This window comes from Saccostrea echinata, unplaced genomic scaffold (assembly GCF_033153115.1).
Source record: "Saccostrea echinata isolate AGI-Se365-2 ecotype Australia unplaced genomic scaffold, CSIRO_AGI_Sech_v1 ptg000030l, whole genome shotgun sequence".
NCBI lineage: Eukaryota > Metazoa > Mollusca > Bivalvia > Ostreida > Ostreidae > Saccostrea > Saccostrea echinata.
The window spans coordinates 27216560-27288648 of NW_026889779.1; the positions used below are offsets into that span (position 1 = coordinate 27216560).

The following is a 72089-nucleotide window of genomic DNA, read 5'->3' on the forward strand; positions in this document are numbered from 1 at the left end:
CCCTGGCAAGTTTTAAGGACGTCTGGCGTTCTTAAAATACATATTTCGGGATTGAAAAATGCATTTCCTTTTTTTATGCCCCCGTAATCGAAGATTCGGGGCATATAGTTTTTGCCCTCTCCGTCCAACTGTCTGTCTGTCTGTCCGCAAAAACTTTAATCTTGCCCATAACTTTTGATTGGTTGAAGCTTTGACTTTCATACTTCACATGTGTATTCCGTGTGACAAGACCTTTTTTGGGTATCATCATATTTGACCTTGGAGTTTGACCCACTGTTGCAAAATTTTATTGGACTTTAACCTTGGCCATAACTTTTGAACAGTTGGTACTTGGTCTTTCAAACTTCACATGTATATTACTTGTGACAAGACCTTCCTTTGGACACCACCAATTTTGACCCTTTGACCTTGGACTTTCACCTACTTTTGAAAAAAAACAAACTTTAACCTTTGCCATAACTTTTAAACAATTTATGCTAGGGTTTTCATATTTACATGTGTATTTCTTGTGAAAAGATCTTTCTTAGGATACCAACAACTTTGACCTTTTGACTTTGACCTACTTTTGAAAAACTTAAACCTTGGTCATAACTTTTGAACAGATGGTGTTCAATCTCATTAAAATTAGATGTTCAGAAGCGGTAGCGGATTCGGAACATCTACTTTTAATTAGATTGAATGGTGTTAGGGTTTTCATACTTCACATGTATTTTCCTTGTGACAAAACCTTCCATTGGATACCCTTCTTTTAAGAAAATTTAACCTTGGCCATAACATTTGAACGTTTGATTATAGGGCTTTTACATTTCAGGATCATGTGTATCGTTGTGACAAAACCTTCCCTTGGGCACCAATTGACCATGACCTTGCCATTTTACTCACTTTGAAAAAACTTTAACCTTAAATTTTCAACGGTTGGTGCTAGGGCTTTCATATTTCACAAGTATATTCCTCAAGACAAGACCTTTCTTTGGGTACCAACATTTTTGATCTCTTGACTTGGAGTTTGACTTGGATTTGAGAAACTTTAACCTTCGCCATAAGCTGCCATACGGGGGCATCAGTATTTCACAAATACATCTTGATTTTTTTAAAAATATTTATTAATACACTAATCCTATCAGTAATATTATAAACAGAAGTTGGTGTATATGAATTTATTTTATTTTAAAAATGGGGCTGCTATCAAACAAATGCCCTCCTTTTTGGGGTGACTTAAAGTAAATGTCTGTCTTTCTTACAATGAAAGAATTGTAGGAAAACACATACATATATAAATGGTAAACGACATTCTTTAAAAAAAAAGAAAGAAAACATGCATTCATACATATATAAATGTACATATATTACATATTATTACATACTTATCACGTGAATTTTAGGAACAGAGAGAAAGTTGTTTTAATTGCAAGAGAAACAGAAGAAAAGTTAAATAATTGAGAAAAGTATTACAGAGGTCGCATTAAAGAAAAGAAAGAAATGAGAAAAACAGAAATAGAGGAAGTTAATGGAAAGAAATAGGAAAAGATTATACCGAGAGAAGATTAAACAGACAGATTTTAAGGAAAGGGAACTTGCTAATGAAACAAGGACTATAAGAACAGAATGGCTCAATGAAGAGCATTGCGCAAAGTAAAAGAATCACTTCTGAGTACACCCCAAAGCGTGCAACTATTTTTTCAGCATACAAAAAGACCCAAATTTGTCAACCGTTAAAATTTTGAGAGATATGAATGTGATTAGCAGTCTGAAGGAAAAAGTCGAGCATGCAAAGAAATAATCTCGACTATGAAAAACAGCAGTGACCGTTAGAGAGTCATAACTACTTCGGTTAGTTCGGAGAAAATAAATTAAAGAGCAAGTAGAAGCCTCGGTTTGAACAGCAAACGATTGAGTGGAGGAAAACAACATCGAGCAACTGTTCTTAACTGAGACACCGCATCTTCGGATTTTAACATCGGAAAAACGAGATCAGACGCTATTAATGATGATCACAAACAAATAGTTTACAATTTCTGGACGTCTGGTATTTCAAGGCCTACGGGAAATAAAAATGACGTAAAAAGAATGCCAACTGAACCGAAACAATTTGTTTCTCATGCCATATGTTTAAGAAAATTATATTTAGAATTCAAAGAGAAAAATCCTCAAAGTAAAATTTCACAATGTTCGTTTGAAAGAATATAGCATTTTTCGTGCAACATGTCCGATCTAAAGATAAACAAACATGTTGCCGATATCATATTGAAAACCGTGCTATAACATTGTAGATGTTACATGGACTTCAGACGAAAAGTTCTGCAAACCAGACCTGAATTGAGGGGAAAATTTAAGGTTTACGACAATTTAAACGAACTTATGCAACGACATATATGTTCAAACTTGGAAAATAATGTTCAGAAACTACTAACTGTTTGCAAATAAATTGTGGAAAAAAGTGGGATAAAAAATTTGAAACGTATGGAAGAGGAGAAAACTAGAGATGAAAATTTACCGAAGTATATTGGGTGAAATATGAATATGAAAAAGTTGTTCGAAAACTGATGCTGGTCAAAAGAAAACCTAGACCGTGTGAAATGTTAACATACCTTCTACGATTCCGAGTAGCTTTCCGTACCATCATTTTAGCGGCACATGGCAATGGGCACAGTTGCACTCTCTATTGGATAATTTACAACTTCCCTGCGTGGCAATAAATGACTACTCTGAAAGTAAGAAATACAGACGGAATGTGGTCAAAAAATTGAAGTATCGATACATGTTTCACTCCTTTATAGACATGCAATTCTTAAGATTGACGGAGTGGAGTGTACAACTGAGGATCTAGTTATTATAGAGGAAGAGTTTTTCGTGATTAGTACAAGGAGCTCAGGATGCAGCGGTAGGATATATAAAACGTGAGGTGGTTCCTCTGGAATTCGAGGAAGATTGATTGATTGTATGTTGTTTTACGTCCCATTCGAGAATTTTTCACTCATATATAGACGTCACCATATACCGGTAAAGGGCTTCAAATTTTGACCTTTACTCGGCACTTAGGGCCATTGAGCAGTGAGGGGTCTTTATCGTGCCAACTCCTGTCGTGACACGGGGCTCGGTTTTTAAGGTCTCATCCGAAGGACCCGCAACTTTCACTTCAAAGTACCGAGCGCATGGCGAAGGAACAGTTGCTACTCTTTTTTATCGACTTAGGTCAGTCGCGGCCGAGATTCGAACTCGCGACCTCCAACCACGGAGCGAGCGCTCTACCGACTGAGCTACCGTGAATGGTAATTCGAGGAAGAACAGTCGTACAAAATGGTAAAGACCTTTATAACATTTGTGAAAAAAATTTGAAGCAGCCAAAATTCCTAAGTTCAGATTGCAAATGCAGGATTTTTAGGTATATAATATTCATCCCTAGAGATTTTTTGCAACAGTTAAGAAGTATTGAAGACATTAGAAAAGTTCATAATGTCATAATGTGCGAACAACAAATGAGGAAACATAGCTAGTTTTAACAAACTTATCGTATTACACATGTGATCAATGCATTAATGATACGGCATAGGCGTCGGATGTAAATTGAAAGTGTGTGTGTGTGGGGGGGGGGGGGGGGGGGAGCCTAAACCAACAAAAAAGGTAAGCCCAAATTTTCAATGCCTATTATTATGTCTATCTTTGCCCCCGGTTCCGACGCCTATGTACGGATCTTGTCAAAACTTAGGAAAACGGGGAAATATTCGGAGCAGAGAAGTTCTGAGTACCTATAATGGAGAACAAATTTTGGCCGAGACAGAATTGTTACTCTGTTTAATAACTGCTAGTTAACCGATAGTTGCAGTTGTTGAAGACGATGCCGACTACTACTGAGTGAAAATTCTCAATAATGCAGAAATTTTGAAAGATGACTTTACCTTCATGTACCACTGGGGGATTTCTTTCCCAAAGGAAGCTGAAATAATTCGTGGACATTTCTTTGACATAGTTGACAAGAAAACCACATCTATATGTATTATCTGAAACATGAGCCCAATAATCCAAGAGACATTATTACTATTGCAGTTTACGAAGATCGTGCAATGACAGAGAAAATATGTTATCTTTGCCGCCCAGATGCATTCGTCATTTCAAAATTATTTAGAAGAAACTAAATGAATGTCCGTTCTATCTAAAAAGGACCGGTAGAGAGACGGAGAAAGCACACTGGTCCGGAGCAAAAATGTAACTTGGGCTTCCAATGCGTCGATAGCCCAGACGTGATCACACAAATTAAAGACGAAGGGAAAGATTGTGGACTTGAAATTGTAATATTTTGAAGTAAATAAACCTCATTACCTAATTGTAATTAAATTCAGAAACAAATATTTTTCAATCATTATTTTTAGATGTAAACACAAAGGGTAAAGGTTTTTCTGAGTAGGATCTGCTCGAAGCTTATCGTGATGTATTTAAGGGTACGTATGTACGAAGGGCAGCCTTTAAACACAATGTTCCACACACTGCCTTGTGGGACAGGGTATCTTAACCAATCCCTCTGTCAGCAAGAGATGGTGCTAAGCCCAAGCTTTCCCTTGAAGACGATAAGAAGCAAAGTATGCACAAGACCGTGCAAGCAAGGGGATTGGGTTTTCTAAAGCAAACTTTCTTCGCTTTGTTGGGGACTTGGCCAAGAACGGGCGCACTTCAGATATATGGTGGATGTTGTTGAAGAAGAAACACCATAACCAGTACTTCAGATATATGGTGGATGTTGTTGAAGAAGAAACACCATAACCAGTTATGAGATAATGTCTAGAGAGATAATAAGACCGTACTTTACAAGCCTAAAAGCTGAACTGGACAACCATGGTGCATCTTATTTGGAATATGGATGAAACATTCATAACACTAGCTACCGATTTAGAGAAAATTGTTGCAAGGTCTATATATGGGTTGTATGTTGTTTTACGTCCTATTCGAGAATTTTTGACTCATATAGAGACTCACCATATACCGGTAAAGGGCTTCAAATTTAGACCTTTACTAGGCACTCAGGACCATTGAGCAGTGAGGGACCTTTATCGTGCCAACGCTCAAGATATTCGACTTTTAATCAAGTTTACGGGGTATCGGTTTTTAAGGTCTTATCCGAAGGACCCGCAACTTTTACCTCAAAGTGCCGATAACCCGGCGAAGGAACTGTTGCTACCTATTTTCATCGACTTAGGTCACTCGTGGCCGAGATTCGAACTCGCGGTCTTTCGATCACGGACACAGGTACTTGTGGACAGGACCCCACCCCCCAAATTCAACCCCGATGTTTGTTGGGGGGGGGGGGGGCGGGCTAATACCATTTAAAGTTTATTTTCTTATAATATCAAACAGCTTAGTACCTATGTTGCTTAATAAGTTATTATTATTTTATTTTCTTGTAGGCCTTCAATGCCATCCTTGAAGCTCTTCCAACAAGACCAGTTGTGGAGATGTTCATGGTGGACTTTGAGCTTGGTAAGAGGCTTACAAATAATCTTATTTAACAACCAAAAAATATTTAGCTGTTATATATATAGAGGATATTCAATGTTTTGTGGTTGGATATGGAATTTATTTCACGAGTGGGACAGGATTTTTTTAATATTTTCACGAGTGCGAAGCACGAGTGAAAATATAAAAAATTCCTGTCTCACGAGTGAAATAAATTCCATATCCAATTACAAAACATTGAATTTTCTGTTTATTACATTTTCTTTGATGTTCCCTTTGCCTCTGTCTTTCTTTACACAGTGTTGTAAGCTGTGACGTCATAGTTGAACAGTTGAGATGTCATAGCTTAGCAGTTGTGAGATTGAAAACATTGTAACATGGATTTTTAGCAACATATTTGGGAAGAAATCGGCAGTTTTAGTCTCTATCAAGATGGTTTAGTTACTATCTCTTAGTAATCTATCTATTACAGGCCAGAAATTATTTTTTTACTTACTCTGATATCCTTTCACACTGTGATAGAATATCATTTTGGTATCCTTTCATACTGTGAGAGAATATTACTTTTATTCAATAAATAAATCACAGTATTTTACTGTTGAAAATGTAATAAAGGGTACTCATGCTGTAATTGTTATTTCAGGTGCCTGGAATGCCATTTCTACGGTATTCCCTGATGCTGTTACCAAGATATGCACGTTCCATTGGTGCCAGGCCGTATGGAGACGCACCCAAGAGCTAGGTTTTGCAGCCACATTCATGAAGAGGGAAGCTACCCACCGCTACCTGAAGCAGCTCATGGCCTTACCCTTCCTACCTTCACCTGACATTTCTGTCGCATTCCAGACACTGAAGAAGAGAGCCAACACCGAGTCCCTCCAGTCCCTTATCAACTACATTGACAGGCAGTGGATGAACCATGCCATCTTCCACCCACCATCCTGGACAGTCTACCACCCGCCCGTCAGGAATGTCCGTCTTTCTTCCACTGCTACACAGAAGAAACTGGAAGCGGCCTTGGAGCATTGCGATGCCGGACAGATATATGTATGCACCATGCGAGTGACAATAGTGCTTTTGAACAGTCTACAGACTAGTGCTTTTGAACTTCAACATAGACTAGTATTTTTTTTTTCTGTGTCTCAACGGACTTCACCTCACCTTAGTCAGCAGACTAGTGCTTTTGAACTTCAACATGGTCTAGTAGTGTTTCTCTTCTGTGTTTCCATGGACTTCATTTGACTAGTGCTTTCCTTTCATATGTATTATTGTATTTTGATATGGTTTTCTTTATTTTTCCATGTTAATACTGATAATTTCAAAATAAATTTATGAATTTAAAACATGTCTTCATTTGTTTACCATATATTTGATAAGCTGATTATCTATCAGCCCAGTGAATCAAGCAAGAAGCTGACTAAACATTCAGCTCAGAACTCAGGAGTTAGCATTGATCAGTAGTAGAATTATCATGAAATATATCATGAACAAGTGATAATTTTATCTTTTCTATGAAAATCGTATGGTCAAATAAAAAGAAATGTGTGTGGTTCCGGCTACCTGACCGTCCCTATTTTACACCCCGTACCCTAAACTTTTTTCCAGCAATTTTCTCCGATTTCCGTCATCGGTTCCGGTATTAGTTTTAGTATCAGCAATGGCAGCCTCCTTGTAGAACATCGTTTAAACACGAAGTGCAAGTGTTTAATAGCGTTAAATCTAAGCAAGCTAGCATGGCGCGGCGGCATGTCTTTTTTTTTCCAGTGTCATGTTTTTATGCCCCGGGATCGAAAGATCCCGGGGGTATATTGTTTTTGTCCTGTCTGTCTGTTTATCTGTTGTCAACTTTAACCTTCCCCATAACTTTTGATTGGTTGGAGCTATGACTTTCATATTCCACATGTGTATTCCTTGTGACAAGACCTTTCTTTGGGTACCATCATATTTGACCTTTTTACCTTGGAGTTTGACCCACTTTTGCAAAATTTTATGAGACTTTAACCTTGGCCACAACTTCTGAACAGTTGGTGCTTAGGGTTTCAAACTTCACATGTGCATTCTTTGTGACAAGGTCTTCCTTTGGTTACTAACCACTTTGACCTTTTGCCCTTGACCTTGGAGCAAGACCTACTTTTGAAAAACTTTAACCTTGGCAATAACTTTTGAACAGTTGGTGCTTGGGGTTTCAAACTTCACATGTATATTTCTTGTGACAAAACCTTCCTCTGGATATCAACCTCTTTGACCTTGACCTAGGAGTTTGACCTACTTTTGAAAAACTTTAACCTTGGCCATTACATTTGAACAGTTAGAGGTAGGGCTTTCATACTTCACATATGTAATCCTTGTGACTAGACATTCCTTTGGATACCAACCACTTTGACCTTTTGCCCTTGACCTTGGAGCAAGACCTACTTTTGAAAAACTTTAACCTTGGCAATAACTTTTGAACAGTTGGTGCTTGGAGTTTCATACTTCACATATGTAATCCTTGTGACAAGACCTTCCTTTGGATACCAACCACTTAAACCTTTTGACCTTGACCTAGGAGTTTGACCTACTTTTGAAAAACTTTAACCTTGGCCATAACTTTTGAATGGTTGATGCTGGGGCTTTTATACTTAACATATGTAATCCTTGTGACAAGTCCTTCCTATGGATACCAACCACTTTGACCCTTTGACCTTGACATTGGAGTTTGACCTACTTTTGAAAAACTTTAACATTGGCCATAATTTTTGAATGGTTAGTGCTAGGGCTTTCATTCTTCACATATGTAATCCTTGTGACAAGACTTTCCTTTGGATACCAAGCACTTTGACCCTTTGACCTTGACATAGGAGTTTGCCCTCCTTTGAAAAACTTTAACCTTGGCCATAACTTTTGAAAGGTTGGTGCTAGGGCTTTCATACTTTACATATGTAATCCTTGTGACAAGACCTTCCTATGGATACCAACAACTTTGACCTTGACCTTGGTGTTTTACTTACTTTTAAAAAACTTTAACATTTTGAACAGTTGCAGCTAGGGCTTTCAAATTTAACATTTTTAACTTTTGGCCTGGATTTTGACTTGCATTTGAGAAACTTTAACCTTCGCCATTAGCTGCCATACGGGGGCATCAGTGTTTCACAAACACATCTTGTTTTTTTTGGTTTTTTTTTTTTTTGTTTTTTGCTAGCCAAAATTAAATAAATATGCCTAGCAATGGCGAGATTCACAAATAGTTGCTTATGCTGATTTGCCCCTTTGTTTATTTCATGCATGCAAAGGTGTGAGGTCGGGATTGGAAATCACTTCTCGCTTGGACGCACACGGACAGCTGGCCAGGTAACATGCCTTTGGGAGTAAGGGGGAAGATAACATGAGAAAACAGCATTTGATTACATTGATTACGCAAGAATTAGCCCAATGTGTAGGATATATTAACTTCACGTCACATCTACATGCCACTTGTAAAGCAGTGATAGGTATTATTTAGAAAAATTTCGAACATAATTTTGTATTAAAATATATATATATATATATATCCCTACCTACCTACCCTAATTTTTTGGAGGTGTAACCGGAACCACGCATATTTTTTTGTTTGGCCTATATATCAAGAAAGGCAATTGCAGTTTTTTTAATGGGTAATTTAAATATAAATTATGGCATATAAAAAATCAATTTTTCGATGAATATTGCCATGGTTACTAAAAATAGAAATTTTCTTGATATACTTTCAAAGTGCTACTCCTTTTTTGATCTGATTTCAGTATAACTTGGCTCACAAGTACATGTCTTTATTGTTTTTTGATTTTGTTGAATGATGTTGCCATGGTTACTAAAATCGAAACTTCTGTAAAATTCTTTTAAAAGGCTACTCCTCCTACAGTTTTATTCTGATTGCAATAAATCTTGTAACAAAAAAAAGACTACACCAGGGATCATTATTCTATGCATTACTGTTGCAAAGTTTCAAGTCCAAGTGCTACTTTTATCTTCCACTGTTATAAGAGCAAACCAGTAGAGCTAAAGTCTCGTCAGAGACTTCTGTGTGTGCGTGTGTGTGTGTGTGTTTTGAAGTAGCGATCAATTAAAATAAAACATAAGACCAAATGCATTGATAAATATATCAGAGACAACAAATTATTGCAGATTTTTAATGAGGCAAAGGATCTGATCATACGGCAATCAGCATTTCACGTTAATTTCGGTAAGTGGCGGTACTTTAATTTTTAATTTTACGTCGATAGGTACCTCCGTTTTCGAGAAATTATTCGTGATATTAACTTGACCTTGAGTAACCCTGAGTATAATTCTTCATTTGTAATTTAAAGATAATGAAAATACAAACAGATATAAACTCTGAAACAATTTACTGAAAGCGAATATGTTACTTTACATCAAATAACGTAGTACCGTTAACCCCCATCGTGTTCCCCAACGAACATTTTCTTTTAAGAAGTTTTCGCGCTTAAACTAAAATTTGTTTATAATTTTTTTTTTCTCATAAACTTTTGTAAATTAAAAATCTCTTTTTATGGAATCCATCTTGCTTTCCATTTCGGCTGTCTCCGGATTCCGAAGTGTCTTCGTCATCAATGACGATTGTGATGTCAGATTCAGCAGCGAAAGATAATTAGATAGCCGTCATCGTAATTTGTATAGACGTAATCTTCCTCATGTGATCCTTTTACACACCAGAACTCCAATAATGTATTGTTTTTTATGTTTTGAAAAAGAATAGGATGGTTTTGGGGGATACGAAAAAAAAATGCTTAAATTGACGTTTATTATCACTTTAACAAATAAAAAATACATGACTATCTTTTTTAATCACTCTATTATTCACCAGTATTAAGTAAGTTAGGATACCCACTTTTGTAATGCGTTATATATGCAGTTAGTAATATAGTTTTCATTGTGTCTGGTGAGGCAATATATTATACATTCTGATCGGAGACGAAAATAGCGTCTTTTACGTCCCCCTAGACGTGTGTCTTAATTTCAGAGTATATCCAAACTTACTTGGACCGGACATTACGTAACTAAAGGGCCCTCTCCATTGCCAATGTCATATCGGATATTCCCGTATTTATAATGTAACCCAAAATGCGGACACAATACTATCCATGTCTGCACGTCAACCAATACACAAGCAAATTCATCTCGGAAGTGATACGGGTTTCACCAGTCATGGTCGACATGGTATCGGTAAACATTCGAGTTAATGAAATATGCTTGTGTAATGCATGTTCTCAAAATATGTGACAAAAGTGAAAATATTTTTTTCAATAGATTTTTAACATATCTAAAAATGTTTTAGTTTTATCACAACGTCGGTTCCTTTATTTGTCCATAATGGTGAAGTGAAAGAATATACCTTTTAAGTGAAATATGGAGATAACGAACAGTATTCAAGCTCAAAGTTCATTAAAACAATACAAGTCGGGAGCAGAGCAAACACGGACCTCCAAAAACATCTGAGGTGGGATCATGTGTCATGGAGGTGTGAGCATCCCCTGCCGACGGGTCACACCCGCCGTGTGCTACTTGTCATGATCGGTAAGTAACAGAAAAGAGGCCCATGGGCCTTAACGGTCACCTCAGTACAATACAACAATTTAGAGGATCCATAAACTGATAAATGAAGCTTTATTGCCCAAAAGCAAGAAAAATAGTATGATTAGCATCAACAAAATAATTGGTCTAGTATCTATCTGTCCCCAATTTATCACTATTACCATGCAGACTATTAACAAAATGTCTATTTTTAACCCCATATTATTACTTCTCACAGTGGCCTCTCTTGGCTGTTGAAGAACATTTAAAAAGATAAGTTATTTTTGTCTCATTTTTATTCATCTATTATTTCCAAGTCTACCTGATCATTAAAACTATGAAAGTACTTTTTGTATCATACAATAAATATCCTTGCATAATGCTTGTATTCTATTGACTTTTCAAATACATTGTTTACAGTGATTAATTACCAAAAGTGAATGGCAAAGGGGAATAACTTTGCTCAGCAGAATACAAGTTAACAGAGCCCTGGCCAGGACCAGAACACTTGATTAAATGGTCCAGTTCCAATTCTGGTAAAAATACCTTTGCATATTGAAACTTATACTCTGTTTGCCTCGAATATGCCCAGAAGCATAGAAGATTTTCAAAGAAATGCATTTTCACTATATAATTAAAGCCCCACCCTTACACCAGAACATCCAACCCAGGTGCCATGAACTCACACTTCTGGAAGAAGAAACCTTGCTCATCATAACTATACACTTGTTTCTTTGCTTTATAACCAGTAGTAGAAAAAATATTTTGAAAAAATTATGCATTTTCACTATAATCAATAGTCACCCACCTCTTCACCAGAACCCCTGACCCAGGGGCCATGAATTTCACAATATTGGAAAAGGCATTCTTCCTTATCATAACCATGTACTTCCTTTTGTTAAAATTTGAATAATACCCAGGAGCAGAGAAGAAGACTTTGAAAGAATTTATGCATTTTCCCTATATAACCAATAGAGCTCTAACACCAGAACCCTTGACCCAGTGGCTATGAAATTCACAATTTTGGAAGAGGCAACCATGCTCATCATAACTATGTACTTAGTTTATTTAATATCCAGGAGCAGAGAAGATTTTCAACGAATAAATGCAATTTTACTATATAATCATTAGATCCCCGCCCTCATACCTGAACCCCTGACCCAGGGGCCATAAAATTCAAAATTTCTGAAAAGGCAGCCTTGCTCATCATAACTATGTTCTTACTTTATTTAATACCCTGGAGCAGAGAAGATTTTCAAACAATTAATGCATTTTCACTATATAGTCAATAGAGCCCCGCCCTAACACCAGAACCCTTGACCCTGGGGCCATGAAATTCACAAATTTGGAAGAGGCACTCTTGCTCATCATAATTATGTACTTAGTTACTTTATTTAATACCCAGGAGCAGAGAAGAAGATTTTCAAAGAATTAATGCATTTTCACTATATAATCAATATAGCCCCGCCCTAACACCAGAACCCCTGACCCTGGGGCCAGTAAAGAAGATTTTTAAAGATTGCATTAATTTTGGTGGTTTAAGCCCCACTCCTCAGGCCACGGGGGGCAGGGACCATGAAATTCACAATTTTTGTTTCCCTTCACCCATAGATGCTATATGCCAAATTTGGTTGAAATTGGTTAAGCGGTTTCAGAGAAGAAGCTAAAAATGTTCAAATGTTAACACACAACGCACGCCGACGGACGAAAACGGATAGCAATAGGTCACCTGAGCGACTCATGTGATCTAAAAATCCGTCGACAATTCATTGTGTAAATAATGGCCTAACAATTAGTATTAAAAACATCAGTCAGCATATGACTTAATGATAGATTGTATTTGCTGACAAGGTCATTATATCGACCATAGAACTTAAGAAATGATGGCTTTAAACGAGACTGTCTATATTCTTGGTTCATCAACTTGTTTGTCAATAACTTACCTCGTTTTAGAAATTGTTCGTACGTAGAGCATGCTCTTGCGTATCGAATCAACTGAGAGATATACACCCCATATGTAAGCGATAGGGATATATTGCTGCATAAGTAAGGGAAGTCGACGAAAGAAAATTTAAAGACATCGCGTTTATCATAAAGCTTTGTTGTTAGATTACCATTAACTTCCTTTTCTAGTAAAATATCCAAATATGAAACAGATAAGGTCTCAGCACAGCAAACTTGATGGTCAATATACATATCAGAACACTTGAAAAAGGTTAATTACTGAACGAAAGTATGATGAGGCCGCTCAACTAATGATGCGAGAAACTATCTTGATAAATATGGACAGTTAATGACATGATGTGACTGTAGTGTCCTGCGTGATCTAAATTATAAGTGATATGGAGAAACCAGTCTAGCATTTGATTGGCGTTATCTAGTTAATTGTTTGTATGATATTGATTTTTTGAAAGCTGTATGTGATAAACAAAGCTATTACGCATGTTTGCCAAATAATGATAAATTGCCATTAAAGAAGATAACAAATAATTAGAGCATAACTGGATCTTAGAGCAACGACAGGCCTTCCGTACCACAGGACGCAAATTGAGAATAAGTATTTGTTTAGTTACGTTTAAAAGTATCGGAATAAAGTTTCACTTTTAAATTCATATTTTATTATATTTTTTTTTATTGAAAATGTGTATAAATTAACAGAAACAAGAAAACAAGTCCTAATATATATCATTACATATATTGATATGTTGTTCATTTCTCTTGATAAAATATGTCTTGTACGGATTTCGCTAAAAGAGTATTTAATCATAAGATGCCAGCTTTAAAGTTCTAATGGGAAGTTTGGACTATTTTGAATTCAATAAATTTTTAAATTGCTAAAAATAGGTCAATTGACGTGGAAATAAAGTGCATCAGTAATAAAAACCACATTAAAATCAACTTTTAAATATAGGTAACAAATATATGGAAAATTTGTGATGAATTGATGTACAAAGAGTAGTTAAGCGATAAGCCCAAGTATTTCGATTCAATTTTTGTGGCATAAAAATGATGACAATAGCACAGTCATCTATATTCACCGAAGACCGTAATTCAGAATCTTAAATAGATATTTACTAATTTGCATAACTATATGTTGTTTTGTATTGGAAAATAGAATGCATGAGCTGCTTGAATGGTAAACGATTTCCATGCGTGTTCTCCCCTTTTTGATCTGTAGTATTAACATAGAATTGATACAAGAACACCCAATACAAGATAAATGAACTTTCAATCATTTTTTTTAAATCAATGGTAATGCGGTGATGTCTTTTAATCTACAACCCATCATTTGTATTCATCTTTAATATGAAACATATCCAGCCATTGATTTTACTACAAAAGTGGAAAATATCTAGTCATTGAATTAACAAGTGGATTTGTGTGAAAATGGAGACGTTCTCATCCTGGAAATGTGGACTTTATATTCTAATTGTATACCGAGGTAAGAGAATATAACTAATTAACACCAGAAAAAGGAGTGAAAGATTGTGCTTTTGCTTCTTTCTGCAAACAAAATACTATCCGTGGAAGCAATTTTTAATGTCTCTCAAGGATATAAATGAACACACATACGTAAATGAGATAAACATTCAAAGTATAAAAAAATGTTTAGGAAATGTTTATACTTGTATAAATAAAGCGATAAAAATTGGGAACGTATAATAGTAGAACTCATATTTATCAGGCGTAAGTTTTGTTAATAAAAATTTTCAATACGTTCAGATTGCATAGATAGTTTTTAATCTTTAGGAATCAAGTGGATTTAGTTTATAATTTCTTTTCTTCTGAACTGTTTTGATTGAAGAGAGCTTAAATCGTTGAAATTCCATTCCATGTCTTTTTAAGAAAGACCCCCCCCCCCCCCCAAAGAACATGGGTAAACGTGTTAAACCGGAAGCCCACAGAAGAACGAGTATCAAGTTAAGATTTCAAACTCTTCAGAAAAGTAAAAGCTGGATTTTTAGGATTGCAATCGATATAAGATTTTTTAACAAAATAATTTTGCAAATAACCAATGACAAGATAAGTAAATTTACGAGTTCCATTTTTATTGAAAAGGCTATCTATGATGTCAAAAGCGTGAACTGTAATTTATCGTGGGGAAAAAATGCATAAAGTGCTGAAAAGTCGTACAATGTACGTTCGATTAGGGTTGTGTTTATCGATATATCCATACGTACCGATATCCAAGAATATATTGTATGGAAAAAAAAATAATTTCCAATCCGTATCGGGCAGGCAGTTTTTCTTATAATTCTGCAGAAAGGTGGAAATATCAATTACCAAAGATTATATTTTACTGATTTTGAAACTGACCTATAATGATGTAAACAATAAGAAGATAGCACATCTTAAATAATTACTAGTATTACAAAATACATTTTGAAATGGCAGTGAGATAGGAATTTCGAAACGGGTTATAAAACACATTTAATAATTTGCAAGACTTTTTAGATAGACTTACTAAAGAACCCAATATATAGCACATCGCTTTATAAAATGTCATATCGAAATGTTTGGCTCAATGCACAGCTATTGAATTTAGTAAAATTTTGTGATTTTAAATTTTCTAAAAATTCCTTGGAGTTTTTAAGTATCCACGTCATATTAACACCACTTCTCGAATATATTGTTGTACAGTACAGTTTTTAAGTATCCACAACAGTTTTACACAACTTCTCGAAAATATTGTTGTACAGTACAGTGACACTGATACATCTGTTTCATATTTGGATATTTTACTAGAAAAAGACGTTAATGGTAATCTAACAACCAAGCTTTATGATAAACGTGATGACTTTAATTTTTCAATCGTCAACTTCCCTTACTTATGCAGCAATATACCTTCATCACCTGCATATGGGGTTTATATCTCTCAGTTGATTCGATATGCAAGAGCGTGCTCTACGTATGAACAATTTTTAATACGAGGTAAGTTATTGACAAACAAGTGATGAAACAGGAATATCAGCAGTCTCGTTTTAAGTCGTCATTTCGTAAGTTCTATGGTCGATACAATGACCTTGTCAGCAAATACAATTTATCATTAAGTGAAATGCTGACTGACGATTTTCATACTAATTGTTAGGCCATTATTTACACATTGAATTGTCGACAGATTTTTCCGTTTTTACCCGATCATGATCAGGAGCACGCGGCGGGTGTGCGGCAGGGGATGCTCACTCCTCCATGGCACCTGTTCCCACCTTTGATGTTTTAGAGGTCCGTGTTTTCTCTGCTCCAAATTTATATTGTTGAATGGACTTCTGAGCTTGAATACTGTTTGTTATCTCAATACATTTCATTTTATGTATCCACATCAGATTTACACCACTTCTCGTATATATTGTTGTACAGTACAGTTTTTATGTACCCACATCAGATTTACACCACTTCTCGAATATTTTGTATAGAACTCCTTAAGTGTCTCCTTCAGGCCAAATTTAAATTAATGTGTGTTTGCCCTCTCCCGACTCAGGACGGAAACTTTGGATCGGTAGGTAAGTGGAAAAAAAATTTCATGGAAAATTTTCAAATCAATGCTGAATTTTCAAAATCTTTTTTTTTCCGGAATGCATAAAAAAGATTATTGTTTCCTGGAAGTTAAAAAAAAAAGATTTTTAGAGTCGGGTCATTTTTAGCCAGTCAGTCGGGAGAGGGCAACTAAACAAATTTTTAAAGATGGCTTCACTGTTGTTAATATTTTAATGAGAGCAGTATAGGTATGGTAATTCAAATTCAATTTGTTTGTTAGACATAGGAAAATAGATTTAAAACTGATATTTTGAAGTATTTCCTCTTTAAAAGTTTTTTTTAAGTAGATACCATGCTTATTAGCTTGATATAAAATAGAAATAATCCGTGATATCTTGCAACGACAGCACAGGCTTTTTACACTGTGGACTAGTATTGTATAACAATTGAAGTAAATAGAAGAACTAAACTACCATTCAAGTATAAACACTTTTATGTTACCATGGGTAAATATACATTACTTTGTGATTTCAAAGACATTTTGTCAGCATTTTCAGTAACTTAACTGCTAATTTTCATCAGTATTTTCCATATATTTAGTTATATCATTGATAAATATTTTGAATAAGTTTGGACTTAAGTTAACACCCAATTTTACTGGGAAGTTCTTAATACCAACATGTACAACAGTATATCAAAAGCTTTCCTAAAATCAAAAAGCAAACATATCGTCTTCATCATGTGTTAAATAAAGTACGCAAAATAAACATATGGTCAGAGGTTCTAGCTTTCTTTGAAAAGCCAATTTGACAAATATTTATAATGTGAGGTCCAAGCAAAAAACATATACGCGAGAGGATGCTTTGGGGAAAAGTCAGTTCGCGCATGCAACAGAATGCTACTGGTACACCACTAAGGCAACTCGCCCACAATGAAACTCAGCCAAAACTTACCCAAATCTCTCTTTACACACACGTATCTTAATTAGTAAAAAAAATATATTCTCTGCTTTACTTTTGTATCTAATATAGTGGAAAGCCTATGGTACAAGCAACTCATAGGAAATTATGAATGAAAAGGGGAATGTCTTTTTTTGGAAGGGGGGGGGGGGGCTAGGGTTCCCGATTCCTGTTGATCGTATCAAAAGTTCAACATCTTCATAACATATAATGAGACGTGAAGCCATCTTGTAATTATGAGGTTATCGTCAATGCTACATTACAATAATAAATACCTAGATTAACATAAATTATTATTTATTGTTACAGCTCAATTTCGCAATAAGACTTTGCACTTCATGTGATGAATTACTTCATGTGATAGGAAAAGAAACATATATTTCAAAATTTGATATCATATTAAAAACAACTTTTCAATACAACCTAAATTCTTCTCTTCAAATGTCTGCTAGAAACACATGTATAAGGTCCACGTATTGCAGACTTTTTTTAAGGTAAGGACAGCAACTTGCTTTTTCTATAAAAGTATCAAAACTATTGTTCGAGATGATGTTAAAAAGTTAAAAAGCGGCCGGGGCTTGAACCCACAACCTTCCGATCACTGTGCGATCGCTCTACTGAGTGAGTACCGTAACGGATTTTTCATCACTGAATCCATGCCACTTGACAGAAAAAGGAGGGGGGGGGGGGTTAGGGGATCCAAATAGGCTCAAAGGGGACCGTCTGAAACACATACACATATGGACAGAGAAGCTGAAACACTTCCAACTCGGCTTTCAGCAAAGAATAATCAATGTTCTGGCTTGAGTTTTACTAACATATCTTAAGATACGATAATTTTTTGAACTTACGAAATTCTTATGTTCATACTTAAGATACGAATTGTCTGTTTTACTAAGGCGATCGTAACTTTTCATCGTAAACTTAACTTAAGATTATTCTTAAATTACGAAATTGGAGCTCTTTTTTGTTTGAGGAAAATATTTCTCTTGGTAACGACGCCGCGCAAGCGCAATTACTTGTTTCGCTTTACCCCGCGATCGTCTGCTGTTTTTGAGTCTAACACCTATTGACAACTATGTCTGAATTGAAAAAGCGAAAACCAAACTGGAGCGAAAGAGAGCGCCTTGCACTGTCCGAGGCAGTTGAGCCGAGGTACAAGTTTTTAAAGGGAAAACTTACTCCTGGTTTAACCAGTGAGAAGAAAAATGACACATGGAACGAGATAGCCAACCAGTAAGTAACATATCATACGTATGTCATGTTTATTAGTTTTATTAAAGTAAAAATTCATACCATTCATTGTTATTTGAACCGCTTCAGATAACGTGTGCATTAATTTATGCAGAAGAAAGAATATATATAGGTCGCCTTTTGTTACGTGCTAAATGTAGGTCAAGTCTACGTAAAGTACTGAGAGTACTGATACAGAGGAGAAAAAAAAAAGATTAATTGATATTTTTAACCTCAAACCGTAAAGAGATTTTGGGAGCATTAGGCTTGACAAAGTTTTTGTTTTACTTATACTTGTTTCCACTGCTAATTTATTATCTTTTTATTTAATAGATGTAAAATGTATTTATGTATGTTTTATATTAAAATAGAGTGAATTCTGTGACAATGGTCAATAGGACCTTAGAGGAAATGAAAAAGAAATGGGCGGACATGCAGTCCATTACAAAGAAAAAGGAGGCAGAACGTAGAAGATCAATGTCAATGACCGGAGGAGGACCAGCTCCAGAGTTCTATTTTAAAGATTGGGAAAAAGTGGTACTTCACATAATATATTTTATTTACTGTAAAATTTTAAACAATATATTTACAGAATGTATTTAAGAGCTAGTTCATGTGTTTATTAGGTGTTGTAAATTTCATTCTCTGGTAATTTATTTAGATAAAGTTTTTTAGAAAGGAAATCGTTCTAGGTACTGTGTGAGAAAAATTAAATTTCATCACATGATTACCCCTTTATCCAGTAGATATCACTCATTGGATATTTTTTTGATATATATACCACTAATGTGATGTCAAAATGAATTTTGCGTGAAAATGATGAAGTAAATTGTGTTGATTCTTGTATAGAAAGTGTAAAACATTGAATTTGATGTATAAAACAATTGTGATAAAAAGAATCTCCCATAATTTGTGGTTAGAATACATGTATTTGATTTTTATCCAACTTGGCATGGCTCAGGGATAAAAAACACACAATTTGTTGGATAAAAATTATCTCAAACCACAAAGCATAGGAGATCCTATAACTAGCTTTAATTAAATTTCCCTAAATTTAAGCTCATGATATTGTTTTTTCATAGTTGCCTAAATAATTAATAATTAAATCATGAACAACAAAATGATCAGAAAATTGGTACTGAAAGTTGACATCCCTCCTACTTAGTCTTTCTAAATTAAGGTCTCATTTGATGAAAATTTTTACAGGTATTACAGACTCTCTCAGATATTGCCATAGAAGGTATAATTAAGCTCTGGAGTGGATACAGCTGAATGTTGTATGTTTGCATATTATAATTTATTTTTCATAAGCAAATTAATAAATTTTGTTCAGACACTTCAAGACTGATTCATTAAATCATATCCAATGACAAATCATGTGAGATCATACAGATGGTAAAGATATAAACTTCTGTCAAGGAAACAACGCTATAATTTCATGTTCCTGTGTTCATACAAATGTAATCTTTCCTTCAATATTTAACATTTTAAAACAGGAAAAAAGAGTAACTAATATTTATTATATTGTAGCAAGTAAACCATCCCTTATAATGCCAGGCATGATCACTATACATGAAGTACCATCATCTGAACTGAGCCAGACAGCTATCACTCCTGGAACCAGTAAAAGATTTGATGATCCCTTTATATCGCAAGGTAACTTAAATTTCATACTGATTACATTGATTATTCTCTTAAAATGCACAAATAACAATTACTTTTGAGCAATTATGACCAATAATTTAATTTCATTAATCATATTCTTTCTTTCACAGAAGTCATGACAATCAACACTAGTAGCATGTGTACAGATGTGAGTACTGAGAGTAAGTTAAATACAAACAAAGTGATGATTGTAAATTTTTACAACACTTATCAGAAGTTTAACTGGTAAGAGGTGCAAATAGTCACATATGGTGATCAGTTTCCATCTGATCATTTACATCAACCATGATGTATCTGGCTTTCTATGGTATAGTAGATCACCAATAGTTGAAAAAGGAACAAAATTACATATGTTATAGTTCTAATGACATCATTCTCAAAAATAACAATGTCCATAAAATGTATTCAAATATTTTTTTCAATAACAAAAGATATATATTTCAAATTTAATTACAGAAGAATACAGACAAACTCCTGAAAAGCTGGGGAAACAGGCAAAGGCACCAAGGAAAGGTAACAATTAAGTAAAGAATAATTAGTTGATGAGTTAAATTTCTACCAAGAGTCAGAAGCAGTGATATTTTAAAAGAGAAATACACAATGAGTATGCCAAGAAATTGTTCATCCCACTCATTTGTCACAGTTAATTGTTAATTTGATTTCAACAAATACTGTGGAATCATTTTAATTCATGGGGGTCAATGTTCGTGAGCATGCAAGCAAAATGTTACTTCTTCGTTGTGACATGATTTCATGGGTTACTCATTTATACAGTAAATTCAATGAATCTATATTGTTTACAAAATAAACATTCAAGGGGATGTAAATATATATTACAGCCATATTTCCCAAAGAAGTCTAATTATACCGGGAGGTTGATTTGTAAGAGTTGAAGGTCAAATGTTAGCAGGCTACTACCTTGATACCATTAAATGATTTTACTTCTCAAAGCATGATATTTTGTTTTTGTGAATGCAGAGTATTTAAATTTACAATGGTATGAAACATAACACTGAAAAAACATTTGGCCAGCATATCAATATAAATTAATTGTCAGTGATATTAATTTAAAAAAAAAAGTTTTCATATTTACTTTATTTTTATAGAAAATGAAGTTTCCCAGTTACTTAATTTGGAGAAAGAGAAGATTGCTAAGTTAGAGGCTTATAGATTAAAGAAAATCAAGATTCTTGAGGAAATGCTTGATCTTCAACGCAGAAACACAATTGCAGTAGAATCAATTAGCAAATCCATGCAACAGTCTGGAAATTCTCAACCTTTATCAATGTCATTATCTCCTGTAATCAAATTCTCTTAATTAGTACCCTTCATTTACCAAATGTAATACTGCACAGTGGGGTTCTTTAGTGGGTGTTAAATTTGGTGTTTTGCTTGCTCAGAGGTAATTATGCCAATAATTTTGGCCGAACTTTTTTATGAGACACAGAGTCAATTCTGTGACATTGCAAAAAAGAGGAAATCATTCTTTTAGCTAAGTTTCAGTATGTTTAATATATGTTTGAATACCGATTTACACAAAAGTTTGAGTAAATACAATACCAGATGAAAGTTATATTGCTTATACAACAGACTAATCAAAGTTATTTAAATGATTTTTCTTGTATTCAGAAGTGATAATGAAGAGTGCAAATTTGATGATTAAAATTTTAGCGACTTACTACAAAACTACTAAAATAAGCCAAAGTTAGCATCCCACTAAAAACACCTGCTATACAGTACTTACTAAGATATTGAAATAATTGTCAAATTACTTAAATGAAGGCCAATCACAAGTCATTGTTCTAATTTTTTGGATATTATAATTATGATCAGAGTGTTTTCTCAAGTAGAAAAATACAATGTGTGCAATAACGTCATTTGCTCCTTTAAAAAAATGTTTTATTCAAAGTCAAAGGTATTAATTAATTAACTAATAAGAGGCCCATGGGCCACAATACTCACCTGAATAACTCTGCTTTTTTATGGTTTTTAGCTCACCTGAGCTGAAAGCTCAATTGAGCTTTTTCTGATCTTTTGTCTGTAGTCTGTCTGTCTGTCCGTCTGTAAACTTTTCACATTTTCGACTTCTTCTCCAGAACCACTGGACCAATTTCAATCAAACTTGCCACAAAGCATCTTTGGTTGAAGGGGATTCAAGTTTGTTTAAATGAAGGGCCTTATTCAAGGGAAGATAATTTTGAAATAGTGAAAATTTGGTGGCAGGTTTAAAAATCTTCTCAAGAACCACTGGGCCAAAAAAGTTTAAACTTATAGGAAACCTTGTTTACATTGGGTAGATTCAAGTTTGTTTAAACTATGACCCCTAGGTTAGGGTGGGGCCACAATGGGGGATCAAATTTTTACATAGAGTATATAGGAAGAAATCTTCTGCCAAAGAACAGAAAAAACATGTTTAGTTATATTGATATGGAAGCATCCTCAGATGCTGTAAATTCATTTTTTTTTTCAAATCAAGACCCCAGGGTGGGGCCACAATAGGGTGGTCAAATTTTTACATAGGAATATATATAGGAAAAAACTTTAAAAATCTTCTGCTCAAGGGCAGCAAAGCCATTTGTTATATTGAAATGGACGCATCCTCAGGTAAAAAAAAATTCAATCCCCCCCCCCTTTAAACTATTCAATACTAAACTGATTTGTGCTTTTTCCTTGCCAGTGTGCTCAGGTGAGCGATGTGGCCCATGGGCCTCTTTTTAGAGCCCCCCCCCCTCTTTATTTGAACAATAAAATGCTTTCTTTGTAATGCTTTTATCTCCCGTTTTTTATGTCATTATGCAAGGAAATGATCATATGAACCATGCTGTTAGATGGATTGTAGAGAAACTTTTATGCTTATGTACAAAGTATTGTCATCATTTTATCCACTCCAGTTGTGTGTGTCAAAGAAATCAGATAGAATTACAGGTTGTCATCCGATAAGTGTTTGAAAAACTTGTTGCTGTTATCATTTTATTTATTTTGTTTAAGTCTATATCGTACATATACATGCATATTAATCTAACCCTTATCATCTTAATAAAGTCTGCTGTCTAGCAACTTGGAACTGAAATACCTCTTCAAAATCTTTGTACAAGTCTCTCTCTCAGCACTGCTGCTGCAACAATGTTTGGAAAAACTGGAGCAAAAGGTTGCTGGCCATCATCTCCTACCTCAGTTTCCACCATGAGTGGCACCTTTTCATTTATAGCCAAGTTGTGTAACCTGATAGCACATTCAATAATTTTGGTGCACTTGTCTGGTTTATAAGGCAAGCACCCACCAGTTTTATGCAGACACCTGTAAGTAAATGAGTTTCAGATTTTTCCTTTCAATAAACACATTTTTACTTTGAAGAAAATTCTATTCATAATGAACAAAAACTTATCTAATTTGAGTGAAAAGTTATTAAAGTAAAATACCTGAAACGAGCTTTCAGCACACCAAATGCTCTTTCAATGACATTTCTGGTACGGCAGTGAGCAGAGTTGTAGCGCTCCTCTTGTCCACCTCTAGGTTTTGAAAAAGGACATCAATCAACCAAGCTTGTTGTAAATTTACTAGGGCCCGACACTCTAGACCACTTATGAGTTATTTAATAAAAATGTTATTATGGAAGCATAGAGTGTTTCGGCGGTTTTTAAAGAGAAATATGATATTTTTGCTCTTAAGGCCCGCCATCATCAGGAGCCCACCTTTTTTATGTGTCTTAAGCTATTGTAAGCGTGACTTGATTATTATTTCGCCTATGTTTTTGTGTTTACTGTAGGCGATTATTGGTTCATCAATAAATATCTCTTTGCAAATTGTGTCTGTTTGCAAGATGTTCCAGTGTTTGAGAATGCGTTTTTTTAAATCCTTAATATATGGATTGTATTTGGTAATCATAACATTTGGTTGACGCTTTTTTTCTTTCAAGATTTTTTATGCAAGTACTTTTTTCTGTTTGTTTTGCCCATTTCAGTGAGAATAGGATCAACTTCCTTATCAGAGTAACCTCTCTTGGACAAGTGTGTCTTAAAGTTTGCTAGAATCGTTGTTAAGATAGATGAATCACTTGTATTTCTTGCATGTCTGATGCATTCACCTTTTATAAATCCTTTAAATACTGAAGGACTGTGGGCGCTTTCTCTGTGTAAATACTGAAAATTGTTTGTTGGTTTTACATATGATTGGATATCAAGCACTTTATTCTCTTGGAATCTCAGGCCTTTGTATATTGTGGTGTCAAGAAAGTTAATACTTTCATCTGAGATTTCAAAGGTGAATTTTAAGTGATCGTGGCAGGTATTGCCGATATCGAAGAATTCTAGAATTTCCTTTTTTGTGCCGTTAAAGGCTATAAAACCGTCATCTCTATATCTACCGTGATAGAGAACTTGGTTGGCGAATTTGAATTTTGACATAATATGATTTGTGATTTGATACATTCTTGTATCTGAAATTTCAGGGGATGGTATCGCACCCATGCTACAGCCTATAATTTGTTTGTAATATTTTCCATTGAATTCAAAGTAATTGTTTTCTAAGACACACTTTAGAAGGAAGATTAGATCTTCAGCATTTGGATAAGGGATCTCTCTTTGTGGTTTGTTAGCGCTTTGATATGCTTCATTGACGGCGGAGAGGAGCTCGTCAAATTCCATGTTAGTGTACATACTAGTTACATCATATGTAATCAGCAGCACGTCGTCTGGAAGTTTGAGGGTTTCTATTTTGTTGATAAAATCGGTAGTGTCCTTAATATATGTTGATTGTTTTTGTACTATAGGAATGAGAAAATAATCACAGTAAGCGCCTATGTTCCGTGTTGGCGTATCACACTGTGAAATAATTGGGCGACCAGGTGGTAGCTGTTTGATGCTGCATTGGCCTTTCATTAGGGCATCTCGGACATTATCTTTGACTTTGTGTATTTTAGGGAGCAAGTATAGATGACCGCATTTTAGCAAGGGTTTGTTATCACAGAGAAAGCGATATGTTTCCTTATCTATTGTTCCCTTGGAGTGCATTTCAGTAATTTTATTTTGTATGATTTTATGCAAGTTGTGTAAATTGGGTTTTTCAACTTGCATGTAATGTTTGGATTGCAATTGGCGCAGCGCCTCTGAGATATACAGGTCTTTGTCCATAATAACAATTGTGTTGCTTTTGTCCGCTTTTTTGATAACAATATTGCTATTGTTTCTTAGAGAATTAAGTGCTTCTCTTTCTAGTTTAGAAGTATTGTTGTGTATTTTCCTGATTGGAATAGATGATAGTTCCAATTTGGTTTTGTCAATGTATTGTTCTAAGGTATTACAAGCAAATGGAGGTTTGTGACCAGATGGTTTTCTGATAGGTGTCATTAGCCACTCTTTAAGGGGATAACCCGAATCACCAGTGATCCATCCTCCGCTCTGAAGACTCACCATTAGGTTTGGCAAGAAACTATTTTGTAGTATATATGCGTCATGGGTTGACCCGGGGAATTTGCATACTGCATTAGTGAATCTGAAAATTGATTGTATGGAAAAATAAAGTATTTTCTTTGATGTAATTTAGGTATAAACATTCCAATAATTATCATTTTATGTTACTTATTTGAAAAAAAAAGTTTCAATGGCTATGCAAACCTTAAATCAGCGTCAACAACTGCTTGAACATTAATGGAGTGAAACCCCTTTCTGCACACATATAGATGTTCGTCATCTGTAGTCATGCCTTGTATAGGTATTTGAGTGCCATCGATTGCACCCACGACATTGGGAAACCCAGCAATCTTGTAAAATGCTGCTTTAATGTTTGTTAATTGTTCTTTTCTTGAAGGGAATTGGATGTTGTTCAAATTTTTACATATAGCGTTGATTACACGATGTATGATCAAACAACCTGAGGCTTTGGAAATGCCATGGATGTCCGTCGTTTCTGATAAATAGTCTCCTTTAGCTAGGAAACGCAGACATGTTAGAACCTGAAATTAAAAAAGTTCTGATGATAAAAGATCCTGTATATATATATATATATTTTTTTTATTTTGAAAAACTACTGTCATCTTTAATAAAAAGTTGCAAATCCTATATTTATGGTCATAACCCGTCAGAATATTGTGTATGTCACTATCAAGGTCATTTGAATGGTGGTCAAATTATATAATGTCTTAAAAATTCTGTCTAAACTTGGTTCTATGTTACTTTAAAGATTTAAAAAAAATCTGAATTACTTTGGCCCTGTTGTTCTCAATCAGCAGATTTCCCCTATATAAATTCCTATGTATAATTTGATCGCCGATTGTCACCCCATCCTAGCCCCGGGGTTGAAATTTCCTCAGTGGTTCAGAAGTCAAAATGTGAAAAGTTTACAATGGACAAACAGACAGGCGGACGTCGGACGACGAACACAATATTCATATTGTGCACATATTTTACTTAGCTTATGTAGACAATATAACATAATTCATTTTTCACAAACAAACATACACCCTGATATGCTTCATGTTGTCTAAGAGAAGGGGGGTAGAGAGAATTTTACACCTGAATCAGTTGCAGGAAAATAAAGTAACAATTCTCTTATCAGGATACATCGCTCAAAGTTGTTAAACTTTTCTACGAGACTGTCAGACTGGAATACTTATAAAACGTATTAAGTACAGGTCCACGTAACAATCAGGCAGGAGGTGATACAAAGGGTATTCAGAAATTAATGATTTTTCACTCACAGGTTTTTCTTGGTCTATAAGCCGTGTATGTGGAAGGAAAAATATTTTGGGTCATTGTTACTATGGAAACCTTGACAAAGAAATTTCCCTAGCAACCGCCCAATTTTTCTTTCTAGATTGACGAAATTTCACTCATTTTGAAGGCTTTATACGAAACGTATATAAAGTGATTTTTTCTTTTATCTAGTGTAATAAGAAAGATACATTTTTAAAGTGTTCTGTCAACATAATAAAAAGAAATTACATTCTCGAATATATTTGCTATAGACACAGGTAAAGATACATGTTTCCCATTTTTTGCTGATTCAGCATTTCGCTTGATTTTAGCAAAAATCAAGTCAATATTATTCATTTCACCATCTTAATACAACTGTTTCATCTATTTCAAGTAAAACTACAGGAAAGCTTCTCTAAGAATTTGAAATAAAAAGTTTTGCAAATTTGAAAATTCCTATCTGTTGCTAAGCAACAGAAATGGATGGTTTCATTAATTAAAAAGGGATAATTGTAAAACATTGGAGGAAAAATCGTATAAATTGTAATCATTGAGTACCAAATACACAAATTTTAAACTAATAAAATATTCAATATTCTTCCTTGTATACTAAAGATTATTTTACAATAAGCTATCTCCATAGCAACAGCAAATTTTCCTTGGCAACGAAGCATTGAAAGTTATTTATAGCACATATTCATCTAAGTTTTTAAAAGATTATCTGATTCTTATTGTTGGATTGCTATTGCCCAGAATCAACATTGTCAAACTGTTTTTTAAAAAGTATTTTTTAAAGTTAATTCATCCATAGGAACAGAACTTGTCTACATAGCAACAAATGTATTTTATAAGGAATCAGTATGTAGCAATTCCTTAACAAAATTTGTGTCTTTAAAGGATGTTTACTAGGCAAAAACATTTTACTTATGGGAATGAAAGATCATTTATTTGACTTATGACTGTGGTATTTATTTCACTTTGAAATAGTAAATCAATGACCTACTTTTCATGCCAGTGGCCAAATGAGACTTGAGAGTCTTAAAATTTCTTGCAAATTCCTGAAAATTTTGCATCATGACCAATATTTGCATCGAAAATTGGATAGTCTAACTTCTGACAAGTTTTTAAAAAACAGTAATCTTTTAATAAAAAAAATTGACTTTTGATGAGGTCTACTTGTGAAAATGTAGAACTGGTGAGGTATTGATTGACCGAGGCCGAAGGCTGAGGTTAATCAGTTCCTGACAAAGTCCGCATGGGCACGAGTAGGCCGAATTCAAAAGGTCAATAAAAATAAATGTTTATATTGTAATCATTGGATACCAAAAACAAATTTTAAAAGAATATATACAATATTCTTCTGCGTAAACTAAATGCAATTAAAAAAAATTTCCATCTCCCATGGCAACAGAAAATTTTCCTTAGCAACAAGGCAAGGAAAGTAATATTTAGCACAAACATGTATTCATGAAATTTTTTTAAAATATTTATATTATATTTTTGCAGTACAACTGAATTTGCGCAGTCTGACTGGCTCTTCTACTTTTTTGTTGAATCTTCCTATGCTATTGAAATTGTAATAAATATTCAAATATCCCACATAAACAAAGTTTGGGGCTTGGGGAGTTGGGGGGTTGGGGTGTGTGTTATACAGAAATCCCTTTACTGTGTGTCCTTCCGTCCATGCAATCTTCTCGCTATAACTTGAAAAACACTGGAAGCTCATACTTTGTACAGAGATTGCTTATGACCCAAGGAAGTGCCATGCCCTTGACACAAGGTCATGCCAGCATGTTCAAGGTCACTGGCAAAAAAAGGTGTATAAAAGTTGTTGCCCGGTCCAAAACTTTGTAACGGGGAATCATTGGATGCTCATACTTAGTACAGTAATAGCTTTGTTGACCTAAGTGTGTTAAGACCTTGACCCAAAGCCATTTTGATTAGTTCAAAGTCATTTGGTGAAAATTTTTATAAGTATCTGGGTAATAAGTGATTTTGTAACGGCGAATCTCTGGAAGCTCATACATGGAATAAAATTTGCTGATGATCAAAGAGTGTTTGTTGACCTTGACCCTAGGTCATTCCAGAAAGTACGTATTCACTGGCAGAAAAACTATATAATGGAGAATTACTGGAAGCTCATACTTGGTACAAAGATTGCTTTTGACCTAAGAGTAAAGCCGACCTTAACCCAAACCCATTTTTGCGCGCAAGTTCAAGTTCACTTACAGAAAGTATAAAATTCTGGTTTGTCCTTTAACTTTGTAATTGAGAGTTAATAGGCTTATACATTGTACAGAGAATGCTTTTGACCGTGGGTAATTCATGACCCTGACCCATGTAGGTTTTGGCAAGTTCAAGGTCACTGACGAAAACATATTAAATGCTTGTCCAACTTTGTAATGGTGTTTCACTTGTAGCTTTACTTGAAACAGAGCTTGCTAATGATCCGAGGGTGTGTCCTCATATTTAATAAAGATCATTCCTCCAAGCTCAAGATCACTGGCTGGAAAGGAAAAAAAATTCTTGTCTGGGTTATTTTTCTTTTACCCTTGACTTTGACATTGTGACCTCAGAATCAACAACGATCATCCTTTTTCTTGGGGGAACCAATTCGAAATTTGTCATGCTAAGGAATTTTAGCTAACCTGAGCGAAGGCTCAAGTGAGCTTTTCTGATCAAAAAGAGTCCGACGTCTGTCGTCGTTGTAATTGTAAACTTTTCACGTTTTCATCTACCTCTCGAGAACCACTGGGCCAATTTCAACCAAACTAGCCACAAAGTACCCTTGAGTAAAGGGGATTCAAGTTTGTTCAGTTGAAGGGACACACCTTCTTCCAAAGGGATATTATGATGATTTTGTGAAAAATTAATGGCATCATTTAAAAAAACAAATCTTGTTCAAATCATAACCCCGGGGGTAGGGCGGGGCCACAATGGGCGATCAAAGTTTTAAATATGAAGACAAAGGGAAAATCTTAAATTATTCACAAGACCAACAAAGCCATGATTGGTCATAAAAATATAAAAGCATCCTCAGTTAATGTTAATTTAATTTTTTTTCAAATCATGACCACCCAGGAGAATAGAGGCGCCATAACAGGAGATCATATTTATACAAAGGAATATTAAGGATATAATCAATAAAAAATTACTATGAATGGGTTCAGTCAGCATACAATTCAAAGATAGATTGCATTTGCTGACAAAGTCATTGTATCGACCATAGAACTTGCGAAATTATGACTATAAACAAGACTGTTGATATTCTTATTTCATCAACTTGTTTGTCAGTAGCTTGCCTCCTTTTAGAAATTATTCGTACCTAGAACATCTCTTGCGTATTGAACCAACTTGGAGATATAAAACAAGCTTAGATTATAGTTAAAGCACAAACTTTAATTGTTTATTTCATGAAACAAGAGTGACACTATTTTTCTGTGTATTTCTTTTATTTTTTCATTAAGCTCGTTATATCAAAAATATTTTTTAGTTATTACATGAAAATATCCTGTCATAACTAGACTAGTAAATAATAAAAATCGAGAGTTAGTTATCTCGTAATAATTTAATTCTGGTTGTAACACGTCATTTGATAGAATAAAAGATGTAGTTTATACCGTATAACATATGTTGCCTACGTCACAATGACCTACGCCAAAAACGTATTATTTGGCTTGATGTACTTTTAAAATATGCTTAATTTGAAGGCATTTCTTAAGGAAAATTGTCTTAATTGGAAAATTAAATTATCAGAAATGAATTATTAATAGCTGCCCAGGTTACACTGGTATAACCTGGGTTGGAACAGTTTACGCTTTTTTTATTAACCGCTTCACGGTTTATAAAGCGAAAACTGTCCCAACGCAGGTTATACCGTACAGTATAACTGGAGTAGCTATTAAATTCATTCCTTAAATAATGGATTAGTTACCCCAATAAAATGAATTTCCTATCTTGCTTTTATAACGAGTTGGTTTCATATTATAATAATTTTTTAATCTCATTCTCCAGGAGTTAGTAGTCTCGTTACAACGAGTTTGTTATCTTGTTAAAACGTTTCAACGAGTTAGTCATTTTTTTTAATAATAAATTAGTTATCTTGTTCATGAGTTAGTATCTCATTATAACTTATTACATATGTAGTAATTTCATCAAAATAAGTTTTTTTATCTTGTAATTTAGGAGACAGAAGTCTCGCTACAAAGAGTTTGTTTATTTAGGTTTTCTGTCTAAGCCAATCTTGATAGCTTTGCTTACATTTTTATCTGCCAGTCAAATTGCACACAGACTCCAGTACCGAACCGTCTGAACTCCTTATAAGTAAATGGTTTGAATATTTATAGTTTTAATATACTATTTTCCACCTTTGTTAAACAGTTTAAGCTGTTGAAAAATAATTATGATATCTTGCTGCAAAACAAAATACTAAGTATATTATGGGCGTTAATATATATTTGATGAAGAAAATAGGTGGATTGTGAAAAATGTAAAAAAAAAAAAAAAAAAAAAAAAAAAAAAAAAAAAAAAAATCCTGATACTTTAAAATACAGTTATTGACTTCTACTTGTTAGGTCTACTTGTCTAGGTCTACTTGTTACTATACGGACTTTGTCGGGAACTGATTAACCTCAGCCTTCAGCCTCGGTCAACCAATACCTCATCAGGTCTGCATTGTCACAAGTAGACCTTATCAAAAATCTATTTTTTTTTATTACGAGATTACTGTTTTTTTTAAACTTATCAGAAGTAAAACTATCCAGTTTTCGTTGCACATATTAGTCATGATGCAAAATTTTCAGGAATTTGCAAGAAATTTTAAGACTCTAGAGTCTCAATAAGCCACTAGCATGAAAAATAGGTTATTGATTTACTATTTCAAAGTGAAAAAAATACCACAGTCATAAGTCAAGTAAGTAATATTCATTCCCATTAGTAGAATGTTTTTGCCTAGTAAACATCCTTTAAAGACAAAGATTTTTGTTGAGGAATTGCTACATACTGATTCTTTATAAAATACATTTGTTGCTATGTAGACAAGTTCTGTTCCTATGGATGAATTAACTCAAAAATACCTTTGAAAAACCAGTTTGACAATGTCGATTCTGGGCAATAGCAATTCAACAATAAGAATCAGATAATCTTTTTAAAAAATTAAATGAATATGTCCTATAAATAAATTTCAATGCTTCGTTGCCAAGGAAAATTTGCTGTTGCTATGGAGATAGCTTATTGTAAAATAATCTTTAGTATACAAGGAAGAATACTGTATATTTTACTATTTTAAAATTTGTTTTTGGTACTCAATGATTAGAATTTATTCGATTTTTCTTGCAATGCTTTTCATTTTCTCCTTTTTTAATTAATCAAACCATCCATATTTGTTGGTTAGCAACAGATAGGAATTCTCAAATTTGCAAAACTTTTTATTTCAATTTCTAAGAGAAGCTTTCCAGTGGTTTTACACGAAATAGATGAAACAGTTGTATTAAGATGGTGAAATGAATAATATCGACTTGATTTTTGCTAAAATCAAGCAAAATGCTGAATCAGCAAAAAATGGGAAACATGTATCTTTACCTGTGTCTATAGCAAATATATTCGAGAATGTAATTTCTTTTTATTATGTTGACAGAACACTTTAAAAATGTATCTTTCTTACTGCACTAAATAAGAGAAAAAATCACTTTATATACGTTTCGTATAAAGCCTTCAAAATGAGTGAAATTTCGTCAATCTAGAAAGAAAAATTGGGCGGTTGCTAGGGAAATTTCTTTGTCAAGGTTTCCATAGTAACAATGACCCAAAATATTTTTCCTTCCACATACACGGCTTATAGACCAAGAAAAAACTGTGAGTGAAAAATCATTAATTTCTGAGAACCCCCATGTATCACCTTTTATATATAGGCTGCCTGATTGTTACGTGGAACTGTACTTAAGTTATGAAGGTTTAATTACGACAATAAAATCTTACCGAGTTCGTACTCAAACACCCCGCCCCCTTTTTGTTTTGTTTTTCTGCTTGTTTTGTTTTGATTTTTTTTGTCTTTGTCATGATAATTTCTATGATCATTCAGTCTGTTAAGATGGGAAATTTTACGCATAATTTGATTAACAGTGCTCCAATTGATTTTGTGATATATTTTTTTTATAATTCAAACATTTCCATAATGATGAAAAAAGGAACTTTTCCTGTCGAACAAGTCAGTGTTTTTGTGTGTATGGACTTGTCCTATCATAAAGCGAACAATCGGACAAGCTTTGATGTTAAGCTTGGATTATGTTGTCATGTTAAGTCAGTGCAAAATACAATTAGTTGTCATGTTGTGAATTTGGTATTTATGCCACCCGGTAAATTCAAAATTTACAACATGACAATATAAAAATAAATGAGAAACAGGCATAAATTCTACCCATGCCTAGATCTAGAAGGGGGAGGATACCTGTGATTTTTAGTTATGTACGTAGTGTCCTAGTACCCAATCACACCCTTTAAAACACAGGATACCTCAAATGATGGTGCTTGTAAGCAGAGTATTGTGTAAAAAGAAAATATTGGCTTAGGAAAGTGACAAATTTTTACCTTTTTTTGGTCCAAAAATATTCCGAGTCCTATATTTTTTTGTTACTTTGCCCCCACCCCGCATGTTACCAAAGACCCTCGCTAGATTTATGCCTGTCTCTCATTTATTCATTTATTTTCAGTTTATTGTTAAAATTGCTAACATTTGTGCATATTTTAAATTAGGCAAATAGCTCTTGAAATTAGCGTTGCTTCAGTTCCGACTTCCCTCCGGATTTTATAAATGTAACTGTGCATAGCCTGTCTTTTATAATGTATAAGAAACATCCGATTGATACTAAAAATGACTTCAACAGCTTAAACAAGTTTTAAAATACCTGAATATGGGCCGGTATGGCATATGATCTGCAGGTTTTGGGTTCTATGTCCTTCTTGACTGCATCAACAAGCGTGAGGATAACGTTGGAAGGGAAGCGATACCTCTCAATTAGCTCATAGTCGGACATAGTGTCAAGCACTTGGCTTCTGTCTCGGAAAACCCGCTCCCTTCGTAAAGGTTTGTCGTTTTCTTGTAAAATTTCCCTCATGATAATGTACGCCATTTTGCTTTTTTTACAAGTGCGTAACTTACGATACAAAAAATCTTAATTTAAAGTAGCCCCTATGCTGGCGTAAGTTACGATGAAATTTTAGACGTAACTTAAGATACGAAGTTTAGTAAAACAGACATTTATCGTTACTTAAGGTTACGACAGAATCTTATCTTAAGATATGTTAGTAAAACTCAAGCCTGAAGTAGAAGTTAGGGCCAAAATTAGAGTTTTTTAAAAGCCAAACTTTGAAATCTAGACAATGATCGAGGTTTAAAATCATAGTACATTTGGAAAAGTCTGTTCAGAAGTATGCACATTTGGACAAATAATATGAAATTAAGTTCTGTCTATTATGGTGCAAAATTTAAAGCCAAAGTAAACTTCAGTGTCAAGGACATGATGTTAGTAGATTCAAGTCTTGTGGCAGATAATACACATGTTAAAATATGAAGGCCATGTCTCTTCAAGTTCAAAAGGTACGAAAAAATTTAAGTTTTTTTTAAAAAGAAATAAAACTTTAACATCAGAGTCATGAGGTAAAAAATCACAGTATATTCGGGAACGTTTCTTTACAGGTGAAATATTTAAAGCCCCCTCTCTTCTCACTCAAAAATTATCACCGAAGTTTTATTTTTGAAAAATAATTCAAACGTCAAGGTCAAAGTCACGAGATCTAAAACCATGGTGCTAGTCAAGGTAACGTTAAAGTCCTTTCTCGTTCAAAATATTTTACTGAGGTTATTCTAAAAAAAAATAAACTAAATTGAAAGGTGAAGGCCATGATGTTAAAAATACTTGAAAGTCTTGTCGCAGGTCATGCATATATGACATATGAAAACCCTATAAGATATCACCAAAAATAGAATATTTGAAATGCAGGTCAAAAGGGAAATAAGGTCATAAGGGAAATAATCATACAACATATTCTTGTACAGTTACGTACGGGAAAGCTTCATAATTCGGACTGGTTTAATATTTCGGACTGTCAATAAACAAGAGGCCCAAGGGCCTTAACGGTCATCTGAGTATAATACACACTGTAAATGATCCATACAAGTATAAAACAAAAATAACTGATAGATGAAGCTATGTTGACCAAGAATTTCAAAAATCTGGTAAAAATACCCTTGCTTATTATAACGTGCGAGACCCGAGTGATCTTCTTGGGATCGCACTTGGTTTTCTCAAGTTTTACGGGGATGATAATGAATGAAAAATATCCAATATATGTATAATGTATAATGAACACTTGCCTAGTGTATAAGGTATTCAATATATTAATATATGTTTTTGTCACTTGCCTAGTGCTTCAGTGTTACATACCAGCACTCTCAACATGGCTAAGTATACAACATGGCTATTTGCCACTTCAACATGTACCGTAGTTACAACTGCTCACTTTGATAATGTTTAATTTAAACAACTTTTTGCAGTCTCTTGTCAACTAAATTCTGATCGCCATGAATTTACCTGACAATATAAGATGTCAATTGTCCAACAGAATACTACAATATACAAGTAACTAAGAAGAGTTGGCCTTTTGGCTATATAGATAATCTTTAATTCAATCTTTTATACTGCTTTCCTGGCAAGAATCCGACTTTGAGCATGCTTTGCTCCTTTAAACCAAACATTCAATTTTATTTTTTTTCTATATATAACATTCTTTTTGTATTCTCATTCCATCATAAATTATACACAAGGATTTCTTGATTTAACACAATTTAGCCAAGGGGAGTAACTCTCATTTGTTTTACTTACAACAATTTTGTACTCTGTTTGCCTCCTAGATACCCAGGAGCACAGAAAAGGCACATTTACTTACATTTTTAAATTAACATTTATATTATTGCATTAAATCTGTTTGCTTAATACTCAGGGGCAGAAGAGAAGATTTTCAAAGTATTAATTAGGAATGTCAAAATATTATTTTATATAGTCGATTATTTGATTGCATTATTCGAACGATAGTCGAATATTCGGAACATTTTCTGAAAAAAAATTTTGAATAGGTTAGCAGAGGCAAAAATTATCCTTCTTTGGTTCATTCACTGGGACATATTTATAACTCCAAAACCCTTTTTTTACTTACGTAAAAAGTAACATCAAATGGCTGTGTTAGACACAGATGTTCATGATGTATTGTTCACAGGCACCTGACATGTGGATAGTGTCTTTATATGAAATAAATTCAGAGCCAATAATTTCTCAAAATTGTGTGATTTAACTCCAAAACCCTTTTTTTACTTACGTAAAAAGTAACATCAAATGGCTGTGTTAGACATAGATGTTCATGATGTATTGTTCACAGGCACCTGACATGTGGATAGTGTCTTTATATGAAATAAATTCAGAGCCAATAATTTCTCAAAATTGTGTGATTTAACTCCAAAACCCTTTTTTTACTTACGTAAAAAGTAACATCAAATGGCTGTGTTAGACATAGATGTTCATGATGTATTGTTCACAGGCACCTGACATGTGGATAGTGTCTTTATATGAAATAAATTCAGAGCCAATAATTTCTCAAAATTGTGTGATCTACGTCAATTGCATTCATAAATTGGTCTGTAAAGTCCCTATTTAGTTTTAATAAGCATTAAAAAATGCCGGCACGATATTATTTTGAATATTAAAGTAAATTGGGAGGAGGTTTAAACGCACACATCCGCACGTCAGGTGCCTGTCATATTGTTAAAGACTATTTGTTCAATTCTTGATTGCCCCGGCTATCAAAATGCCCAGTGTTTACAAAGCATGTTTTAATGATTATCGAAGTGTCAAAAGTGTTACGGTATGTTCCCTGCATTTTGACATTCTTAAAATAACAAAATATAATTGGTGCCACGGGCACTTGCGGGCTGCCCCTCCTCCCTTTCCATTTATTTCTTTTTAAATCTGGGATCGACATACCTTTTTTTCTATTTCTGTATTCTAATATGCACTATATGTTATCAATAATGTAATCCTTTTGTCTCAATAAGCTGTTTCTAAATATATCATTTTCGACTGAGATTTATGTTCTAAATTCACCAGTTCAAACGAACATAAATTATTTATAAAATAAAAACTCAAAAACCAATATAAAAGATAGGCTCGCATGTGCGAGTGCAACAGCTTTTAAAGTTGGGAATTAATACAACAAATTAAACTTTATATAAACAAAACTCTTCATGATCGAGGACATTATTGATTCCATTCTACAAAAAGAAACGATATTTTATTGAACAAATTCATGAAAAATCATATACAAATATACTTGGGTTGGGGTGGGGGAATCTGTTGCACATAAGGCAGCGAAACTTTGAATGACTAAAAAATCCTCTTAATGCAACCCAATACAGACAAAGCTACATGCCTAGCATGATTTTCACCTATAGAACCGCGAAAACTTCATCTAATCGATCTTCGATACTGCCACTCCTCCAAAACAACGTGTTTACCGTAACTTTTTATATTTAATACGTTCTAAATTCACCAGTACAAACGAACATAAATTATCTATAAAATAAAAACTCAAACTCCAATATATAGGATAAGCTCGCATGCACGAGTGCAACAGACTTCGAAGATAAAGAAAAGATTGAAATTGTAATTTTAACAACATCAAAAAACCATACCCCTAAATTCCAAGACCATTAGTAACAAACAATTGCTGTTGAAAACTCTCTTTCACACATCCATCTTTAGCCGAATCAGATCGCCATCTACCATGTTTTTTGAACAGTCTGTCACATATGCCAGAATTAGTGGTTGCAGTGGCACCACCTGCACGGAGGCTATGCAAACCTTGCGCTTATCTAGCCCAATAAATTCAAGTGCAGACAATAAAATTTCCATAGCTCGGGTATGTGACAAAATTTTATGTCCTTTTAAGGAATAAACACCAGATTTTTTTACGAAAATTGATGGGACGATAAATAAACTCATCTGAATCAGGAGTAATATTAGCTTTCTCTAAATACCTTCTCGTGATAAGAGGACATGTACAAAAAAAATGTAACACAACCTGTACCTGATTTGTAAACTGTACTCCCTTTCATATAACGATCAGATCAAACAATTACATGTTTCGCTCCCGAACAATACACGTATGCTTTTAAGAATTAATTTCAGGTGATGTAGGTTCCTTTTATTGTTTGATCGATGACCAATTGATCTGTGACATCTTTCCTTAGCGAGAATTCCAAGGAACACGGATTAGAATATCCAGATAGTTTATGCGCCCAGCTAATAGCATAAAAAGCTTCATCGATAGTATTTACTTTATTACAGGTATCACTATGTTTGACCAAGTACAATGAAATATTATAATCTGAAGCAGGAAGTGGAGAAATCTGATAGTTAGAACACAACTTACGGAATCTGTTAACGCAGCTGAACTGTTTTTCCGCCTTTGATTTTACACACACCGAAGAAAGTTTGTCGGCTAGTTCCTTTAACTGCGGATTCACACAAGTCCAAGTAAAAGACCATTTGCCCGATTTCAAAATATCTGCAAAACTGTTGAATTAAAAAATTACTTAATGTAAATAATTTGAATATCAGGACCTCGTTAAATTAAATGAAATGGCCTTGTCCTATAAACCATTAACACTACCATTTTTCAAAATAATGCTCCATTGAATTAAATAATTACTTAATGTAAGTCGTTTGAAATATCAGGACCTCGCCAAATAAAAAACATATATGGCCTTGTCCAAAAGACCACTTGTACTAACCATTTTTCATAATAATGCATTGTTGAATTAAATAATTATTTTAATGAAATATGTGGAGATAACGAACAGTATTCGACCGCAAAAGTCCATTAAACATTACAAAATAGGAGCAGAGCAAACACGGACCCCTAAGACATCAGAGGTGGGATCAAGTGCCAGGAGTGGAGGAATGAGCATCCCCTGCCGATCGGTCACACCCGCCGTGTGCTCCTTGTCATGATCGGAAAATAACGGAAAAATCCGTCGACAATTCAGTGTGTAAATAATGGCCTAACAATTAGTATGAAAAAAGTCAGTCAGCATTTGACTTAAAGATTGTATTTGCTGACAAGGTCATTCTACCGACCATAGAACTTACGAAATGATGACTTTAAACGAGACTGCTGATATTCTTGTTTTCAAAGAAATGCCAGATTCTGCAGATATTGAAAACATACTAAATGCTAGTTCTTTTAAATGGGGCTGTGTGCTGCCTCTCTGGACAATTCTTAAGCAGTTTTGGTTATCTGTATGCCACCGCACAGACTTGCATGTTAGGTTACTGGGAAATGAAGACAAAGCTAATTGAATCGCTCTTAGCTCTCTCTCCAAGTTGAACTCATCGGAGATTCGGCTTCTGACCGAACATGATGGAAAACATTTTCGTTCAGTTCAACTGTGTAATCACCAGCGGCAACATTGCTATCACCTGAAAACGCTAGAGTAAAAGGCAAAGATTCTTGTATTAAACGCCTAGGATTTAAAACAAAAAAATTAAGACAAAGCTAATTGAATCGCTCTTAGCTCTCTCTCCAAGTTGAACTCATCGGAGATTCGGCTTCTGACCGAAAATGATGGGAAACATTTTCGTTCAACTGTGTACTGTAAACCAACTATTATTCGCGTCAACTTTTATTCGCGATTCGTCAGTTTGAAATCAATCCGCGACGATTAATTTTCGCGACTGAGGAATTATTCTATACAAATACAAAGTAAAATAAATGGTTCGCGGCGATTAATATTCGCGAGTTAAAGTAGTTCGCGAAACTCGCGAATATTTCTTGCACGCGAATAAAAGTTGGATTACAGTAATCACCAGCGGCAACATTGCTTTCATCTGAAAACGCTATAGTAAAAGGCAAAGATTCTTGTATTTAACGCCTAAGATTCAGCTTAACCAAATTCTTTGACCAAAATTTCAATTCTGTTCTAATACTGTCTGTAAATTCGAAAATTATAAACCAGTCCCGATGTGATCGGCTCTCTACTGCTAAATAAATACGTCGTCGTCAAACTACAAACATTACCATACACATGTGACATTGAAATAACTTGACCCGCAGTGTTGCAAGTTCTCTAACTGTAAACAAAGGAAAAAGATTCATTAGGAATTTCAAAGAATTCGAAGCATCCACAATCCTCCTTTCCAGTATACTCAAAGATAATGTGTTGGAATCCCATATCAAGCCAAGAAACTCCATAAACTGTTTGGGCTGAAATATTGACTTTTCAACATTGATTGGTAAACGTTCTTGAACAAGAGAATTACGAACAAAATTTGAAGCTTTCAGACAGATTTCATAATCATAACCAAAACCAAGTCCGTCATCAAGATAGAGAACAATGTCAATACCATGGTTTCTCCAATGTTTCACCAAGGGTCTGAGGCACTTGGTAAAAATATAAAGTCAATCCAAACGTTAAAACAGTAAAACTGGTCATTCCAAGAAAAAGAAAAAATATGTCAGTTGTTTTCTACATAAATCAGTATGATGGAAATCTGATTTTAAATCGAATTTAAAAAGAAAACAACCTTTTCTGAAAAAAATCATGGCCACCTTCCAGTCTTCAAACTTTACTTTCTTTTTATCTACAAATTTATTCAATGCGCTCAAATCTTAAATAAGACTCTTTTACCCGACCCTTTTTTAACGGCAACGCTGAGTGGGCTAACTACAAACGGCTGAAAAGGAACTTTCTCAGTCAACATAGCCGGTTTCTAACAGATCTGAAATTGAATCATTTATAAACTCAACACTTTGAAGAGCTGACTTATTATTCTTGAACTTCATTGAAGGCGGAACAATCTGGAAAGGAACTACATAACCGTTATTAATGGTATCAATAACAAAGTCACTGACACCTATACTTTTCAGTATTCAACATGCTTAACTAAATTTCCTTTAACACCTTTGCCATTGACAGGTACATGTAATTTGTCAAAATAATCTACTTGATTAAAATATAAATCAATTTGCTTGTTCAAAATTGAATTTCAAGAAAAATTCAATACTTCTTAAATGATTTATTGGGTTATTGCATTGCTTGTGCTCTGAGTTTTGGTGCTTGGTTTTGTGAGTTGCTGTGCACTGTGACTTCCAGTGTCCGTATTTTCGATGTCGTAAGGAGATGCTTCACGACGCCTTGAGAAACGGAAAAGGTGCTGTTGAGGAGGAGGCCTACGGTCAGGAGGAGCAGAAATCGTAGCATATGCATTCCTGTTAGAAGAAGGCTTGAATCTTCGTTTCTCCCCGAGTACCCGGAGCGCTCTATTCTCCGCTTGACGCTTACGTACGCTTTTCGTCGTCCAAATTGGAGGTGAGGTCGTCACTTTCATATTCTCTCACAGTCGACCAACCCGCTGGTGATTTATCAGCTATACGAATGAGCTTGTTTCTTTTGTTAATTTTGGTAATAACAGATTATTATGGAAGACGATGCAGAATCTTTTACTGAAGGCGTTTCTGTACTTTAGATAAATCATTCAGAATTTCGGAATTGAATTCGAACTGAAGTTTGTTTTCCCTCATGTTTAAAAGAAACAGAAAGAAACGTCTTTCTATAGTTTTTTAGCCAAATTTTCAAAATCGTTACCAACAGAAAGTTCTTCCTTAAGACTGTTAAGCTTTGAGTCTAGGTAAGTCTTGAAGAGGTTAAAGGTGTCGGCCAGGTCTGACGTGGCTTTCTCTGTCTCATAAATAACGGCAAAGGTGTCCAAATTAAGTGTAGAATCTTTATGGATTGGAGAGGGAATGTCATTCAGCAAGGACTCTTCGTCTGAGGGTTGCCTATAATCAGCTAAAACTCCTTTTGCTTCGACATTAGTAAGTCTAGCTATTGCACTTAAGGCAGCGAAACTTCGAATGACTTTAAAAAACCTTAATGCAACCCAATGCAGACAAAGCAACATGCCTAGCATGACTTTCACCTATAGAACTGCGAAAACTTTATCCAATCGATCTTCACTACTGCCACACCCCAACTTGTATATATATATATATATATATATATATATATATATATATATATATATATATAAGACAGAATGCTTGCAACACTTTTCTCGTTATCCGCCTTACCTAGCTCTCTTTAACTTTGTAAGATTACTTATCGATAGCTTAATAAAATATGGAATATGCATACACGAATTAATTTGTTAGACATTTTTCTTCCTTTTCATAGTTCCATTTTATTTTTAAGTGCCACCGATTTGCTTAAATCAGTCGCATCTGGGGTAAATTTTGTTGGTGTGCACCAGTATTTGAAAGGCTAATAGAACAAGCATTCTGAGAGTATTGCATTAGCAATACTAGTCCCCTACCGGCAAGTGTAATCTGGTTCCCGTTAAAAATTGAAAATGCCATAATTCCGTCAAAAATCACTGAAACGGAAAGAAATGCAAACTTAATCTGTAACTAATCAAGGTAAAGTCACATACCAAAAATCAGCTCAATATCTGCAATGCGGAAAACCCTTAAAAATTGAAAAGATCGTAATTCCGTCAAAATTCAATGAAGTGGAACGAAATGCAAACTTGATCAGTAACTCATCAAGATACACTCACGTACCAAAAATCAGCTCAATATCTGCAAGCGTTTATGAAAAAAGTGCGGAAAACCAAGTGGGACAGACTGACAGACAGACGGACAGACTCAGAGGAAACCTATAGTCCCCTCCGGTTTCACCGGTAGGGGACTAATAAGAGATTACGCGAGAATTTTATTGTAAAAAAGTACTTTCACAGTTTTAATGATCAGGTAGACTTGTAAATAATAGATAAATAAAATTTAAACAAAAATAACTTATTATATGTTCTTAAAGACTGAAAGGCCAATGTGAGAGGTAATAATATGGGATTAAAAATAGAGAGTTTTTTTAGTAGTCTGCATGGTGATAGTGTTAAATGGGGGCAGATTAGATATTAAACTAATTTATTTTATACTCCATGAATCCTTTAAATTGTTGAATTGTACTCAGGTGACCGTTAAGGCCCTTAGGCCCCTTGTTTATAATATACTAGACTTTGACCCGTGCGTGCACGGGTTGACATTGTTATGAATGCACCCATGTGCATATTTACAAAATAGATACATCGACACATTGATATTGTAAGGTACTTTTGAGATAAACAATGAATGTGAATATAATTGGGGGGGGGGGGGTGGGTTGTTTTGTTTTGCTTTTTTTTTTTGCAAAATTGTTGCGTAACGGCGTAGCTCAGAATGGCTTTGACCATCAGTTAGCTATAAATCAAGTCATGAGTTAGAATCACGCCGGAGCTTACATAAATTTCACCTTTCCAAACAAATTTAATAAAAGAAATTACGGATATTCATTGAAAATATGACAACAACAAAGAGTTCAGCACTGCTGATACCTATAAAGCGTAGTTACCATGACAACCTTTACATATTTAGAAGAACAGGCTGTCCCTTCTATATAACGTACTGAAGATCAATAACAATAATTTACATATTTCACCCACTTTTTTTGAAAGTTAAAGAAATTTTTAGAGCTGAATTTAGATATAAACAATAAAATGCTTTCTTTGATGGTTCACGTGGGAAATGCACGGCGCAAGCATTGCAGGGGGTGTTCACCGTATTGTTGACAGACCAGGGTCAGAGGTCATTACATGTATTTACATAACAAAGCTATAAACCTACAATAATGCTATTGATTTCACTGCACTTCTAAGAAATATAATGTGAATTTTTTGCATGGAATCAAATATTTCTTTGCCCTTAGTTTATGTTTCATATTTACCGCGTTATAAATTTCAGCAGTGAAGGTAATAGTAAACATGGCGAACAAATTCAAGTTGCAACCATTTAGACACATTTCAAATTGAAAATATGGGTTATATTGACGTTATTTAATTACTTCGATTTGTTTCAAAGTTAAGAAATGAAAATAATGTTATTGTAATTTTTGGCGGAAAAAGAATGCTTACTTCACTAAGATGTGATTCTAGCTGGACTTGTAAACCCCCCCCCCTTCCCCTCAAAAAAGCATAAAAGAAAGGAAGGATAAAATAAAATCGGGTATTTACATTAATATTGCTCCTACGATCATGAGCTTTTTGCCCCCGTTGAGATGGCCAGAGACATAAATAACATATAATAAATGTGTCTCCGAGATGGCGAATGATTACCCACGTGGCAACAATATCACATTTGTATGGATAAACTCAGAAAGATAATACAAATACGTGTAAATTTTCATTGGAAATTTGCTATATATTCTGTTCATAATATATTTATGATTTCTTATATATATTTATGATTTCTTATTTTCTTATTAGAGAAATTATAAAATAACAAATATATAATTATCTACTTAGTACTTCTTTTGTCTTCTCCGATTTGAACACCGTGATTTACCGTGATTGTAATGCGCACGCGCAAGATTGTAAAATCCAAAAAATCCAGATGATTTCCGGAATTTTTTGTGGAATTTTCGTTGATTATTAATTAGCGAAGGCTAATTGAGAAAAAATAAAAACAAATTGGTAATCTTCAAGTACCAATTATGTTTAAAATATATATAACAAAAGACAGTACTCTTCCGATTTATCGGTATTAAAGGCCAAAAATTCGAGTCTATTATTTTAATATAGTAGTATAGATTTAGGAATTTAGTATATATATGCACATTGGTTTTTAAGTTTCATAGAGAAATACAATATTTGATTTAAAAATCAACGGAAATAACGGTGTCTGAATTTAAAACACCACTAGGTAGAGTATCTTAATTAATGATTTTAGGCCCTTTTCTCAATGTAAACAAAATTCATTGAATGACAGTTTCTTTTACGATTTTAAAAGTGATTAAAAAATCAATTTGAGTTGATTTATATTTCAACAAGTAAAAGAAGAATTATTACTACACACTTGCAGAGAAAGAAAAAAGAGGGGGATGATAAACTTGTCAAATAAAAAGAGACGTTCAACACAGATAGCAATCATTTTAATTTTGTTTGGATAAGAGAATAAAATAGAATGGTTTTAATATCTTTTTTTATAGACGATCGCAAAAAAAAAATTTAAAAAATTCTACCAAAATTATGATTCTAAAGAATTTGAAAAAGCTGTCTTTGCAGTGAAGGCAGAGATGTCATAACAGAAAGCTTTGCAGCAATTTTCTGTACTAAGAAGAACAATCCACGACCACGTTACGGGAAAATAAAGTCTGGGTAAGGCTATGAAAGCCACCCGCCATCCCCATTATAATGGAGGAAAAGGTCGTGAAGTCGGCTTAGAGGCAGCTGATATGGGATTCCGCATCAGTTGGGGGATGTTGAAAGCCAAGACAGGCCAATTGGTTCAACCGCTGGAAACTATCCTTTCCTATAAAAACAGCATTCCTGGAAACGTGGTGGAAGGGTTTGAAGTCCAGGTTTCCGGAGTGGATCATGCTCAAGCCGGAAACGTTATCTGCAATTCGGTCCAGGATGATGAACTGGGAGATTGTCTACAAATACTTCAGTGCTCGATCATGACCAGACATTGACAGATTTAAATCTCCATGATATGCCAGAATGCATATGGAAATGAGACCAGACAAGCTTTCAATAAAATTATTCCTTCGTGTCTGTTTTGCCAAAAAAAAAAAGGATCTCATTCTCTTCCTGGCTGCATTTCCAAATCTCAGGAGAGCATATTTGTCCTTGTTTGTATAAATGCTCTTGGAGCACGGATGCCACCTATGGTTGTGGTAAAAGGAAAAACCAGACAGAGTCTAGAGTACATCGTTCTTCACAGCAGATGGTCCTCTTGACACCGTTTGGAGTTTCCAGAAGAAGGCCCGAATGACCAATAATCTTAAAGAGCAGTGGTTTGAGGAAGTATTTCTTCAAAATTGCGACCTCGTTGTCCCCAGCTATTGATAGTAGTATCACACAGAAGTCATAATATCCTGGGCCGTCTTCAGATGGCCAAAGCGAATCGAATCAACATTCTGGCATTTTCTCCTCACATTTTCTCGCCACTGCCTGACTTCAATCCTTCGGATGAGACATTAAAAACCGAGGCCCCGTGTCACGGTAGGCGTTGGCACGATAAAGAACCCTCACTGCTCAATGGCCCTCAGTGCCGAGAGTAAAGGTCTTTATTTGAAGCCCTTCACTGGTATATGGTGATGCTCTATATGAGCGAAAAATTCTCGAACGGGACGTAAAACAGTATACAATCAATCAATCAATCAACTTTGATGACCAACTCCTCTGCCACATCCTCTTGAACAATCGCAGCCGTCTTTTGTACGTCTTTCACTACCTCTTCTGCAGCTTTTTGTGCTAGTTCCTCCACTGCAATACCCTCTTCTGTGATTCCATCTCCTGTTTCATCTTCAAGTGCCTCTATTGTCTCCTCATCTACATTTGTCTCTCCTTCCGACATTCTGAATTCGTCTGTTCCACCATCTGATTTGGCGAATTCCTTTCACAGTCTTTCTTGAACACTACTGGGAGAAGTAACTTTGTAGACTGCTGATCCATATTTGACAGAAGAGGAGTTTAGTCTAGCTACCACTGATGACTCTCTTCATCTTGTGTCAGTTTTAAAACTTGGTATTCCAATATCCGAAGAGATAAAATATGTCCATTTAAAGAAAAAAAGATAACATCACGCAGAATTATACATCAGACGAAATTATTAATGAAGAATGATCGCTAGCGAGGAAAGGGGGAGTAAGGAAATGGAGAAGGAAAAAAGAAAACAAAAGAGAAAGAAAAAACGAAACAGAACAAGAAAAAACACAGGGAAAGAAAATGTCACCAAAATAACTGTATTGTGTGCAGTGTGTAGCAATTGGATGATAGTGATGTGAAAGGTGAGCATGTATCTACCTTGGATGCAGTGTGACAGAATCGGATGCAAGTTATAGGTGCATTAAACATGCATAATCAAGAGCATTATAACCATGCATTATAAGGAAAATTCTTTTTACTGTCACACATGCCACTCGTTTTTTGATTAAATTTAATACCAAATTTGCTTTTGTTGTCTGACTAATTTATTTCATTTATTTGTTTAAAAGATATTGCACATATCATTTGAACTGTGTGACTTAAATATCTTCGATAGTAATATAACTGAAGCAATGCTTAAATTGAATTATATAGTCTAATTTTATTTTATTTCGTTAAAGCCCCTTAAAGGTAATTTGCTCATGGGTCGAAATTACGTGATCATACTTGCTAGCCCGACTAGCATATTTTTGCCATTATGATAGCTATATATACTAGTAATATATTTATTAAAGATTTTCCGCTTTTAATGGGATGTTATAAAAATATAGTATTTCAGTGTTTATCAATATTTAACACAGATTGACACAATAACCTACTGACTATTAATACAATATGAGAAGTCTAGGAGCGTAGCTGCAATTAGCCACTTCTGTCACGTGCTTACACTTAATTTTTTCAGTCATGATGAAAGCCCTATATCCTTTCTTATCCGAAAGTTATTACCAAATTTTAAATTCTTAAAAATTAGGTCAAACTGTGATTGAGATTGTGCCAATAATCTTTCTAAAGACAAAAAGTCATTCCAGGAATATCAGGTCAGTTATTGAAGCTGGACGACATCAGAGTGTATAGTCAGGCAGTGACCTGGAACGAAGCAAAAGACTTATGTGAACAAGAAGGGCAGAATATGCTGACTTTAGACACACCAGAAAAATTCAACGCCATAACAAACTTATTGTCTTCGGTGGACATCGACCTGTAAGTTATAAAAACTGTTATTTTGATGCTAATTTTAAGATTTAAGCTGTACAAACCAATACAAACAATTTTTTTTACACATTCATCTTTCATGAACGTAAAATATAAAAGTCCTTAGCTTTGCAACACATTTAAAGCTTAGCTATGACCTTTTACCTTTTTTTAAATTTACTAAAAGCAGTTACAATTTTTATTTCTTTAGTCTAACGGGGGATTACTGGCTTGGACTTCATGATGTGAACAGTGGAAGCACCACGGCATTTTATTGGAACGACTGTCGACCATTGGCTCAATCGGATTGGACGATCTGGGACTCGGTGGGCAATGAGCCTGACAAGCCATCCACTCAGAGATGTGTTAGGATCTTTTTCGGCCATTGGAGAACTGTAGACTGTAATATACCAAGACCATACATCTGCGAAACACAAAAAGGTATCGATTAAATGGTTCTCTTCGAATGTTTGTAAAAATTAGATAACATATGTGCTCATTTCGATGTTCCAATGTCCATTACCACTTCTGTGAAAAATTTCTCTTTGAATGCGTTGATATTTATATCTCTTATATGAAATAATGGATAGACAATTTCGAAAGACGATTAGAGACACAAATTTATCCAGAAATAGAATAATTTATTATTAATAATTATGTTAGAATAATAACGATAAGGGGGGGGGGGGGATCTGAACACACGCACCTCATGGTCATTATCTAGATGAGAGTGAATAATCCCTGCTGAAACGTCAAACACCATGAAACATTCAAACCTTGTCTGCACACATTACATATAAAATCCCCATAATTGTCACCAAAGGTCAAGGTCATAAGGGAAATAGTTATAGTACATACTGAAAGGTCTTGTCACAGGTGATTTGAATAAAATATGAAAGCCCTATCCTTTCTCGAAATTTATTTCTATATATAAAATTCTTGAAAAAAAGTCAAACTGATTGAGTTTGTGACAGTTGCAATAATCTACCTAACGACAATTTATGTTTATGAAATGTATAAAAACTTGCTAAATTTCAAGGTCCACTGTTATGGTTTGAAAATGCGTCGGAGAATAAACAGACTATTCGGAAGTCAGCTTTAAGTGAAAATCAATGTCGCATTGTAGAAAAAAATGTCTATCAAATAAACAGTGTACTGATGTTTTTATGAGTTTTCTAAGATAAAGTTCTCATACGTTTTTTTAAATGAACATGGTCAAAGAAAACGCTCTAAGATCACAGGTTCTCTAATATGTTGACGGTGCGACCGTTGGGGCGAGCGCATTGTTGACTTCATTTTAAGATCCGCCTCTTCAAACCGCACGAGACATTTGGAACGTCTAGACTGTGACGTCACATGACGTATGTTAGCTGCATTTCCATAAACAAAGTTTAAAAAGTGCACATATTTTAACAAAGAACGTTTAATCTACTATCTGCATGCAATATCCATCAAATTAAGGTGAGTTTATTTTTTGTGAAATTTTAGTTGTTGTTACCGCGTGAATGAAGTTAGCAGCGAGAACAAGAAGCGATGCATTGTGGGTCAGAATTACTGCGGAAAAAATTCTATTGAAAGAATGTGCAGTAGTCCGAATTTTCTCTTCGCCCAGGCGTTGTCGTTAGAGCTCGCAGTGACGAGCGGCGCTTCGCGCCGCTCGCTGCGCTCGCTATAACTCTAATCATTACTACATAGTATTTTCAAGCTTAATACTTAAACCCGAGATCGTATTGTTTAAGAAGAAAAGGGTATTAACTGAATTTTTTTAAGTTGTTCGATGGTCTTATTTAACTACAGATAGACTTTGAATTCCTGGCACCTTATGCCAGTTGTAATAACAAACATTACAATCATGAATATCAGATTTTAAGTTCTGACTTTACGAATGTTTACAAGAAGTGCTCCCTGGAAGGGGAGTATGTAAGGTTAAAGGCAATTCGATGCGAGTTTCGGGATGATTAGAGTACTAAGAAAAATTAAAGCAAATAATTAGTAGTAAATTTTATTATAAATATGCCATAGACGAGATTAAAACCACGACTATTTTTTCGACATATTTTTTCAAATCAATTTTGATGTCCGTCATCGCGACATGCAGCATCATCTGCAGAAAGCATCGGAATTATCATTGACATAGATCCGATCACGACGAGGGGCTCACTTCCTAGTGTGAGCGGTAAACACTCTCCATAGCACCTGATCCCATCTCTGATATTTTCAAAGGTCGGTGTTTGCTCCAAATTTGTATTGTTCCAGTGGGCTTATAAGCTTGATTACTTTTCGTTATCAGGGTATGAATTGGGCCAATTTTATGCTATTATCATGTCAATGTTTGCTCTGCGCATAGTTTGTATTATTGTTTAAATGGACTTTTGAGATTGATCACTTCGTTATCTTCATATTTATTTCTTACAGTAAAAAAAATATAGGTTGTGATAGATAAACAAATAATCTCAGCGAGATTCGTCGAGACTGAAAATTATGAACAGAGTCTCTTCGGAATCTCAGACCAATATCACACAAGGTGACTCGGGAAATCTTGCCCTGACTTTTTTGATCAATACGGGCTGAAATTAATTTTCTGTCCGCTTCAACTTTTCGCTTTGGACATCCTTTTAATTCCCTAACACTATAAATTTTTCGTTTCTTACCTTTAAAAGGTTTAAATCCAACCAAAATCAAGTTGTTGATTTTTTCATAGCACTGACATATTCATTTATTACGTCGCGGGTTTATCCACTGTGGAACGTGGAGAACGGTCCTTCGAATGAGACAGTATAAACCGAGGTCCCGTGTCGCAGTAGGTGTTGACACGAAAAAGATCCATCACTGCTCAATGGCCCTCAGTGCCGAGTATAGGTCAAAATTTGTAGCTTTCCACAGGCAAGTGGTGGCGTTTCCATATGAGTGAAAAATTCTCGAGAGGGACGTTAAACAAACAAACAAACAAACATATTCGTTTAAACCTCCGACGCCGAAGATATACAGCAATAGTCTGCTTCAAATACTTCGTTCTACTATGTTTCCTATAGAAATGAACCATAATACGAAGTATTCGAATCAGATCATTGCTAGAACTCTTCGGTGTCGGAGTTTTAAACGAATATGTCAGTGCTATGAAAATATCAACAACTTGATTTTGGTTGGATTTTCACCTTTTAAAGATAAAAAAAAAGTGTTATAGTAATAGCGTGCTTGATTTTGAAATAGCAGAGAATAACAAACACTTCAATTTATCAAAATGTATTGGACATGACAAAAATGGAATTTCAATTAAAACAAATTACGAAGCTGTGATTTTATATACTAAGAATATCAAATTTCGTTTTATTTACAGCACCTTGTCCCTACCTCAGTCTACTCGAGACGGATGTGATACAAAATTCATCGGTCTCTTTGCTTGAAATAGCAGCAGATGTCGAGTCCTGCAAAGCGGTTTGTGACAACATTTTTACAGCTGATACAAGTTGTTGGGGAATACTGATACCAAGCAACATCACGTCATCGTGTAATCTCATAATGGGGAGAGAAAAACCGAAAAGAAGGTCCACAACTGGTTTTAATTTATACATAAAGAACTGCATGAAAGGTAAACAAACTGGGTGGGTGTATATAACTAGAATGCCCGTCCCCAAACCCAAGATATGCTCGGCTGGCATTTGAAACACATCCATTATTAATTCATATACTAGTATAATAGATTAAAACTCCATATTGTGGCTATGAAATATTGACCCCCAGTTATATTTTTTCAATGGTTGGGAGGGGGTTCATGGCTGCAAAATATTGACCCCCCAAAAGTTTTTTTATGGTTTGGAGGGGCCTACTAAACTTCTAGTTAGGAGGAGTGGGTAGTCACTCCGGTGACTTATTGCTATCTGTTTTCGTCTGTCGTCATGTGACGTACGTCGTCCGTTAACATTTGAACATTTTCATCTTCTTCGCTTGAATCCTGAACCAATTTTGGCATAGAACATCTATGAGTGAGTTGGAACTAAAATTGTAAATTTTACGGTCCTTCCACTTAAGGGTGGGGTTAAAACCATCAAAAGTAATGCTATCTTTAACAATGTTCTTTACTCCTGGACATCAAGCAGTCAAACTCTTGGCATTGTTGTAATAATAAAGCATTTAACCCTTTACAAAAATTGTGAAATCCATGGCCCAGGGTCAAGGGTTCTGAAGGAAAGGGGGGGGGGCTCTTGAGTTTGGGTTGGGCTCTTATGATCATATAGTGAAAAGGTACATAAGAAACAGATATACTAGATGGTGCCTCTTCCAAAATTGTGAAATTTGAGGCCCCAGGATGAGGGGTTCTGCAGGAGGGGGCGGGGCACTACTGATAATATAGTGAATTTGCATTATTTCTTTGAAAATACTCTTCTCTTCTCCTGTGCATTAAGCAAATAAACCAAGTATATAGTTATCATAAGCAACGTTTCATCTAAAATGGTGAATTTCATGGCACCTGGGTCAGGGGTTATGGTGTTAGGATGAGGCTCTATTGATTATAAGATCATAAACTGAGAACAGACTTAAGTCAGAATTTCAATTGAATATAACTTCTGGAATAATTTTGATAATCTTACAACATTTTCAAAATTTGTTTGTATTAAGATAGTAAACAAACATACAAATTTCGAAACATACAATGTCATGTAAAATAAAACTCAAGATACCGAGAATCAAAATTTTGACTCACGTCTATTCTCAGTTTATGGTCTTGGGGCCAGGGTACTTAGCAGATAAACTATGTGCATGGTTATGATGACCAAAAGTGCCTTTCCAAAATCTGGGAAATTTGGGGCCCCATGGTCAGGAGTTCTAGGAAGGGAGTGGGGCTCTATTTATTATATAGTGAAAGCACATTATTTCTTTGAAAATCTCCTTCTCTGCTCCTGGGTTTTTGTTTTAGCAAACAAACGAAGTGAATAGTTCTAATGAGCAACGGTGCCTCTTCCCAAATTTTGAATTTCATGTCCCCGGATAAGAGGTTCTGGTGTTAGGACCGGGCTTTATTGATTATATTGTGAAATTTTATTAATGCTTTGAAATTCTTCTTTTCTTCTGAGAGCTTAGTAGATAAACTTAGAGCATGTGATGAACCTTGGTTCAAAGTATCGCAAGGTTTAATATAGTGTATGACACCGGTCATTCGGGTGAGACCGTTTAAACCGAGGTTCCGAGTAACAGTAGGTGCTGGGGTGAAATTGATCCGTTGCTGCTCAAGGGCTGTAAGTGTCGAGTAAGGTCTGAATTTGCAGCCCTCCACTGGTAAGTTGTGGAGTCTCAATATGAGAGAAAAATTTTCAAAGGACGTATAATAATCAATCGAACAAACATATCTGTTGTAAATTGCAAATAGAAATCCTCCTGTCATAATTCTTTTTCAAATCTATTTTACGAGACAATATCCATATTTTTGGTTTTTTTCCCTAAGATGTTCCAGTTTCTCTGCAGCTTGTAAATTTCTTTTTTTTTTTTGTCCCCCGCTTCAACTGAAAGTGGGGGATATTAATTTTGGTCTGTTTGTCTGTCCGTCCTTTCTGTATTTCTGTCCGTCTGTAACTCTTTTGTTTCCGAGCGATATCTCAGAAAGCCTTTGAGCTTTCGCAATGAAAGTTTACATAACAACTCCCTATGGCCTAAGGAAGACCCCAATTGATTTTGAGGTCCAAAGGTCAAGGTTATAAATTCTTTCTGTTTTAACACTATCATTTCCGTGCGATATCTCGAGAAGCCTTTGAGCTTTTGCAATGAAAGTTTACATAACAGCTCCCTGTGGCCTAAGGAAGACCCCTATTGATTTTAAGGTCAAAGGTCAAGGTCGTTAATTCATACATTCTATTTTTGTATAACACTTTCATTTCCGGGCGATATCTCAAGAAGCTTTTGCAATGAAATTTTATACCATAATTCTTTATGGCCTCTCTCGCCCCTCTCAAAGTGTCCCTCCCCGTTTTTTTAAGGAGGTTGGATCCTGTCATCAAAAGTAATGAGAATTTTTTATCAAGTATATTTTTAGAATCTACACACATAGCTAATTAAAAATTAAAACAAAAATATGGGGGTCAATGCGCTTCTTTTTGCGCTACAGAGCATTGAGTTTGACCTTTTTGCACTGTAAATACGTCTTACACATAAATCAATTTTTAAACTTTTTCCTCCAATATTTTTTATTCAAATAAAAAAACACAGTCTTATTTCATCTTGAATAGACACATTAAAATTTGTGACAACAAAAAATGTTCAAATTACTTCGCATGTTAAATTATTTGACCTTTTTGCACTCGAAAATATAATTTTTCTGGCATTAAAAATTTTAACAAGCAATAAAATCATTTAAAAGTAATGACATTTTACTGAATTAAGAAGAATGGTTAAAAATATCTTATATATTCAGAAAAGAAAATTTAAAGTGGGGGTTTGTGATGTTAATTTTTAGATATTACTAAAATAGTGCTAATTTTAAACTTAAGTTTGGGCTATTTTTTTCTGGATATTTGCTATATTTATCAAATATGATGATGGAATTCATGATAGTTTATTTAATATATAATTTAGGACCAGCTAGTATAAAACAGTTCACGGCACAGAATAACTCTGTGTGCAGGCTGCATGGAAAAATAGAATCCAAACTAAATGTACTTTAAATACTTCGAAAGAGAAAAAATGATCATTTTCTTCTACAAATCCATCCGCCACAAAATATAGTTCCTCATTTAATGCTTTTTGTATGGAATTTAATTATTGAGTTTTAACTGAATATCGTTAAATTTGTATTGTAGAATCCAAATTGATTGTAAGAACTAAAACATTATGCAGACTTTTTGAAATATAGGTCAATACAAAAATTTGCTCAGGAGCGAACCTCGTTAAATTGTATTAGAAGTCGCGTGGCACTATTTTTAGCACAGGAGCATGTGGAGAGTTATTACATATAATGCAAGTTGTCGGCGGACTTTATATTATGTTTAGTTATATTCTGTTTAGTAAAGGCTAAATTACACACCATGTGTTGTGTAAAATTTTGACAATAACGAACGTGAATATAAACATGTATATATGACATAATGTTTGCATTTACTTTCCTTTAAAGTCAAGCGCCTCGTTGATATAGGGGTATGATTCTTGTTTAGCATATGAGATATGCTTAGCATATTAGCAAATTCTGGACGATCCCGTATTTTTTTTCCTTTTGAAATGTTTTTCCCCCGATTTACTAAATGATAGTATTCAACGTATTAAATGAAGAAGTTTTGACGTCTGACGTATACAAACTTTCCCATAATATCATTATTACGGTGTGATAAATATTTTACTTGTATATAAAGAGAATCTTCTGTACACATATTAAAAAATAAGTTATCAAATCTATATATCGATATTGGCATTTTTTCTTTGCTTCAGTATACATTTAATAATTATGCAAATCCAGGGGGTTGGGTTCCGAACCCCCCCCCCCCCCCCCCCCCCCCGATCTGCGCATGATCTTCCTTTTTCCTTAAGCGGGGAAGACAAATTCTCTGAATTGGCTTGTTGTTTTTGTTTTTGTTTTTAATTTTTTGGCAGTAAGGTTACCGACTAATACTTTGATTGATTGCTAATATAAGTGAACTTAGCCATGAAAAAAGTTAGCAATAATAGAACTAAAACTTAATTGTTGACCAGAGGCGGGAGATGGACTGTTAGTTCGATTCATATAAGAAGCTATGTCTTTGGGTTTAGAATTTATGACAATGACAAAATTTGGAGTGATCTAAAAAGTCATCATTAAATGGCTTTACACTCATATTCTCCAATATCATCTGCACCAATTAAGTTTTTTTCAAACCTAGTATTGGAAAAATGTCAACATTATCACAATGCATTCAGATCGAATTTTGCTTTTTTCTTGTATTCATTCACAAGTAACAAACTGCTAAACGTTCTCTATTTGTTTCGTTTCCTGGATTTTTAAAAAAAGTTTATCTCTGATTATTTACTGGCAATTGTTCTCTTTACAGTAAGTGTCGATAACAATATTGTCGCTGTACAAAGCAGAAAAGAGACATATCCTGTTTCTACCTGTCCTGTGATTGATCGGGTTGTTGTGGGTAGGTAACATACCCTATTAGATAATAACAATATTCTGTTCTACAGACTATGTTTGAATAAGCATTAGTTCAGGATATGGTTATTTCATCTGAAAGAACCAAGCAAAATAAGGATAAGAGTTGAATAAATGAGCAATTTTTAATGGTTTTAATGAATTAGACTTTTGTTTTAATGGTCACAACAGCTCCATTCATAATAGGGTCTTTGCATGTCAAAGAATCTGGTATTGCACTATCAATCATTTTCAGTAGGATAATTTAAATTGAGAACGATATAATTGACATTGTGCCTATTCTTCTTTAAAAGAATATCCTCAGCATGGGTGTGTTCATTCCGCTTCAGACAGATTTGCAAAATATTGATTGGCTAAAAACATCATTCGACCCCCTTAAATTTTCTAATACACAGTATTCTAGCAGGGATTGTATTAAGAATCGGGTATTCTGTTCTACATGTATCAGATATAAACAAACTGCGGCAAGCAAACGGTGTAGCTCTACTGGTCAGAGACCAGAAGAGTTTGCATTAGTGAGTTGTCCGTCGTCAGTCTGTCTGTAAACAATTTTTCAAAACGCTACCTCTCCTACAGATTTGGATTTCATCAAGACTTGGTTCAGAAGTAGAATATACTAAGATACATAATTCTAAGCACTGATTTTTGATTTCGACAAAATTTGTTGCCATGGCCACTAAAGAAAGAAATTATTTCTTTAGAATTCTTTCAAAACACCACTCCTCCTACAGTATTGTTCTGATTTAAATAAGGCTAAGTACACAGGACTACTAGACTATACTAAAACACATAATTCCAAATACATGTATCGGTTTTATGATGTTGCCATGGTTACTAAACATACTATTTTTTCTGATTTTTTTTCAAAGTGCAATGATGCCCACAAGGCCCTGCACTGTAAAGGAAGAAAAAGAAATTCTACTCTTCCTACAGTTTTGGTCTGATTTGAATAAAACTTGGTACACAATTAAGGCATACTAAGATACATAGTTCTAAATATTAGTTTTTGATTTCGACAGTGTTGCCATGGTTACTTAAGTGAATTTCTTTGAAATTCTTCCAAACAATCGATGCTGCTTTGTGCATGTTTTGTTAGTGTAAATAGAAATTGCTTTGAAAGTCTCTCAAAACATTACTCCTCCTACAGTTTCGGTCAGGTTTCAATTAGATTTGGTACACAAGTAGTCTATACTAAGATACATCTTTCTTTATTATAAGTACACATCAGTAGAGCTATAGTCTCGTCCGAGACTTCTCGTTCTTCTTTCAGCTGTATGCAGTGGATCTTCCGGAAGTGAGAGAAATTTAACTATAGTTTTATTATATTGCGTGATACATATATAATTAGCACTCGATGTCCTTTTTTGTCCTTACTTGCTTACTCCTCCTGGCACCTGATCCCCTCTGGAATTTCCCGGGGTCTGTGTTTTATGGCTTGTTCACAGATTTGTATTGTATGTAGGTTTTTTAGAGATCGACCATTGTTCGTTATCTTCACCTTTTCATTTACTTTCTTTTTTTTCAGAAAACATCAGTGTCATTTCCTGTCAAAACGTTCACTTTGGTAGTACTTTACGACCAACGTCTCAGAGTTCAGTTGTGACTCTCGACAATGATCACATCACCACAACTCTTAGTTTTGGTACTCAGCAAGAATTACTATTAAGCATTCGTAATATGAAGAACAGCCTGACGGTGAACAAGTCGGAAACCAGTACAGAGATTCGAAAGAAGATCAGTGTTTACGAGAGCAGAACTAGTGCCGTGTCTATGGGGCTTATTGGGACTATTGTCATTATAGCAGTGGTACTGTTTCCGATCGTATCAGACATCGCTTCCTTCATTCAAAGACGTGGCAAAAGAATTATCTAACAAATATTATTTCAGTGTGAGACATGTGAATGTTATTTCTAAGATTATTTCACGCCACCTTAATGCGACAAACACTGTACATACATGTACATTATATTAAACTCGTCATAGGTCATATACCTTTCAACTATACACAATTGTAAACACGATTTTTTTCATGTATTCATCTTTGATAATTTATAGATTCGATAATAAATAAAGTAGATAAGTAATAAAATAAATTTTGCAACTTGTTAAAGACATTCATATGAAAGAATAGCGACGATTTTGTTGGCTTTTCTGTTTATTTATATGACTTTCTGACAAACATCAAGTCGAATTTTATCATGTCTAGCATCCCTCCCCCCTGCTCCCCTTTATACAAGATACCTAACGAATCCAATTTTCAAAAATGATCCCCCTTTGTCACTATAGAACTTTATTTTCAATTTCGAAGTTTCTTGGGTTAATATTACGACAAGATTACCAATGAATTGTCGTTTTAATAAACTTTTTTAAAAAATTCAAAGAACGAGGGCGCATGAATGGCATTAGACAGGAAACTGGGCGCACTTGAAAAGTGAAAAATATATTGATCTGTCATATATTTTAGCATTCTGTTGCAATATTGGGTTTCTATGAATTCAAAATAGGAATATTTTTTCCTTATTGTGCCTTCATTTGCTAAAACATGTCTTGAAGTAAGGTTAGATGAGTCATTTGGTACAAAAGAAATTGCATTTTTAAACACTTTGTTTAAAAAAAAAAGGTACGAGACACCTCTGCACGATTTTAATGTTATTTGTATGTATTTTAATTTAAGTGAGGAAAAATTTGTAAACACTGGAGAGAAGATCCAGACACCATATAAAAAATTACCCCCCCCCCCCCGAAAAAAAAAAAACATTGTGTAAATGCGGTACTTCATCCATTATGTAGCGATGCTAGCTCAGTATAGTGTGCGTTACCAATCCAATTAAGGTACTGAAGAATCGATAGGCTTTTAGTTCGATCCTCACACATAGCGTTTTTGATAAGAATAATGAAGTCGTTCGTCAGTTTGATTTTATTTACTGATTTATTAAATTTTTAAAATAGTTACATTTTGGTTCAATTGCACCGAGAGCTACTTTCTTCCAGCCTATTGAAACTTTTCAATTTTTGCATTTTACTACACCCTATTATCTTAAAGGTGTTTATTATTTATGTGAAGTGTTACCATGTTTACTGTAAGCGTAACTGTTAAGATAAGCGGACTTAAATATTACAAATTGACAAGGTTTTTCGATGTAAATATAGCATATAGAGACATGGTGTGCAGTTTATTTATGAGATAGTTCCCATGTGATTTACTTCTGATTAATATTCATAACATCCATTTCTTTGAATTTTTATATGAAAACCCGCAAGCCCGTTTTGTATTTGTTCCCCAAGCCTCCAGTCATAGTAATATGAGTATTTTTGTATAATTAACATTCACAACTCATGATAACTTTTTTTTTTTTTTTAAATTATAAGTATGTTACACTCATGCAAGATATTGGCGTTTTAAAATTAAAAAGGCGGTCGTAACTTTTCACGTAAAAATAAATCAACTCTATTTTATGAAAAAAAAGCTTTCCCCAGCACCTATTAATCGACGAAAGAACTCTGTTAGCTTGCAAAAAAACACTTCCATTACATCATCAAAAATGATTAAAACACAAATTCTGCGTTCTTCCCTTCAATGAAACAAAACACTTGCTTCGAATTTTTAAATTGAAAAGGCGGTCACAACTTTCACTTTGATATCAACAATCTTGTCATTTCCGGAAGATATTAAAAAAAATCCAATTTTTTTTTTTAAAAGATCGTATATGAAAATTCGCGATTTTTTTTTGTATTTTTTCTATGAAATATATGGAGATAACGAACAGTACTCAAGCTCAAAAGTCCATTAAACAATACAAATAATGAACAAGAGCAGAGACGGGCCTCTAAAACATCAGAGAGGGGATCAGGAGCATCCCTTTGCCGACCGGTCACACACTCGTCATGATCGGGAAATAACGGAAAAATCCGTCGACAATTCAGTGTATTCATGGCCAAACAATTAGTATGAAAAACGTCAGTAGGTGGCTGATTAGTGTTTTGTATTTCAAAAGTAAAAAAAGTTGTAAGAGAGTTGATTTGAAATGTAAAATGCTTGGTCAGTCTCCTCATTGTATCCCAAATTATAGTAGGATAGTACAACTAAAACTAATTCCACACTTGAACCACATGTCATATCTAGGAGAGATCAACTTTTGCCCAACTCAGATGTTTATCTCCATCGATCCGTATCGAAATGTCCGTAATGAAAGATGATGTGACCGATTCTCAGTATTTTGTGCACAAACATGAATTTAACATGAAAAAAAATCTTTCACATTGCACTTTGTATAAAAATCTAACTAAAGACAGACATAATTCCGTATGAAAATCCCAACGATTTTGATAAAAGCCAATATTTCTTTGCTTCGTTAATTAATGATTACCCCTTACAAACTTCTAGATTTATAAACTCATGAAAAAACATATCCTGTCTGTGTGTGATCATGGTGGACAGTCATGTTTTCAGTGAGCTCGTTATTTTTGTGGAGTGATTTAGGATAAAACGTTCTAGTGGAAAAAAGCGCAATTTATTAATAAAGTAATGGTGCATGCTATTCACTTTGGTCGCCCGCATGGCTCAGTGGTTAGAGCGTTTGCTCATGAGTCGCGGTGTAAGGAGTTGATCCTTGCGTTGCAGGTTTGCATCCCAAAGCGGGACGAGGAGACCGGTCCTTCGGATGAGACCTTATAAAACGAGTAGGTCCTGTACGAAAAAGATTCCTCACTGTTAAATGACCCTGAGTGCCAATTGAGTATAGGTCTAAATTTACAGCAATCCACCGGCAAGTGGTAGCGTCTCTATATGAAAGAGGGACGTTAAACTACAGGCACCTGATGAATGGTTGGTCTAGACTCTCCTCCTTTTGAGATTTTTTAGGCATGATAACTTAGCAAATATACATGAATTCCTAGGCTATCATATATATATACCTCGATATTGATATCCTCTTCCGTTTTCATCACGTTCTATTTTGTTTAACGGAATGACAAATCCAATTGGAACTCCTTGGATGTATTCCACAACGTACAATCAAAACCTTCCGTTTGGCTGTCAGTAAACGGAAATCGGGTAATTAAACGCTAATTTGGGATAAATAAATCGTTTTGACAGGGTGTAAACGTAAGAGGCTTGTAAGACAACATCTTACTAAACTATCTTGCATAAATTTTATTGGTTATGTTGCGTTAACGTTGAAAATCTCCCTCGAAGCGGCACTTTGAAGTGGAAGTTGCGGGTCCTATGAATGAGACCTTAAAAACCGAGACCCCGTGTCACGGTAGGCGTTGGCACGATAAAGAACCCTCACTGCTCAAAGGCCCTGAGTGCCGAGTAAAGGTCTAAATTTGAAGCCCTTCACCGGTATATGGTGACGACTCTATGTGAGTGAAAAATTCTCGATCGAAGTATACGTATGAAAGACTAGAAATCCATGTATATTTACTTAGTTATCGTGTCTAAAAAAATTCTCAGAAGGAAGGGGTGGGTGGGTTACACAAACCATTCGTCAGGTGCCTGTGCGTCGAACAACAAACAAACCAAAAAAAGGCCGTTAGTCAGTAGCATTATAAATGAGGTAAGCAAAGTTTTATATGAACAGCCGGAAAGGATGATCAACAGCACAGACTCCTGCGCTTCGACGACCACGAAATCGGATTCTATGACAGATTTTATGGCTACTTCCACTCCAAAGGCAGCCTCGAAGAACAGATCTTACTGATGTGTCAACTAATTAAACTCGTAGTGCTGCAGAAACAAACTGAGTCAACCAACAAAATGCTATAACAAGTAAGTCATCAAAACTACATACAATTTAGGCAAAATCAAAAGAAATTGAGAAATCTATTAAAATTCTTAAATCTAGGGTTGGGGACCTCTAAATAAAAAATTCCAAAATTGAAAAAATCTGACAACTTTGTCAGAGAAGTTTGAAAATGAAAGCAGTCGTATGACAACATTAACAAACGCAATTAAGATGCAAATGAAAGACCATGAGAAAGAAATAATGGGTTTGCAAAAACGTATCAAACATAAAAGAAGTAAAGGGAAAGGGCCTGGAAAACTTAAAATACTCAAAAACATGTAGAAATTCACAATTTATAGGCCCAACGGACCAGGTGCAAATTGTTTATTTTCATATAAAGTGTATCTTAAAGTTGTAACCGAAGAGGAGAAAAATGCGACGGATCAGATCGGGACTCAAACCTGGGCGTCCTGCGTCTTCAGTCAGGTGCTCTTCCAACTGAACTATATAATCACCGGAGATCAAACCCGTCTGACCGCCACGAATGTCATGTCTGTTTCATATTTGACTATTAAACTAGAAAAAGACGTTAATCGTAACCTTACAACAAAACTTTATGATAAACGTGATTACTTCAACTTTTCTATCGTCAACTTCCCTTACTTAAGTAACAATATACTCTTGTCACTTGCATATGGGGTTTATATCTCCCGGTTGAATCGATACGTAGGAGCATGCTCCACATACGAACAATTTCTAAAACGAGGCAAGCTTTTGAAAACAAGTTGGTAAAACAAGGATATCAACAGTCTCGTTTAAAGTCATAATTTCGTAAGTTCTATGGTCGATACAATGACGTTAGCAAATACAATCTATCATTAAGTCGAATGCTGACTGACGTTTTTCATACTAATTGTAAGGCCATTTTTAAAAACTGAATTGTGTACGGATTTTTTTCCGTTTACCCGATCATGACAATGAGCACACGGCGGGTGTGACAGATCGACAGGGTATGCTTACTCCTCCGTGGCACCTTATCCCACCTCTAATGTTTTTAAGAGGTCTGTGTTTGCTCTTTTCCCGATTTGTATTGTTTCAATGGACTTTTGAGCTTGATTGCTTTTCGTTATCTCCATATTTCATGCACAATGTCACGATAAATAATCACGTATTATAGTATATATATTTTTTATAATTTACCAGTTAAGCTAGTATCCATTAGTATTACATGATAAAATTATGATTTTATGATAAACCAACGCTATTATGAATCATGTGTGAAATGAAACGGTTGGATTTTTTAATGACAGCAGAAAGAAAATCGAAAGGTGAAGGGGGAGGAGATTCATTGTTCTGTATTGTTATAGAAGAAGTGTTTGCCTTGAAAGTATATTACAGTTTTATTCAATGAATGATTTTTGTATTGAAAGACATTGTATAATGAAGCGGACCAGTGGTAACAGCGTTGCAGATATACCACAGTAAAATAGAAAATGGATTCTTAAAAATTCACTTGTTGCTGATGTCATGCAATGTTTACTTTTTATATTAAAAAAATAATATTCATCGGGTTACTACTAAACATCAAAAGATACCGAGAAAAACCTGTGCATTTATGTTCTATTTTATTGCACCAATAGTCAAGTGATCTCGCAGAAGCCAATTCTTCTTCTGTTAAGACTACCACTAGTAAACTTCGGAGTGTCCTGTTGAACCCCTCACACATGCCATTTCTTTCTGAATGGTATCTAGTGATGCAAAATTTCTTCCTTCACAGTTTCCGAATAATGTTCGACTCAAAATCTGCCCCTTAATCTGAATGGATTTGATCTATAACAATAAATAAATTGACAGTTTCTACATTTGTTCTAACTATTAAAATTTTGTTTTATGATTGCTAGAGCAAACATAGTGAAGTGATCTGTAATTATTTACATTTTTAGATTCTTCAGGTATCAGGAAATCAGAATTTTGTCGTCTCGGAATCATATCTATCAAATACAAAATCGTATCAATCCAATAGTAACATTAGTTGAACATTATAGTTTTATTACTAATTAAGAGCCTATATGGACATAAAGAGAACAAACCTGTTGTATTATGTCCCAACCGAGAATGAAGATAACTGTAACGCTAGCGGTTCTGCTTGAAACTGTTTTGATAGCTGAACTAATTCTCTCAACTCTATTCATAAATGAACATTTACCATTCGCAAAGAAGACAAAGAATATCATAAACATAAAACAATTCAATTTATTAAGTGTATTATCAACAAACAATTTATTTAAACAACATTCACATCACACCAAATTAGCAATAAAAAAAAGTTTAAAAAAAAAATCATATAATTAAACAGACTGAAAACCACCACAAAAATCTAGCTTATCTAATTCCTAGGTAACAAATATCAATGAAAACAAGTCATAGCTATTTATGACTGACTTGTTAAACCTTACAAGCATCCTTGCAATGCCAGGGGCCGTGAGTCGATCAACACGTTGCCGTGGGAACGTGTTGACTCAGGACCCCTGGCATGTGAGGACGTTACAGTATTTTACAGAATCAAACACCAAGGGCAAAGAAAGATAACTCTAATTTGTCATAAAGGTGCATTTGATTCCCCAGTTTACAATTTACTTTGATAAAATTTCTATTAAAAAATAATTAAATGAAAATTATTTTTATTTTTAAAGGTGCTTGGACACAGATTTGATGTTAATATTTTCTCAAATTTTCTGTATAATTTCATGACTTATATGTTGCTATAGCATTTCATACCAAAATATAATAAAAATCTTATTTCATCTCGAAGTTATTGAAACTTCAAATTTCTGGACGCGTTTGATTGACACATCCTTGCACTTTCACAAATTTTAATTTTATTCTTAATACTTAAGAAAAGTGGCAATTTTGTTGTGTATTAAAGAAAAAATATTAAAACTATAATCCAGAAAATTCAGAGTAGTAATGTTCGAAAGCAAACCCCACTCACAGTATTGTCAGTCCGTGCTCAGTGGTGTGTGCAGACTTTAACAATTGAACACACCCGGTGAATCGTAAACATTAACAATAACAGAGCTCGTGCCCTGTTTACAAAAACAGTTTATGTTTCACGGGTGTATTCAATTTGTTAAACTCTGTACACAACACTGAGCACGGGCTGACGATATTAGTGAGGGGGTTTGCTTTCGCACATTTCTACTCTGAATTTTCTGGATTATAGATGTAATGTTTTTCATTAATACACAACAAAATCGCTTCTTTTCTTAAATATTAAGGATAAAGATAAAATTTGTGAAAGTGCAAGAATGTGTTAATCAAACGCGTCCAGGAATTCGTAGTTCAAATAATTTCCAGATAAAATAAGTTTTTAATTATATTTTCGTGTGAAATGCTATTGCAATATATAAGTCGAGATATTATACAGAAAATTTGAGAAAATATTAACTTCAAATCTGTGTCTAAGCACCTTTAACGTGTCTGAGACAGCAACAGAGCAGGGAGTCGGACCGCGCCAGATCCTACAGATCTGTGTTTGTGTATATGTTAATAATAAATACTGGCAAAGAACCCTCAAAGACTTCACTAGTTCATAACGTGGGGACCGGGATATTCCCGTACTGCTGTGAAGTTAGGGATTTTTTAGGCATCGTTTTAGCCGCCATTTTTGGTGCTGCTAGGTACGTGAGACCACTTGTTGATTTTGTATGCATTATTCTCGAATCAACGTTTTGAATTAATGTGTATATATTGTCTTCGATTTCCATTATTGATTGTGGGTATGTCTGTGGAGGATGCCGTGTCGCTCTTAGGCCTGGGCACTCGCCCGGTTGTCACGTGGTCAGACAATTTTAATCCTCTACTCCGTGTAGGAGGGGGGGGGGTGTAATACCAGAGAGGGGGTTTTCACCATAAGTTTATAGCAGGAGCGAGCAATTTGCCTCCCGTCACACACCTTTTGCTCAGTCAATGTCAGGCCACGTGAGAGTAGTGTTGCCCCTGAGGGTCCCTCTACACCTATGCCCGGCCTGCACTCGGGCAACCCCAGTGGGGAGGGTAGTGTGTTACATGGTATGTCAAGAAAAGATGTAAGGTCTGCCCATCCCTAAATTAGCTCACCAGGGATGATGACCAGTGATTCCCTGGAGTCCTCTTTAGGTAGCCTGTATAGGTGTGGCTTACCTGGCAGCACTGTGGATTGTAGCCCACCTAAACATGAATGTAGTGAGGTTCCCTTGAATTCAGGTTTAGAACATCCTTATTCTTTAGGCCATTTGAATCCAGCTAGTAGCCTGTCCTTACAGGAGACACAGCTAACCTGGGGGCCCTGCTACCAATTGTAATAGACCAAGCCACTTGAGTGAGGTTGTACCCCACCCACTTGACTCCACCCTTCCATCCCATACAATGTGTGTCAGTCGTTAGCCAGAGGGGCCTGTGAGGCCTACACAGCTCACCTCTGAGTATGATCATCCTCCTGTAGGGCTCACATGGGAACCTGAGTCCTTACAAAGCCAGCCTAGACTTGCAGATTTGAGTGTGCCCACTTACCCTGGGGATGATTGCAACTCCCAGGCGTCAACACCGCATACTACATCTGTCCAAGTCAATATTGGGGGTGGGCATGCCTGAGCACACCCAATCTGTGTTGTACCGAGGTGAGAATACCCAATTCACACACCATGGTATAGCTATGCCCAGTGCATTACAGCATCATAGCGTCCCCGTGTCAGATTACACCGTGTCTCAATACACCGGCCTGCCATTTTGGAAGGGAGGGGAAGAGGATAGTACATGTATAGCCAAACATGTATTGGCCTGCACAACTGGGACACTATGCTTAGTCAGTTGACATTAACTACTCAAGTTTTCCCTGGTGTGCCTGATGTACACACTCATGCTATACCTCGGTTATGCTATGGGGCTGAGGACAGAGATGCTGGCCTTTATGCGCTCGACAGGCATCCCCGGACAATACAGAAAGCTGTGGAGCGAATGCAATATTACCAGCACTCCTGGATACACAGGCCTGAACCGAAGAGGGAGCTGATCCCAGTTGAAGACACACAACAGGACGACCCAGGTATGGGAAATGTCGCTGCTAGGGGGCTTGAAGCCCTCTAGATCCAGCTGGAGAAGATCGAGGTGATTAGGCAGAGGGAAGCTGCCCCCTTCAGAAACATCAGAAGAATGGTAACCCGCCACGCAGAGGGACGGAGCGAGACCGGAAGCCTGCTGTATGTTTCAAGTGTGGAGAGGTCGGGCACTTCCATAGAGATCGTCCCACCCATGCTACACGGAAGACAGTCGCTACTGATGGACTGGGGACAGGGCCAAGCTGAAAGGATCCACTGGAGAGATGTTGCCTAGGTTGGATTCCAGGGGGCTGGGGATCAGTGTTTCTCGCTCCTGTATGCGGCGCAGGCTGAAGATTCATTTTGAGACACCGCCAACACCAGAGCTATTCTCACCTGAGGTGGAAGAGGTATCCTCGGAAGAGGAAGTGGGGAAGCTTGTGGCTTCCAACTCCACTTCAGGGCCATTTGGACCAGCCCGGAATAGAACTAAGAAATCCCAGGGTTCAGGGAGGACCAACCCTTGTGGTTTTGATCTGATTTTAACAGTGAGAGAAGGGAAAGAGCACTCTATACCCACTGGGCAGTTACGCCAATCTAAGGGCTTTACTGTTATAGCCTGTGCTTGCAAGAAATAGGGGTTACAGCAGTGGTGGATACTGGGCCGAGGTCAGCATGTTGTCGTCCAGGGTGTATGACCAGCTGTATTTGACCATGAGACAGGACGGAGAAAACACCGAGTTGGAGGTATTTATAGTGGGGCCTGTCACTCTATATATTGGCCAGCAGGAGTATGAGATAGAACTACATGTTGTCCCATTGCAGGACTCGATGTTGCTGGGCATGGAATTTCTACGTGCCCGGAAAGCCCAGCTGAACCTGGAAGATGGAACCTGGGGGGGGGGGCATTAAGATAAAATTCAGGGGGGGGGGGCTGCTGAGATTCCAGAGGAGAGAGTGGCCTTCGCAGGAGGCAAAGCACTGGTCAAGACAGATTTACATAAATCTGTGCCTCGCTTGGTGAGGAAAATTGGTAGTGTGGCATCTTTGGCCCATCCCGGAAGAAGATTGTGTATGTCAGTCCCGGGAGTAGAGATTATTGAGGAGTCCCTCCTGGATTTTGTTATTGAGGATATCGGTGTTGCACCTCTATCCCCCAAGACCAATCCAACCTCCTGTGCATGAGGCGGCCTATGGTCAAATTTCTGGGGAATCACCAAGTTGTGTGGACCAAGACCCGCCCGGAAGGTAGATTTAGACAAGGTCAGGCCCGGGAGTAGAAGTGGGGATAGCCCCATATGATTTTGGCAGTTCCTGGTCATCTGTCAGTTCAACGCCAGAGTCCATGTCATTTATACACATCAGGGCGGAGGCGTGGGCGACGCCGCAGGGCAAGCTTGTCCTTCAGAGCCTGATGGTGTGACTGGTGTTACAGTTTCTTAGTAGTGAGTGGGCCTGCCTACCTTGAATACAGAATACAGGTGGCTAAATCATCGTATTGACTGGGAAAAAAAACAGCAATAATTGTTTTATTATATGATTCAGTGATAAAGTGATACAAACTCATTAAGCGTTCATCATCTTGTTTACATTGAAGTACTAGCCAAATACAATGAGAGAAGCAGACTGAAATAAACATTACGAGTCGTATCAATTTGGAATTTCATAAATCAACTTTTGGTTGCTATAAAAAAGAAATCATGTCAGGCTCTATTATAGGATGGATTTTGAAAGGGGACATTATCAGGGAAAACTGACAGCTGAAAAAAAGTCTTTGATTAGCCCCCACGAAAAGAGAATTCCCTTAACTCAAATTTTGTTTTGGAGTTGGGATTAGGTTAGGGGTTAGGGTGAGTTAACCATGCATCGGACACATACCTTGCTTCGGACAACTTGAAGCAATAAACTTTCATTGAACCTGAGTCTCCCCGTGTTTTTACTTGTTTCTGTCTTAAAGGTGAAGATTTAAACTTTTTAATGATGCCGATTTTTATTTTCGTGATAAAAATACCACAGGAATGGCCTTGAAATTACGTCATATTTTGCATCATCAAAGGGGAGTAACCAGAAATTTACGATTTTGCAATTTTTAGAGTTGTCGTTCTTTTAAATAGACGTCAACGGAACGGGTCGGACCTAGGTAAAATTTATCAATAATTGATAATTTTTCAGAAATTTTCAAAAATTTTACTTCAATGTTTGTATAATATTTGTTAGAGTTGTTTTTAACAAATATGTTTATTTCACCGTACATCGGACACAAATTAACCATGCATCGGACACTTTCCGATGCATGGGTGATCAATTCCATTTTCATATAAAAACCCAAATGACAGCTATTTTTTACGGAAATAGAAAATAAAAACTTTAAATTTTAAGTGAAAATACAAGATATCGATATATGACGACTAGAAGTGGACTCTATTTATTTCTTTAAACTCGATGATGATAACCCGGGAGACAAAGGCGCGAGTTGCCATATTACTTGCATTGTAAAGCCTTTCTAAGGCGATGTGATGCACCTAAAATCTCTTCACATTTGTGGATCAAGATAGTCAATCAAATTTAATTAGAAGTTTAATTTTTTAATAAAAGAGTTTCGATATCACTAATTTTAAAGCACCGAGATCAAGGTATGATATTTTTCTGGTTTAAATACCGTATGTCCTATGCATGGTGAATATTGTCCGATCCATGGTGAATTCTGACTTATTTCGAAAAAATCGGGTTTTAATGATATTTTCTCTATAAATAGCACACGATTGTGTCAAAAATTTATATTTTAACCACATACTACATGTTAAGTTCCATTTTGATAATATTCGGTTGGTAGCGACATCGCTAGAACTTGTTGAAGTGCGAGGGTGCCCGATGCATGGTGAATTCACCCTAGTGGGGGACCAGACTTTCAATGAATTTTTTAGTCTAAATTAAAAGTAAAACAAAATTAATCAAAATTGAAAAAGTGTTTGGGAAGGGGGGGGGTCCCTTGCAACCCCCCTCAAGTATATATTCCCTAATTTTATGTTCACTAAGTGGAAGTTGGTAGCAAGTGAAATAGCTATACAAATTTGGAATTTCCCGATCTATTTTTAGAACCAATGTAGAGAAAATAAATCCTTATATTCACCTGGAAGGTCACGTGCAGGTGAATATAACGTAGTACTCTTCCTACATTCTTGGATTCCAGCCAATCAGAGAGATAGGAATTATTCAATCATATAATAAAGTCAAATATTACAGTCATTGCAGAATAACCAACTTTACCTAAAGTGAAAATGAACTCATGAGATCAATTATGCGAAATATTTTATTTGTTAAATATTGTTAAATAAATTCATACATCCACATTATAAACGGCATTGAACAAACAGTACTAAATATATACAGACTGTCACTCTCACACACATATACACACTATTCTCTTGGCAAAATCACATAAACATATGTTTAAGTAAACAAATTATGAAACAGTTTAATGGAGAGGATAATTTCTACATTATTGTATCAGAATTTTAGAAATTTTCTAGTAAGGTAGGGTAGTGGGGTGTTTTTTCTTTTTAATTTCATGTTCTTTATAGTATTGTACGGAACAAAAATTACTGTACCTTCAGAACTCATTTTCCACTGTATGATGAAAATATGGGGAGTGGGGATTCACCCCTTGAACTTCCACAATTTGAAATTTTCATGTACATGTTGTGTAACTTTTGTTAAAAATAAAATGTTTAAAGTCAATATTTCTCTAAATGTATAAATTTCAAGTGTTTCGAACAATATTTTATACTGAGCAATTTACGAAGTACAACTACAGTGTCTTAAGTCTCGTCTGTAAACATTTGTTTTCATTGCTTCAAACAAGATGTTTTTTAAAATGATGTTAAAAATCTAAATTGTTATAAAAGTTTGCAATAAAAATCCATTAACAAGGAATGTACCTCTGACACAAACTGAATTTAAAGAAATATTTTGAAAAACGGTAAAATTTACAAAAATATAAGCTTTGCATGACACAGACAATTTTTTTCAATTCTTGATAGCATTAGGTTTAAGAAAAATGCAGGTTTCAGAATCTAAAAAATCCTACTTTTATGGGGGAAAATCAGGAATTTTTGTTTGTTCTATTACGAAAATCTACCACTGGGAATTTGGTAAATCTTCAAAAAAGTATACAAAAAATCAGTAAATTTTGTTTGTTCTAATACGAAAATCTACCATTGGGAATTTGGTAAATCTTCAAAAAAGTATACAAAAAATCAGTAAATTTTGTTTGTTCTAATACGAAAATCTACCACTGGGAATTTGGTAAATCTTCAAAAAAGTATACAAAAAGTCTAGTAATGTTGACATGGATGATAACAACGATACGTAAATGCGACCTTTATTTTTTCCCGGCATATGTATTTTTGCAGTACAATGCGTTTGTCAAAACTACGTTATTTTTCATAAATTTTTATTTTTAGCTCACCTGAGCCGAAGGCTCAAATGAGCTTTTCTGATCAAAGAGTGTCCGGCGTCCGTCTGTCGTCTGTAAACTTTTCACATTTTTGACTTCTTCTCAAGAACCACTGGGCCAATTTCAACCAAACTTGCCACAAAGTATCCTTGGGTGAAGGGAATTTAAGTTTCTTCACAGGAAGTACCACGCCCTCTTTCAAGGGGAGATAACTAAGAATTCATGAAAATTTGGTGGCATCTTTTAAAAATCTTCTTCTCAAGAACCACTGGGCAAGAGAATATACTCTAGATTCAACTTTGTTAATATCATAACCCCCGGGGCTAGGGCGGGGCTCCAAGGGGGTCGAAGTTTTACATAGGAATATATAAGATACGTCTTTTAAAATCTTCTCGACAATAGGAAAGCCATGATTAGTCATATTATAGTAGAAGTATCCTCAGGTAGTGTTGATTCAAATTTAGGGTGGGTAGGGTGGGACCACAATGAGCAATCAGAGTTTTACATAGGAATACATAGGAAAAAAATCTTTGAAATTCTTCCGTTTTGAGAACAGCAAACCCATGATTAGTAATATTGATATAGAAGCATCCTAAGGTAGTTTAAATTTAAGTTTACCCCCTTAAAACTTTTCAATACTGAACCGATTTCTGCTTCTTCCTAGCCCGTGTGCTCAGGTGAGCGATGTGGCCCATGGGCCTCTTGTTAGCTTTATAATATAATTATCTTAAAAAAAATATGTGCTTTTGGCTCATTATATAGCTTCAATTTTTAAAGGTTTCACCCTTAACACTAAAGCAAAAATGGAGAGGGGACCTTATTATTTACAATATCGTTTCCTTCATTTACTTTTCACCGAACTTCGTTTATAACTTTTGGAGATGCTGAAA

At 35.2% G+C, this 72089-nt stretch overlaps 3 protein-coding genes and 2 pseudogenes across 3 annotated transcripts in view; 2 read left to right on the forward strand and 3 right to left on the reverse strand.

Moving 5' to 3' along the window:
- Window positions 1-14307: 14307 nt before the first annotated feature.
- Window positions 14308-57995, forward strand: LOC133196996 (uncharacterized). Its single transcript, XM_061332837.1, has 6 exons — window positions 14308-14434; window positions 47670-47841; window positions 48044-48273; window positions 51170-51421; window positions 55839-55928; window positions 57468-57995. Exons 1-6 carry the CDS (start codon window positions 14380-14382, stop codon window positions 57812-57814), a joined length of 1146 nt encoding a protein of 381 aa, XP_061188821.1. The 5' UTR covers window positions 14308-14379; the 3' UTR covers window positions 57815-57995.
- LOC133196078 (uncharacterized) lies at window positions 18505-21642 on the forward strand (annotated as a pseudogene).
- LOC133196079 (putative nuclease HARBI1) lies at window positions 23402-34140 on the reverse strand. Its single transcript, XM_061332021.1, has 5 exons — window positions 33916-34140; window positions 25937-26274; window positions 25645-25814; window positions 23744-23831; window positions 23402-23621 (listed from the first exon to the last, which is right to left on the reverse strand). Exons 1-5 carry the CDS (start codon window positions 34138-34140, stop codon window positions 23402-23404), a joined length of 1041 nt encoding a protein of 346 aa, XP_061188005.1.
- LOC133196080 (uncharacterized) lies at window positions 40811-42021 on the reverse strand (annotated as a pseudogene).
- A 13022-nt stretch (window positions 57996-71017) lies between the features above and the next one.
- LOC133196643 (isatin hydrolase-like) overlaps window positions 71018-72089 on the reverse strand; it is a 2581-nt gene continuing 1509 nt past the window's right edge. The window contains exon 2 of the mRNA XM_061332504.1: window positions 71018-72089. This exon is cut by the window's right edge and continues 885 nt beyond it. The gene's annotated coding sequence lies outside the window, so the exon portion shown is untranslated.

Coding starts and splice junctions, on each gene's coding strand:
- LOC133196996 (XM_061332837.1), top strand. CDS start 14,380: ATGGAGACGTTCTCATCCTGGAAATGTGGACTTTATATTCTAATTGTA. Junction 51,422..55,838: donor CATAAAGAACTGCATGAAAG/GTAAACAAACTG, acceptor TTCTCTTTACAG/TAAGTGTCGATAACAATATT. Junction 55,929..57,467: donor GATTGATCGGGTTGTTGTGG/GTAGGTAACATA, acceptor CTTTTTTTTCAG/AAAACATCAGTGTCATTTCC.
- LOC133196079 (XM_061332021.1), bottom strand. CDS start 34,140: ATGGCGTACATTATCATGAGGGAAATTTTACAAGAAAACGACAAACCT. Junction 26,275..33,915: donor CCATACCGGCCCATATTCAG/GTATTTTAAAAC, acceptor TTTTAATTTCAG/GTTCTAACATGTCTGCGTTT. Junction 23,622..23,743: donor GTGCTGAAAGCTCGTTTCAG/GTATTTTACTTT, acceptor ATTTACTTACAG/GTGTCTGCATAAAACTGGTG.